The sequence below is a fragment of the Anolis sagrei genome, chromosome 4, assembly GCF_037176765.1.
Source record: "Anolis sagrei isolate rAnoSag1 chromosome 4, rAnoSag1.mat, whole genome shotgun sequence".
NCBI classification, from domain to species: Eukaryota; Metazoa; Chordata; class Lepidosauria; order Squamata; family Dactyloidae; genus Anolis; species Anolis sagrei.
Genome location: NC_090024.1, coordinates 20,634,374 through 20,706,462, shown reverse-complemented (window position 1 = coordinate 20,706,462; position 72,089 = coordinate 20,634,374). Strand labels below are relative to the sequence as shown.

At 41.7% G+C, this 72,089-nt stretch overlaps 1 protein-coding gene across 1 annotated transcript; it reads left to right on the top strand.

Annotated features, from left to right (window-relative positions):
• The first annotated feature begins 40,343 nt into the window (after positions 1 to 40,343).
• Positions 40,344 to 71,476, top strand: ZHX2 (zinc fingers and homeoboxes 2). The gene is made up of 3 exons (XM_067467310.1): positions 40,344 to 40,702; positions 66,172 to 68,756; positions 70,394 to 71,476. Exon 2 carries the CDS (start codon positions 66,353 to 66,355, stop codon positions 68,750 to 68,752), a length of 2,400 nt encoding a protein of 799 aa, XP_067323411.1. The 5' UTR covers positions 40,344 to 40,702; positions 66,172 to 66,352; the 3' UTR covers positions 68,753 to 68,756; positions 70,394 to 71,476.
• Positions 71,477 to 72,089: the final 613 nt, after the last annotated feature.

Here is a 72,089-nt window from a genome sequence, read left to right as displayed (position 1 = left end):
AACGATCAAACATTACAACTAACTACACCACATAGCAGCAGTGAATAGTTATTAAACCTTTGGTCTTTTACTTGCCTGCCAGATGTCCATATGGAAGTGTGTGAAGAAGTCTGGTTTTGCACCTGCTGTTGTTCTGCTTTGCAGGAAATTGAAATCCCGTATCCAGGAAAGCAGACAGGGATGAAACAGGTTACCAGTGATAAAGGATAGACCCATTGGTCTCCATCTAAAAGGGAAGGAGTGGGTAGTGGACCATTACAAGCATGCCTTGAGATTGCTAAATGGTTTAATCCAAGCAATTGTGCTGTGCAAGATAAGCAGATGGAGCAAATTATGACACAAGGTTCCACAATACAAGAGAGCAAAGTGCAGCCCTCCAGACACTGAACGTTTATTACCACTGGCTATGCAGATCAGGGCAGAAGGAAGCAGCAGTCCACCAGCAACTGGAGGTCATCAGGGTTCCACAGCTGGACTTTCTGGATAACAGAAAATAAGCCACAAATCTATTGATGTATGGGCTTTATCGCATGAGGCAGGCAATCCAGAATTGCAGCTGCGTGCATTCCACTGTTGGCCTATCTCCTCCCTGTGATTCTCCCAACCCTGGTTATAGTGAGCTATGGATGCTAAAACCCATCAATAGGTCCCAATCCTGCAACATTTTTGACATCTACTTCAGTAAAAGACGGTTGGTAAAAGACATAATGTATAACCCAAAGACCATCAGAAAACATATACTATAAATCCCAGCAGCTACAACTCCAAAATGTCAAGGTCTATTTTCCCCAAACTCCACCAGTGTCCACATTTGGGCATATTGGGTATGCGTGCCTAGTTTGGTCCAGATCCATCATTGTTTGAGTCCACGGTGCTCTCTGGATGTAGGTGAACTACAACTCCAAAACTCAAGGTCAATGCCCACTAAACCCTTTCAGCATTCCCTGTTGGTCATGGGAGTTCTGTGTGCCAAGTTTGGTTCAATTCCATCATTGGTGGAGGTGAACTATAAATCCCTGATGGTAGGTGAACTATAAATCCCTGTAACTACAACTCCCAAATGACAAAATCAATCCTCTCCCAACCCCACCAGTATTCAGATTTAGGAGTATCAGGTATTTGTGCCAAATTTGGTCTAGTGAATGAAAGTGCATCCTGGATACCAAATATTTACATTATGATTTGTAACAGTATTATTTATTTGTTTGTTTATTTATTTATTTATTTGCAATATTTGTATACCGCCTTTCTCAACCCGAAGGCAACTCAAGGTGGTTTACAGTCAGCAACAATTTGATGCCCCGGCAGACACAGAAATACAGTTAAAAACACTTAGCATCTATATAAATAAAAATGTAATGTTCGTTTGTGGGATTAAAATAACTCAAAAACCACTGGGCAAATTGACACCAAATTTGGACACAGTACACCTATCAGGCCAACAAATGACCATCACTCATAAAAACAGTGAAAAACACAGCAGAAGAGGCTTAAAAAGCCAAAAAAATAAAAATACATTACAATACATGCACAAATATACACAAAACACATATACACAGACTGGGCTTCAGCAATGTGTGGCAGGGATTGGCTAGTATAATATAAAAACCATATAAAAACAATAACAGTAGCAAAATTACAGTTATGAGGTAGCAACGAAAACCTCACCTCACTACCTCTGAGGATGCTTGCCAAAGTGCAGGAGAAACATCAAACATCAGGAGAGAATGCCTCTAGACCATGGCCATACAGCCCGAAAAAACCTAAAACAACCCAAATAATTGTATGGTTGGGAGTCACCACAACATGAGAACTGTATTAAGGGGTTGCAGCATTAGGAGGTTGAGAACCACTGATCTACTTCAATGAGATGGATCCTTTCGTCTTCTTTGTCAACATGCAGGCAGTAAATTGGTGTCAGGAACCAGGATTCTCTTCCTCCTTCTCCTTGCTATTCACAACCTGCTCTTTTTCCTTTTATTTTATGCCTTATAGTTAAGTTTCCCTTTTTGTTTTTAAAAGCTGGAATTGCTCTGTTGCAGTAAAATTAAGAAACAGCAGCAATGCAAGAAGGTGGGGTTACAAAGGTGTACAGAAGTATGATTATGGGTCTATGAATGGCTGCAATTGAAGAGAGGTGTAATGTTGAATAAAGGTAACAAACCAGTATGCATCTGCTACCCATGATAACACAACTGTAGTGAAATAGCAGGTTTGTGTGATAAAGTCCTAAGTCACATAGGTTGACAATGGGTTTTCCCCCCAGGTGTTGCTCCATTCCCATCGACTTTAGACAACAATTGTGACATATGATGTGAATATTTATCAGCCTCTGGAGAACCAAGAATTCCCTATCCTTCTAAAACCAGTTTGCCAAACTGTGGCAGTAATTAATTGGGGAAAGGGCAAATGCAAATCCCCAAATCTCTCTACTTTCTGGCATTAAATGGATGAATTCTCAGGACGGGAATGCATCTTGACTTTAATTCTCTGTAATTCTGATATTACTCTCTTCTTGCTAGGTTAAAACACTCTATTGTGGTATGTTCTCTCACTATGAGGCCTCTCCAAAATTTACCCTCGCCTTTGAAAATATATATATATAATGAGTTACTGGCTCATGCTATAGAGTTTTGATGGCACCTGGGGTGTGGAGGGGAGTTGTGAATTGTTCCCGCATCTGGCAGTGAGTGTTTATATGTTGGAAGAACACATGCTACATTTCTGTAAAACAGAAAGCTTTCAATAGCAGCGGTATAAGCGGAAACCATCCATATGACTGAAAAGACCTGCACTATTCTCCCTGGGAGCCTGGCTAGTGAACTCCCAGCTTGAGCAGCTTTTCAAATGTACACAAACGTGTTTCTGATTTGGTTGGTCTTATTTGCAGCGGGGATGCCTTCTGAAGTCGGGGAAGGTAAAAGGATCAGCATGAAACCTGAGAACTGTGTGCTTTGCTTCTTGGGACCAACGTCAACAGACTGTTTCTAGGGAGCTAATTACATACGTTTCCCCCCTCTGTTCCCCCACTACCATCTCCGAGTTTTGGAAAACTAAAGATTCACCTCCCCACCTCTCTGCCTGGAATAAATTTGCAATTTTAATGTTGCATTAGCTTTATAAATTACCTTGATTATATCATCAAAACATCACTGTGGAGTAGTTGTGACAAGTTCATCAAGATCAGCAGTAGGTTTACAATGGGAAATCTGTTGGAAAAAGACATTTATCTTCCTTTTCCTCTTAAGATCCTTCAGTAATACAATTCCAACCACACTATCCCATAAACTTGAATCTCTTACTTCTGTCATGCGAGGTCAGGCAAAGGAGGAACCAGGATGGGGTCAGTCTTGCCCCACACACATCCAGCAGGCTATAAGGTGCATTTTCAGCAATCAGAAGTGGTGTCATATAACTTCTGTTTTCAGTTTGGATTGAAGTCTAGCCCTATTTTCTCAGGAACTTGGATGATCATGAAGACTGAAGAAGATCAACCATTGCAGTGCCAGGAGGTTTGAGGCCATTCAGGAATGTTTGGAAAGTTACAAAATGATGTATTGTGGAAAACTTTCATGGTCGGAATCATTGGGTTGTTGTAGGTTTTTCCTGGGAACATCCACCCCACAGACTGGACCTCTTCTATCATTAAGGTAGGAGATCATGCTAGGAGGATCATGCCAACAAACTGTATACAGTGGGCCCTCGGGTTTGGTTGCAGAACCCCACCCCAAGGAAATCCAAACCCATAGGTGCTCTAATCACATTATTTACAATGGCATTGTATAATTGTTATGTGATTTCAGCTCTGCCAAAACTGCGGGTTTGGAACCCAGAGTGCCAAGCTTCCAAAGAACCAAATAAGGCACAGACTAACTGAAGGCAAAATCAGAGGCTTTATTCTCAATGGCCAGAGAGGATATCAGCCGAGACAACACTCCAGAAAACACAGGCATATTTATTGCTAAAGAATACCACACCAGCTCCAGATTGATTTAGAACAGTGTTCCCAAACTTTGGTCCTCCAGTTGTTTTAGACTTCAACTCCCAGAAATCCAAGCCAGTTTGCCAGCTCTTAGAAATTGTTGGAGCTGAAGTCCAAAATCCCAGAGGATCAAAGAATGAGAACCACTGGTTTAGAAAGTGTTTGGCTAAGATCCACTCTCCAATTGGTTCAGAGTTTTGTCTGATGTCATTACTGGTTGGGAAACTTTAATAAACTGTCACTGAATTATTTTGAAGACTATGTCTGTTCAATGATACTCCTATGAGAGGGATGTGATGAGAAAGGAATGCTGTGGGGCAATCGAGAATGGGCTGAAATGGGTTTTGATATTCCAGCTCCAGTTAATACAATGGATGCCAGTTGAGATAAACAAAAGAGTGCTTAAGGTGTTGGTCATTTCAATAGGTGTCCCCAGGGTGGGTCTTGTTTGGGGGCTTAGAAGAAGAAGCATTCCCAGAGATAAGTGGGTTAAAGCCCTGTACCAGCAGGACTGAAGACCGACAGGTCGCAGGTTTGAATCCGGGGAGAGGCAGATGAGCTCCCTCTATCAGCTCCAGCTCCTCATGCGGGGACATGAGAGAAGCCTCCCACAAGGATGATAAAACATCAAAATCATCTGGCCGTCCCCTGGGCAACGTCCTTGCAGACGGCCAATTCTCTCACAACAGGATGCTCCCGACACGACAAAAAAAAAAATCCAAACCAGATCAGGTAAAACAGGAAAAAGAACCCAGGGCCTCTTGAGCCAACCCATTGTGTGTCTCCCAGTGTATTATGAAGAGATGATGATGATGATGATGATGATGATGATGATGATGATATGGGAATCATTTCCAGAAGTCTAAGGTATGGTGAGGCAACATTCCAAGGAAATTAATGCAAAATGTTTACAGGACAAAATGGAAATGGGAATGCAGATGTGCTGTATGTCCCAATGGAGCATAATTCATAATTTAGGGGTCTGGTTTTTATTAACATAATGGCATTTATGGAGATGAGCACCAACTCCCAGAGTCAGACACAACTGGACTTAATGTCAGGGGAAAACCTTTACCTAATGGCATTCCTTATGTAAAATGGCAATCAACTCAAAAAAGTGCCAGAGACTGCTTGAGGGTCTGTGAAGTTAGTTTTTGGTTTTTTTGGTTTTTTTGTCGTGTCAGAAGCTCAAGTCGCTTCTGTTGTGAGAGAATTGGCCGTCTGGAAGGACGCTGCCCAGGGGACGCCCGGATGATTTTTGATGTTTTATCATCCTTGTGGGAGGCTTCTCTCATGTCCCCGCATGAGGAGCTGGAGCTGACAGAGGGAGCTCATCCGCCTCTCCCCGGATTCGAACCTTCAGTCCTGCCGGCACAGGGGTTTAACCCACTGCACCACCGGGGGCTCCGGGTCTGTGAAGTGGCAGAAGGCTACAACAAGTTATGTCTCTATACATCAATGTAGTACTCGCCATGTGGTAAAATCAAGGTTTGCTTTTGGGAAATTTTATGGAATATTTTTCAAGTTGTTGTTGGTTGAACCCATGGATACAGAACCCAAAGATACAGAGGACTGACTGTACCTTCTAACCCCTCATTTGGTCTAGTCAGATTCTTCCAAAGCCTTCAGAACTCAGTTTGTTAGGGAACACAGGAATATGAAAACCATCAGGCTCATTAGAATTGTCAAAAGGAATTAGTCGCATAAGAAGCGTAAGAGCTTGCGCCCAATACAAGGCATATCGAAAAGAGAGAAGCTTGCATTTATAAGACAGAGAAGGAGGAAGGTTTGTGTGTGTGTGTGTGTGTGTGTGTGTGAGGAGCAACTTGAGAAACTCCAAGTCGCTTCTGGTGTGAGAGAATTGGCCATCTGCAAGGACGTTGCACAGGAGACGCCTGGATGTTTGACCATCCTGTGGGAGGCTTCTCTCATGTCCCCACATTGGAAGCTGGAACTGACAGATGGGAGCTCACCCCACTCCCGGATTTGAACCGCTGACCTTTTGGTCAGCAGTCCTGCTGGCACAAGGGTTTAACCCATTGAACCACCAGTGGCTCCATCCTTTAGAGTTAAATTCAATAAAAGAAAACAGAAAAAAAAGGTTGCAATATCCCATGAATCTCTGAAAGTGATTCATGGGAAAGGGGAATTTCAACAATAATACCCTAAAAGAAAACCCCAAGAGCCAAACACCAACACAAAGATATGGAACAGGATTTTTACCCCATATAGTTATCTAAATGGTAGAATTAATGTAGTTTGGCACCACATTAACTGCCATGGTTCGATGTTATGATATGCTGGGAATTGCAGATTGGTGAGATGTTAACACTTTTGGCAGAAAAGGTTACAGACCTTGTAAAACTACAGCTCCCATCATTCCATAGCATTGAGCCATTGCAGTTAAAATGTTAAACCACATTAATTCTACAATGTAAATGCACCCACACTATAGAAACAACACTGCTGAACCACACAAAAAAAAAAACTGTGACTGTGCCAACATGGATTCAATAGCAATTTACTATGCAACTTAATGGAATTTGTGTTGTAATTATTTATTCAGTCGTTCATTTACTTTATACTCCACCTTTCACCAGGCATTGGAAAAAATTCAAACATATTTAGTATCAGGGTATAAAAACAGTATGCAAATTGTAAGAATAAAATGCCACGGGGGACCATTTTTCACGAGGTTGCGCATCATACTTAGGGATATGCTTTATAGAAAGATTATGATGTGTTTGGACATGACTGCATGGCAACTAAATATTTCTCCAGATCCACAAGGCAGCCAGGAAAAAAAACTGGAGTAAAAAATCTGAAGTGAGAATCAATGTGTTTAGGAAATCCTCAGGTAAAATCATGTATTTGTTTCTTGCTTGCCTCAAATTATAATAAAGACTTTGCTGAATAGGAGGAGCAATCATCCAGCTAAAAATCTTGTATATAGTGTGTGTGTGTGTGTGTGTGTGTGTGTGTGTGTGTATAAAGGTAAAGGTTTCCCCTGACACTAGACTTAATGTTAGGGGAAACCTTTAGGTTAAGGTAAAGGTTTTCCCTTGACATTAAGTCCAGTCGTGTCCGACTCTGGGGTGTGGTGCTCATTGGATTCGAACCTGCAATCTTTCGGTCAACAAGTTCAGCAGCTCAGCGCTTTAACCCACTGTGCCACCGGGGGCTCCATGGGGGGGACCTTTACCTTTGTGTATATACACACACTATATACAAGATTTTTAGCTGGAGTCATGTCCGACTCTGGGGGGGGGGGGGGTGCTCATCTCCATTTCTAAGACGAAGAGCCGGCATTGTCCGTAGACACCTCCAAGGTCATGCGGCCAGCATGACTGCATTGAACGGTGTTACCTTCCCGCTGGAGCGGCACCTATTGATCTACTCACATTTGCATGTTTTCAAACTGCAGAAGCTGGGGCTAACAGCGGGAATTCATGCTGCTCCTAAGATTCGAACTTGCAACCTTTCGATCAGCAAGTTCAGCAGCTCAGCAGTTTAACTCACTGTGCCATCGGGGGCTCCAAGCAGATACCCCATAAACCTGTCTCCTTACCCATTTTTAACAAGAGAATCTCAATCACTATGGAAGGCAGACGGAAAGGGCTTTTTCTTTGCTGAATTTTGCCCTGTAAAATACGAGCAGGATTTCCAGAAGCGCCCTCCAAGAAGCGCCTCTGCTAATAAACACCAAACGCAGAAGGCTGAGACAACCCCCTACTGGCAAAACCAGCCCTTCTTCTCCCTGTTTCCTGCGATACAGATTTATAATGAAGAGAAGTAAAGAAAACGTTTCTTTTCAGGCTGATCTAGTGTTTTGGATTATAGTTAATATTTTCTGGCAAGCTGCTCAGCTGTGTTCAAGCGTTCCAAAACAGGAACAGATGTTCCCAAAGCTTTATCACAATCCCGCCAGTGAGTATCCCCAGCCATCTTCCCTGTGGAGGCAAGTTAGAAGAACACATGACTTTTTAAGGAGCCGAGGGGGTTTTCTTTAAATTAGGAGGGAAAGGGAGACGGTTACATTAGTGTTCTTTGTTTCAAATTACTATGAATCATTGGGAGAGGTGAAAAAAGTTGCTTCACTTCAAACTCCTGGTCTGTGTTCACGGTAGATCAATGGGCTCACTATGCTTGAAAGAACCTGCAAGGGTTTCTGCTTCTTATTTCTCATGTAAGGGAGTACCTCCATGCTTCCATGAATTATGATACCTCTGCACTTGCTGAGAACCCCAGGAGCTTGGAATGGTGATTGTGAACAGCTATTCATTCCTATTATTTGATGTACCAGTTTGTTACAAAATAAATTATCATAATGTGCCAATAGTAGCTCATTCATGGCGTTCTGAGTTATTCTATCAACATGCCATTCGCAATTCCTCATAATGCCCTCAAAAAACAGTTTTCCAAAGTAACTAGAAGCCGTTCTCTTGTTATACCAATAAAGAAAATGTGATATATCTTGTTGCATCATGCAGGTAAGTATCTTTTATTTGAAATGCTCAAGATTTTGGAATTTGTATGGCCGGTTCCAGACAGGCCTTTGACCCACATCCAATTGGGTTTCCGAAAACCAACTGAGTGTGGTTTAAAGTCCACACACCTCCCCCCAAAACCTGTGCTTTCATGGGAGGGTGTCTAGATGTGCAGGGCCCCCAGATACCAGCAGGGTCCCCAGACACCAACCCCCCACTCCCTTAACAATTAAAAATAACTTACCCGGCTGCCATTACTATCCTGGCAGAGCTCTCCTTGTGCATGACGCATCAAGAGAAGGTGGAATGAGGAACAATTTTCCTCCTTGCCTGCCCTTCTCATGGAATGTCATTTCTGTGCACCAGGAATGCTCCGCCAGCATGGTAATGGCAGCCAGGTAAGTTATTTTTTAATTGTAAAGACATTTTTAAAGGTTTTTTAGCGGGTGGTTACAGCCTTCTGGGTTTTCCTGGCTGATTCAGCCCAGAAAATGCAAGAGGGCTGTCCCAGGACTTCCAATGGGCCAGTCCACACAGGGTCCATCCGGGTCTTTCAAAAAGGCCCTGGTCTAATGCAGTGCCTAATTAATTCGGGACAAAGCAGTGTTTTTCTGTGTATTGTCGAAGGCTTTCATGGCTGGAATCACTAGGTTCTTGTGGGTTTTTTCGGGCTATAGGGCCATGTTCTAGAGGCATTTCTCCTGACGTTTCGCCTGCATCTATGGCAAGCATCCTCAGAGGTAGTGAGGTCTGTTGGAATTAGGACAATGGGTTTATATATCTGTGGAATGGCTGGGGTGGGGCAAAGAGCTCTCCTCTGCTGGAGCTAGGTGTGAATGTTTCAACTGACCACCTTCATTAGCATTTGAAGGCCTGGCTGAGCCTGGGAAAATCTTTTGTTGAGAGGTGTTAAGAAGTGCCTGGTTGTTTCCTCTCTGCTGTTTTGCTGTTGTAATTTTAGAGTTTTTTAATACTGGTAGCCAGATTTTGTTCATTTTCATGGTCTCTTCCTTTCTGTTGAAATTGTCCACATGCTTGTGAATTTCAATGGTTTCTCTGTGTAGTCTGACATGGTGGTTGTTGGTGTGGTCCAGCATTTCTGTGTTCTGAGAGAAGCCATTGAAATCCCCATGGCCCTATAGCCCGAAAAAACCCACAAGAACCTAGTGTTTTTCTGCTTTGTCCCGAATTAATTCACTTTTATCTGAGGCATCATTTGGATGCCTCAAGTAAAAGTCCGAGAGGGCCTGCGTTTTGAGCCCTGTGTGGATGGGCCCTATGTTTGAATACACATACACATAATGAGCTTTCTGGGAGATGGGACCCACTTTTAAACACAACATTCATTTAGATTGCATATAAACTTGATCCACATTCCTGGTAGGATTTTTATAATACTTTGGTGCATGAAACAAAGTCGGTGTACACTGAACCATCAGAAAGCAGAGGTGTCACTATTTCAACCATGCAGATGGACAATTTTGGATTTGTTGTGTTTTGGGTTTTGGAATTCCAGATAAGGCTCTCGGGCAGCAATTGTACATTTATCTCCAGCATGAAACATCTGCTTTCAATTCAAGCTAAGGGAAGTGGCACATGTGGTGCCTTTTTATATGTGGCCAAATAGTACCTGTTGTTCCTTGTTTGGCTGTGTATTCGTATAAGCCTGTACAATCTGGGCTTCAACTCGCAGATGCCTCAGATAGCATGGCCAATGGAAAGGGATAATGGGAGCTCCTGGGGGATCTTCTTGTTTTCTATAAGAATTTCATGAATTTTATTTCACAAATTGACTCTCACAAATTTTCAATGAGCCTTCAAATTGAGAAGAACATTGTGTGAACATCCAAAATTAAAACTTGGTTTCTACAAGAGAAAAACCTGGAATTTTTATGTATTTTTCTTGTCTGAAGAGTACAATAGGAACCACTGGTCCACAGATACAATACACACATTTCACTTATTCATGCTACGAAAAATACCTACCCCCCCCCCCCCCCATCCTGAAGTCTTTTTGGACCTCTCTAGGTCTTCCAGTGTGAATCTAGTATAGTGAAAGTATAGATTTGCTATTATCCATGCAATAGCACCCTGGGGGCACAGCGGTTTAAACCACTGAGCTGCTGAACTTGCTTCCCGAAAGGTTAGTGATTCGAATCCAGGGAGTGGGGTGAGCTCCCACTGTTAGGCCCAGCTTATGCCAACCTAGCAGTTTGAAAACATGCAAATGTGAGTAGATCAATAGTACGCTTTGACGAGAAGGTAACGGCACTTCATGCAGTCATGCCGGCCACATGACCTTGGAGGTGTCCACGGACAACACCAGCTCGTCAGCTTACAAATGGAGATGAGCACCACACCCCAGAGTCAGGCATGACTAGACTTAATGACAGGGGAAACCTTTATTATCTATGCTTTCAGGTTTCTATTGGGGTCTTCAAAACTTTTTGGTCATGTAGCTCTTACCATCAGGATATTATTTCCAATGTTTAGATAGAATCTATTTTCCTATAGTTTGAATCCATTGCTTTGTGTCCTAATCCCTGGAACAACAGAAAACAAGCTTCCTCCCTTCTCAATATCTTTTAAATCTTTGAAGAGGGTTTCCCCACAGGGAATAGTAAGCAACATCCACAGAGAAAAGGCTTTGAGATCAGACTGAATGCCAAGATTTTTGCTGGTAACTTTGGCCAGAAATCTGTAAATGTCTTACACATGCATAAGGCCCTCTCTGGCACCAATTGTTCATTTATCTCCAGTGTGAAACATCTGCATTCAGTTCAAGCTATGGAAAGTGGCACATGTGGTGCCTTTGTATAAGTGGCCAAAGAGTACCTGTTGTTCCTCCTTTGGCTGTGTATTCAATTGCACAAAGCTGGTGTTCAAAGCAAGGTAACACAATTAACCTAATACTCTGAACCACGACAATTTATCCTAGGCAGCCTTGACATGGGGTCCCTGCTGAGCACATATTTCTACAAGGACAGCCCAATCCTATGCCCACTTTGTCAGAAGTTTCATTCTCAAGTCACTAAATATAAGTCTCTAACTTTAATATAAGCTACTCCAGTCCACTGATTTTGAGCCTCTGATGATGAAAATGTTCTCATCTGCATTTTAGCATCCTTCCTGGGTTTGTGAGTTGAGAGCTCCCTCTACTGCTTCTATTTATTTTTCTCTTGGCCTGAAGAAAGGAAGGAGAGAAGTAGAAACCCCGAAGGATGTTCTTCAAAACACAAGTGTTACTTCTCTTCTAGCATATGGATGGTGTTCCCATTGGCACAGTATTACTTTGCAGCCACCCCCAAAGAAAGGAGCAGGGAAATGCCTTCATTAGGACAAAAAAGCAGGAAAGAGCCAGCACAGTGTAGGTCTGAGTGAGTTAAGAAGGATATATGGTCAGTCTTCCATTCCTGGGGTTAGTGGCACAAGTCCTCCATGGAAGTGGAAACTTATAAATAAAGAAATTGCTGTTGTTGAAGGCTTTCATGGCCAGAATCACTGGGTTGCTGTGAGTTTTCCGGGCTGTATAGCCATGTTCCAGAAGCATTCTCTCCTGATGTTTTGCCCATATCTATGGCAGGCATACTCAGAGGCTGTGAGGTCTCTTCACTGCAAAAAAAATCTTACTGCAAAAGGCCACCTTACTTGGATCTGTGCGCATCATTCGAAAATACATCACACAGTACTAGATGCTTGGGAAGTGTTTGACTTGAGATTTTGTGATACAAAATCCAGCATGTATATCTTGTTTGCTGTGAAATACTATGTTTTTGTGTCAGTAAAATAATAATAATAATAATAATAATAATAATAATAATAATAATAAACCAGAGAGTTGACTGGATGGTCTTTGTGGTCTCTTCCAACTATGATTCTGTCTATGATGACAATTGTTCACTTTTCAGTATTCTTCTCCCACCTCTTGGGTCATCATCTTCAACAGTGCATTGCAAAAAATGAGGCAGTAGAGGGTTGTACAACAGATACCCCTTAATGGACAGTCCCATTAAGGCTCACTAAGCATCATAGTCATAGTTCTGAGATGTTACTTTTGAGGAAGATGTATAGAGGATTCTAGGAGTCACCATTTTAAAAAAAGTAGCTTTTCCAAACACTGAACACAGTAGACAACCTACCTTCCTTTGTGGCAGCAGTTTGCAAGGGAAAGCAATCTATCTTTCAGAGAAGCTTAGCTGTGTTGACTGATCTTCCCATTGAGGACTCCAAGGGTTCCCCAAAACACAGTTGGAAAACCACTGCTGTAGCACATGCACTTAACTTGGCTGTCATTTAAAGGAGAACCAAATATAATATTTCATTTAAACTCTTCCCCCTCCCACTGAGCAGCAGAATTATGCCCCCAAACTAGCATTCTAGTGGAAAAAAAGAAAACACACTGAGAAAGCTGAGAAAATCCCAAATAGTATTTTGCTTGGCATTCAGCCCAACGTTTGTAGTCAAAGCGAGTGTTCCATGGATGTGTTTCCCATTAACATTTTTTTTCCTGGTTAAGCTTCATTCATCCAAGAGACTCACAAAAAAAGCAGACAGTTCAATGGCTTTATCGATTTGAAATGAACATCATTCAGTTTCTTGGCTCAATTTGCCTTTAGATTATAGTTTCATGGCAAGTAGTCATAACAACTTGACTTCAGGGTTAGCCAGAGATTCCCCACCCTTGTCTGTGTTCTCACAGATTCACATTGGATGACATACTTAGTTTCCAGAGTTAATGCACAGACAGATAAGGAAGCAATTCTAAAGACGAAGTGTAGTAGAGTATTGGCTTGAGACGTGGACAATTCAGGTTCATGTCTCCACAAATCTATGGATTTCACTGTGTGAGACAAGGATGTAGATAAAGGCAGATAAAATTAGAGCATTGACTCCTTTCCATGAAAATTCTGCCCTTTTCAAAATACATTTTCTTCAGTTCCCAAATGTCTAGCATTGCAAAGAATGAGGCACTACAAATCACTCACACCAAGAACTCTTGTATTTCTGTATTCACCTTCCCTTGATACCTTTGCCTGACCTTTTCTTTGGATGCCTAAACTCTATTTCTAAATGGTCAACCAAAGTTTTACATTAATGCCATGCCAGAAATGTGAAGACTAAAGGAAACATTCGTGGATGAGGGGTCAAAATTCTTATTTAAGGGACAGTGCCTTCATTTGACTTCCGTCCTTGTATCTACAGCCTTTTTGTGACCCTGCCTTGGTCATTCTTTCTATCAGGCCTTGTCTACAAAAGTCAAAAATCTAGGCTCACTGCAAATGGAAGGTTGGTTGCCTTTATAATGCACAGTGATGTCTGGGGTGGGGAGAGTACAATATAATCATGAGATATTCTGGAATTTGCTTGAAACTCTGGAGTACCCCGAAGCTTTGGAGCAGTCTGAACAGCTAAATTGGGTCCAATTCAGACTAATTTACAGTCCAGATGGGACATCAGAGCCCCCGGTGGTGCAATGGGTTAAACTCTTGTGCCAGTAGGACTAAAGACCAACAAGTCGCAGGTTTGAATCCAAGATGAGCATGGATAAGCTCCCTCTGGCAGCTCCAGCTCCCCATGTGGGGATATGAGAGAAGCCTCCCACAAGGATGGTAAAACATCAAAACATCCGGGCGTCCCCTGGGCAACATCCTTGCAGACAGCCAATCCTCTCACACCAGAAGCAACTTGCAGTTTCTCAAGTTGCTCCTGAGAAAAATAAAATAAAATCAGCACCATCACACTTTTCCACTAATGAAGGAAAGAAGGGTCATGACTATGGGCGCATCTGCATTGACCAAGTAATGCAAGACAAAAGTGGCAGAGGAGGAAACAAATTAAACGTGCACCTGATCATACATCAAGCGCACATCAAGGTGTGACCAATGTTATATGAAATAGAAAAACTTGGCTGTGACACAGTTCTAAGGCCTGCAGTATCCACAGCTTCATATGGTCATGGAAGATTACATTTTTCTAAAGACCAACCCACCCCACCCCAACATGTATGTGTAGATTGCTGGAGCACCCATTCCTTAATCATGACATCTACATGCACTGGTGCGCATTATCATCCTTATTTTGGAATATCCCACAATTTTGCTTTTCCTGGCTTAAGGCCCCAATGTGTGTTCCTGCACACAGCTGTGCCATGCATCATTAAACATTGTTTTTTTGAGGTGCCTTCAATCTACGTTAAGGGACCAGTGTAGATGTATACCATGTCACTGCTGCAGCCATTCTTGGCTAACCAAGAAACTCCATGAAAGCTCATGGCCATCCTGAGCGCTTTTGTTGACATCGGAATGGGGGCATTTGTGGAAACAACATAAAGATCTGGCACTCTTTAGACTGAGCACAACACTCTGGATCCCTTCTGCCATGAAAGGGCTGCTAAAGTCACTTATTACCTGGGAGTGGATGGCAAATGTCCAGGTGCAGATCTGGAGCTGGGAGAGGTAAGTTCATATTGCTCTCCCATACAGGTTGGGTATCCCTTATCCTAAATGCTTGGGACTCTGACGTATTTTAGATTTTTATTTTTATTTTTGGATTTAGAAATACTTGGATTTCAATATGTACATCATGATATATCTTGGTGATTGCACCCAAGTCTAAACACAAAAATAGTTATGCTTCATTGACATGTGACACTAAATATAATATGATAATCTGGTGAATGAAACAACTTGAACCATCAGAAAGCAAAGGTATCATGACCTCAGCCATCAGCATAGAGAATTTTGATTTTTTATTATTACTGAACTCCATATAATGGATTCTCAACTTGTGCATATTGGACTTCCTTCCAGAAGTCTAAGATATTATGGCCAATGGTAAGAAGTTCTGGGAGTTCCTACTCCAAATATTTTGAGGCCCCAAATCCTCTGGTCTTTGCTTTTGGAGCCATCTTCTAGATGTCTACTTTGGACTGGTTCCAGATGCGAGGCTACAACACTGGCATATTGTGTTTGGGAGTATTTAATTCCACATACTGCCTGTGCTGTCGCACGCTGGGCCTATGACAATGTCTGTTTACAGGACATGCTTTCTGTATGCCCAACGGGACGCCGGGGTGCCTCAGCTAAAGGGTCCCACAGGTTTCCCAACACAAAGTTCTGTAGAGGCTCAAAATAGGTTCAACAAAGTTCTTTATTAAGGCTTAAATCTTCGAACAAATTAAATGCTTTATAATCTTGAAAAACTAGTAGCTTTCTCCATCTGCCAACAAGGGACAGGCAACTGCTTGATAAATTGTTCCTATCTTCTTTAGGGAAACCTTCCAACCCCTCCTTGGGCAATCTTTCTTTACTCTGCTGGCGTGAGGCCCCAACTCCCACCTCCAAGCTGTGTTATGGATAGCCCGAGTGGTCTCTTATCAGGCAATGGTTGCTGCAGATCTGCCAAGCTGGTGTCCTTTTAGTTTCTCCACAAAGGCTGTGGAACTGTTTCTTTTGCCCAGCAAAGGCTGGCTGTACATCTATTTATTTGACCCCGGCAGAGCTGTAAGAAGCGAAGCTTTTTACAGGTGGGATAGAGAAAAGCCCACACGTCCTACTGTAAGGCTTCAAACTGTGAGACTGAACTGAAAGTCCCCTTTTCCCTCCAAAACCAGGGGAAAGGGATGGGTGTTAAAGGCTCTAATGATGATTGATAGGTCGTTGGCCCTATGATTGCAACCTGGGGAAAGCTACCCAATTGTAAAAAAGCATAGCTTGAATAGATTTATGCAAACTAAGAGTGCAAGAAAAGAAATTCAAATCTCCTGGCACAGCCGTCTCAGTACACTGCCGCATGTGAAACTACACATGGAACTCTCGAGTTGTGGGAAGCAGTACATACCTGCATGCTCACCTGCATTTTCTTAGACTTCAGTGTGAGCTTGGGTTTTTCAAACATCAAGAGCCATCCACTTTAGCAGCTGGGGATAAAGATGCTGGATGATACGAATCATTGGAGTAATTTGGTAAATCTCTTAAAACATTGTATCATTTTTTTTTCTTTTTCCTCACACAACTGTCATGAAATCCCCTGAGTCAGCTAGTTCCCGCTCACACTAAAACAATGTTCTGATTAATTTCAAATATTTTGTTGAGAGCCATTGCTCATTTTTCTCAAGGCCTCCATAACCTCAATACACATGTAAATGGTTTTAGTGGAATTTTTCATGGCAGCAACAGATTGAAAAAAAAACTAATCCTCTTTTGGAAAGATGGCTTTTCTGGCAGTGGGTTACAAAGAGCAAACATTTCACACCACTAGGGAAATAGCACAATTAAGAGATGTAATATGCAAAATCAGATTATGATGATGGTCTTCATAGAGTACAACCCCTATATCCATGGGGGATACATTCCCAGAACTTGTGCGATTATGTAAAACTGTGGTTATGAAGAATTTCTTACCGAAGAATACTGTAGAGTCGTGGCTTTCTTGGAGTACAAAATGTCAAGAGGTCCTGTGGATACAGAAATTGTATCTTATCCCCCTTCTCTTCCCAAAATTGGGACCCAAAGCAGCTCACAACTTTGAAACACAACATAATTAAAACATGGTTGCAATGGTGTCAGGACTGGGGTTGCATTGACCTGGATTATATGAATCCACACTGTCATATAGTGCAGTACAATGCTGATAAATTACATTATGAAATTGCATTATATGGGAGTGTACATGAGGTCAGAAAAAGAAAGTCATGCTACCTCTCTATTGGTTAGACCACACCTGGAATACTGTGTCCAATTCTGGGCACCACAATTGAAGGGAGATGTTGACAAGCTGGAAAGTGTCCAAAGGAGGGCGACTAAAATGATCAAGGATCTGGAGAACAAGCCCTATAAGGAGCAGCTTAAAGAGCTGGGCATGTTTAGCCTGAAGAAGAGAAGTATGAGAGAAGACATGATAGTTATGTATAAATACGTGAGAGGAAGTCATAGGGAGGAGGGAGGAAGCTTGTTTTCTGCTGCCCTGGAGACTAGGATGTGGAACAATGGCTTCAAACTACAAGAAAGGAGATTCCATCTGAACATGAGGAAGGACTTCCTGACTGTGAGACCTGTTCAGTAGGCTTGGGCGGTTTCGTTCGTTAATTTCGTAATTCGTTATTAATTCGTATTTAAATTAGCTTACGATCCAATATTGAGCCATGCAGGAATAGTGTGAGGAGTAAATTAGATTCGAAACAATTTTTTCAATTTATTTCGTAATTATTTTGTAATTATTTTGTAATTATTTCGTAATTATTTTCGCATGTCTGGTGCAAGTTTTATAGTTGTTGTTTGTTTTATCACACCAACAGTCAACAACAGAGGGAGAGGGAAGCTTCAGAAGTTCCCCCTGTCCCATATTGCGCAATCGTGTCTGCCATTAACGAATCGATTCGTAATTTGACGAAATTTTGTATATTTCAAAATTTTTAAAAGGAAAATTTCGGAATTATTGAAAAAAAACGAACCGCAAGGGCCCCCTAAAAACAAAACGAGTTTAGAACCAAATTTTTCCATGGTTACCCAAGCCTACTGTTCAGTGGTGGAACTCTCTGCCCCAAACTGTGATGGCGGCTCCTTCTTTGGAGGCTTTTAAACAGAGGCTGGATGGCCATCTGTTGGGGGTGCTTTGAATGAGATTTTCCTGCTTCTTGGCAGGGGGTTGGACTGGATGGCTCATGAGATCTCTTCCAAATCTATGATTCTATGATTCTAATAAGAGCCTCTCCTGGCAATTTCAGAGCCCAGGCCACCACATACAGGGAGATACAGTATGCAAAACATGCATGGATTTGATCTAGATAGCTCTTTATAGGTTATGACCAGCACTCTGAATTGTGCCCAGAAACAAACTGAGAATGGTCAAGACCTGGCTTTACGAACAAGCGTTTGGCTAAGCAATGCAACTAATTAAGGAAGACGGTAAATGAAACATAGGAACGGCACAACGACTATGAGAACGGATCTGATTTCAATTGAGGCGTTATATATGTTGTTTGTTGATTTGTCCTGTCTGATTGTTAATTGTTGTGGATCGACGTTGTCGATCCTGTTGTTGTATTGTTGTGTTTTAATTGCACTGTAAACCGCATTGAGTCGCCTGTTAAGGGCTGAAAAATTCGGTATAAAAATGAAGCAAATAAATAAATAAACTGTCAGGCAGTGGAGCCAATGCAACAAGGGAGATGTGTGATCCCTATAGTTTCATCCTTTTACAGATATTGGAATACATCAAAAGCTTCACATTCCAGTTGGCAGCCGTTGTACTGAGAAGTTTGGAAACATAATACAAAACAAGCTAGTAATATGTAGTGTGTAGCACATCTGTCCCTAGAGACCTAATCCTCTTGGAGGCTGTATTCAAGGATTACAGAGTTCCAGACAAAGGAGAAACACATATGATTGGCCTGTATTTAGAAGAGGTGCTCCTTCAAGTGGTGAAATACATGATAAAAGACATATGTGCATCATAGCCGTTGTACTTAACACACTTTGATTTATGGTCAGTCATTGGAAGGTAAACACAGACTGAATTTGCAAGTCTGATTGCTAAAGGATATACCTCAGAGGGAATTATTTTGTTCATTATTTGTTTATTTGAGTTGGGATACAAAGCAGATTACAACATCACTAAAAGCTTTCCAAGACAAACCACAATAAATTACACATATGAGAACACACCCATCAAATAATAAATAAGCAAGGAAATATTAAAGTGTTTAAAAGCTCCCTTTTAAAACATCAGATCATATGCATCTAGGCAGACAGTTGCTGAAGCTTAACTGGAGGTAATACAGATTCCTCTGAACATTTAGTTTGATTCTATGCACAGCAAGCTGTCTTAATTATAAACTAGCATTATTATTTCTTTTTTTATTATACATTTATCAAACAACATGTATAAGCATACATTCTTCCCTCTTTTTACCACATCTTAGATAGAAGAATTTGTCATATTATATACAATCTGACAGTAAAAATAATCAAATACATCTTTAAGCATATTTCTTATCATTCCGTTAAGAGATAAACTAGCATTATTAACAAATAGAAGCATGGTTGTGCAAATACAGGTTGAGCATCCCTAATCCGGAATGCCAAACTCCAAAACTGCTCCAAAACTGCCCACATCAGTGACTGAGATTGTGAAACCTTTGCTTTCTGATGCTTCAGTATATACAACCTTTGTTTTGCACACAAAAGTATTAAAATTATTTATTTATCAATTTGCATTCAGGCTACATGTATGAAGTATCAATTAAATATGAATGAATTTCATGTTTATATTTGGTTCTCATTTCCAAGATATCGCATTTTGTATATGCACATATTTCAAAATCCAAAAAAAGTCTGAAATCCAAAACACTTCTGATCCCAAACATTTCAGATAAGGGATACTTGACTTATAGTCACATTAAATAAAAACTTTCACGAAGGAAAACATCCCAGTTCTCTGAACCCTAACTACTTTCTTTTCTCCTGTGGGTAAGAAGGTAAAGATAAAGGTTTTCCCTTGACTTTAAGTCTAGACATTTCCAACTCTGGGGAGTGGTGCTCATCTCCATTTCTAAGCCAATGAGCTGGCGTTGTCCATAGACACCTCTAAGGTAATGTGACCAGTATGACTGCATGGAACGCCATTATCTTCCTGCCGAAGCGGTACCTATTGATCTACTCACATTTGCATGTTTTTGAACTGCTAGGTTGGCAGAAGCTGAGGCTAACAACAGGAGCTCACCTCATTCATTGGATTCAAACCACCAACCTTCTGATCAGTAAGTTCTGCAGCTCAGCAGTTTAACTCGCTGCGCCACCATGGCTTCACTTAGCTAGGCAGAAGGAAATAAAATTTGTAGAATCCCTATTACACTTCACTGTGTGTTTCTTCTCTCTTGTCTCATGATTGTAACTCAAAAACTCATTAAAATAGTCAGAGTTGTGCCACAAATTCAGTGACTTTTTCTATAAGTTGAAATAGTAATGTAATTTTAGTTATACCTTTGTTAGTGGAAGAAAGTCCTAATGACAAGCAAATCTTGACTTGTAACATCCAAACTCTTGTTATTCTTAGAACACACATTACCTCAGTTTTGATTGGCTTTAGTTTAACATACATATTTGCCGGGGGGGAGGGATCACATTTGCTATCTCATTAATTTTGCAGGATCTTGTAAAATAAATGCTTTTTAAAAATTGAGAGGTAAATTGCAGAAGTTGGCACAGATAGACTTCTACCCACATGAGCAGCCAATGGGCCCAAAGCTGGATGGGAATAGAAGTGAAATTTTCCTGGGACAAGTTTATGAATGATTGCAGAGACTAGCTTCCTAAAGGACAAACTTTAGGAAGGAACTTAATGTTGCAGTTAGCAATTTCATCTTGGCTTAAAGTTCTTTTTGGTCCAGTACAAATAGTGGTCTTTAGACTGTCTTTTTCTCTGTTATCACCGGATAATAAGTGATAATTCCTAAGGGTCAGGCAGGAAGGACTCCTTAACCTATCCACTTCAAAACACCCATTATCAGTTCCTATCATGGAAGAGACAACTGGTTGTCCAAAATAGTCCCGATCTATGATGTCTAGGAGAGCATATCAGCACATTCTCAAAATTCAATTGCACCTTCTTTAAATTCTCTCTGCACTCAATCTAATCATGTTTTTTTCCCATGCATTTAAGAAAGATTCATGAAAGCAGTTTCCTTCCCTAAGAAAATTTCCTTTTCTAAGAACTTTTCCAGTGAGTATGCAATGAAAATCTAGAAAAAACATGTTTGCTCAAAGGAGGCAACAATTGTTTCAGGCCAGAATTTGATAGAAAAATAGAGAAAACCCTGTGATAGGGTTTCCTTAGGGTTGCCATAAGTCGGAAACTGTTAGAAGGCACTCAATAAGAAGAAGTTGCAACCAAATACAGTCCTTTATGTCTGGTTCATTCCTCTGCAGCATTTATCCTTGGAAAAAAATTATCCCTTTTTAAGGCTTCAGAGAAGGAAAATATTCTAAATACCCACCCATCTCAGGAAAAAAAACATTTTACATAAAACAGTATGACTCCGATATCTTCAGAACTGGGTTGTTGTAGGTTTTTCCGGGCTATATGGCCATGTTCTAGAGGCATCTTCAGAACTGATGTCTAACGTTTCATATATGCTCTCCTCCAGAGTAACTCTATGACATTCTTCGGTCAGAAAGCCTTCACTTCAATAGATCTTATTCCTGTTCTTACCACTCAAGCAAGGAACTTTGAGATGGTTGAATAGAAGCTCTCCAAAGCTCTAGGTGCTCTTACTGCCTATTACAGGGAAAACCAGCTGATTCCTAATCCATCTAAAACACAGACATGTGTTTTTCATTTTAAGAACAGACAAGCATCCCAAGCTCTGAGGATTACCTGGGAAGGAATCCTACTGGAGCATTGCATCACAACCAAATACCTGGGAGTCACTCTGGACCATGCTCTGACCTACAAGAAGCACTGCCTGAACATCAAGCAAAAAGTGGGCACTAGAAACAATATCATACGAAAGCTGACTGGCACAACCGGGGGATCACAACCAGATACAGTGAAGACATCTGCCCTTGTGCTATGCTACTCTGCTGCTGAGTATGCATGCCCAGTGTGGAACACATCTCACCATGCTAAAACAGTGGATGTGGCTCGCAATGAGACATGCCGCATTATCATAGGGTGTCTGTGCCCTACACCACTGGAGAAATTACACTTTTTAGCCGGTATTCCACCACCTGATATCTGCCGGGGACAGGGAGTAGCAACCAATAGTGAAAGAATCAAGGCAGTGACATCTCCAGCCCACCCCCTGTTTGGTTATCAGCCAACACGCCAATGAATTAAATCAAGAAATAGTTTTCTAAGATCTACAGAGACACTTGCTGGAACACCTCAGCAAGCAAGAGTCCAAAAGCGGCAGGCTCAAACCTAGAACCTCAATCAACGGCTGATACCAAATGAAAGACTCCCTCCTGGGCACACAGAAAACTGGGTGGCTTGGGAGGTGCTGAACAGACTGCGCTCTGGCACCACAAGATGCAGAGCCAACCTCAAGAAATGGGGCTAGAAAGTGGAATCCACGACATGCGAGTGTGGAGAAGAGCAAACCACTGACCACCTACTGCAATGCAAGCTGAGCCCTGCCACGTGCACAATGGAGGACCTTCTTGCAGCAACACCAGAGGCACTCCAAGTGGCCAGATACTGGTCAAAGGACATTTAATAGAATACCAAGCCTGCAAACTTTGTGGTTTGTTTGTTTGTTTGTTTGTTTGTTTGTTTGTTTGTTTGTTTGTTTGTTTTTAATGCAATACAACCATTTTGGTTAGCTCCTGAGATTATAAATAAATAAATATTCCTATTCTTGGTTATTCACCTTATAAACTATGGTTTCACATATCCACACAATGTATCCCTTGCAGATAGAGGGGTTGTGCTGTAGTTAACATAGTGCTAAGAGACCTTTTACACATGACATAGCTTAGGATCTCATTATGGCTTAATCTAATTCTAACAGTAGGTTAGGTCTCTGAAGAAAGTATAGTCAGCAGTGATATGCTCAGTTTAAGACAGCTCTGCCTAAAAGTTTCCCCATGGCCGTGTCCCTAACATATACTCTTTCTTCCTTTGACTATGCCAGTAGCTTGCAAATTGTGTTCTGCAGGGACTTCTGTGTTTCCTAAGATTAGCAGATTAGAAGGGTAGATTAGTCAATGCAAAATAATCTTTCCCAAAGGATGGTGTTCCCTTCTTTACACATTTCCTGCGCAGAGCAGTATATTACTCTTGCACATCAGTCAATGGCACAACGTTCTTCAAAATGCCACAGAATCTCTGTAACAGCTTTGCCTACTAAATCTACAAAGATATGGACAGTTGGGTGGCAGATATTATCAAGGGGCTGCATTCTTGGTTTGGGACCAATAACCTATCAGTGTTTGGAAACAAATCTGGAGTGAGTGAAAACTGAAGAGTGTAAAAGACAAAAGTTGGCGTTTTCACTTTAGACATTAATTTGGCACCATCTAGTGGAGAATTTAAAAGTTCTTGTGAGATACCCATCAATAATACAATTGTGACCAAGAACAGAAACATTTGTTGCAAAATGTAGGCTTGTGACCCCAACACTATCACTTTTCTTTGCATTTTCTATATGTTTTTAAAGCATTTTTATTATTGCTTTATTATTATATGCCTGATGAAGATGCCAGTGAAGCTTCAAAACTTGCATGAAATGTTTTCTGCATTTTTGTTGACCGAAAAAGGAATCACCCTTTTATGGATTTTATTTTATTTTGAAAAGAGATAGACATCTGGTAGATCAGTGGTTCTCAACCTGTGAGTCCCCAGATGTTTTGCCCTTCAACTCTCAGAAATCCTTACAGCTGGTAAACTGGATGTGATTTCTGGAAGTTGTAGGCCAAAACACCCTGGGACCCACAAGTTGAGAAACATTGAGATAGATAGATAGATAGATAGATAGATAGATAGATAGATAGATAGATAGATAGATAGATAGATAGATAGATTTTACTATAACTTGAGTGGCTTAAAGCCTGCTCTGTTTTGTAATAGGAAAATTGGCATACTGTTTAGGAACAATTTCCCATTTTATTGGCTAGTCCCAACTAGAGCACAAGTAAAAAAATTGACTGAATGGTGAAAACTAAGCCCCCTTCTACACTGCCATATAAAACCCAGATTATCTGCTTTGAACTGGATTATATGGCTGTGTAGACTCATATAACTCAGTTCAAAGCAGATAATGTGGATTGTCTGCTTTGAGAATCTGGATTATATGGCAGTGTAGAAGGGGCCTAAGTGGTTAGTTCTCCAGTTGGAACTACTGGGGGGAGGGGGAAGGTGATGAAATGAGGGCATTGGCCCCATATATAAATTATCCCCCTGCTTTTGAAATGTTCCTTCCCTTGCCAAATTTCTAGTATATTTCAGTGACATAAAACTTCAGTCAAGCATTTGGAAATAAAGTTTAGGCATCCAAAGGAAAGGTGCAAGCAAAGGGAAAGTGAACACAACAAATATATAGGAGTTCTAGGTCTTAATGACTTTCAAAGCCTCACTTGCTGCAGGCTGAAGAAAAAACAATTTAGTGAGGATGGAATTCTTATTTAGAAAGATAATGTCATGGCTCCTTAAACGTCATGCCATAAATGACAATATGGAACATATAACTGTTGTGTTATGGGCTAAAGAAGGTTTAGAGAAGACCATTTGTCCAAAAACATTAGGCTAGAGGAGAAAACAATAAAAGACTGATTGTACTTAGGGTGGATGAATTTAAATACATTGGACCTTTTATGATAGATAGATAGATGATAGATAGATAGATAGATAGATAGATAGATAGATAGATAGATAGATAGATCGATAGATCGATAGATCAAAGGGCTGAGATGCATGCTTGAGTAACCAATGAACAGTTCAGATGTTCAATGTATTGTCGAAGGCTTTCATGGCTGGACTCACTGGGTTGTTGTAGGTTTTTTCGGGCTATATGGCCATGTTTTAAAGGCATTTTCTCCTGACGTTTCGCCTGCATCTATGGCAAGCATCCTCAGAGGTAGTGAGGTCTGTTGGAACTAGGGAAAAGGGTTTATATATCTGTGGAATGACCAGAGTGGGACAAAGGACTCTTGTCTGCTGGAGCCAGGTGTGAATGTTTCAACTGATCACCTTAATTAGCATTTGATGCTTGCCATAGATGCAGGCGAAACGTCAGGAGAAAATGCCTTGAGAACATGACCATATAGCCCGAAAAAACCTACAACAATCCAGTTCAGATGCTGTTTTTTCATGAACAGGAGTTTACTTGCATCACTGTTTTTTTGGACTAGAAGTGTGTTACTATATGAGAAAGGATGTACCATTTGTTTATTTTCATTATATGGGTGTAGAAAACTGAGAGAATTTAACTCATACCTCAGCAACCTTCTCAGGCAAGCAGACATGAACAGAAGCAGCTTTGATTAAATTCTTAAAATATGACATTTATATAAGGTCTGAAAAAGGAACTAAAAGATGTCCTTAAATCTGCTGTAAGCTTACCAATTTCATGGATAAGACATGCCTGAGAGATAAACGGTATTCCTTTTTCCTTCATTGGAAATTGTAGAGATCAAAAAGGAGTTTAAAAATCTAATTAGTGAAACTATTTTTCAAGAATTGTCTAAATCTGTCAGATTAAACTATCTGGTGAGACCATTGACAAAGGGTGAATGTGAATCAATTTGTTAAATATTATGTTATAAGAACCGTGGGAATTACCATTGTTTAACATACCTAAGAACTTGATAGTCATAACATTCTGGGACCATATGGAGCCTCTAGACTGATTCCAAACAGAAAATAAGATAGGAAGTAACCATAGAGATACTTAGGCGATCCCTTGTTGGCTGAGTAGGATAGTCTTCCAGGATCAGTATTCTGGTGGGGCTGTAGGTGACTGTGGAGTCCTATTCTTGATCTACATCGTCTCCCACTGTGAGAGCATTGGTTTCCAGATGGAAGGCGGTCTCGGTCGGGGTTGGCTTGACGCGCCTTCCTCGTGGCACATTTCTCTCTTTCACCTTCTATTCGTGAATCTTCAAATTCTGCAGCACTGCTGGTCACAGCTGACCTCCAGCTGGAGCGCTCAAGGGCCAGGGCCTCCCAGTTCTCGATGTCTATGCCAGAGTTTTTAAGGTTGGCTTTGAGCCCATCTTTAAATCTCTTTTCCTGTCCACCAACATTCAGTTTTCCATTCTTGATTTCGGAGTAGAGCAACTGCTTTGGGAGATGCTTGTCGGGCATCCGGACAATGTGGCCGGTCCAGCGGAGTTGATGGCGGAGGACCATTGCTTCAGTGCTGGTGGTCTTTGCTTCTTCCAGCACACTGATGTTTGTCTGCCTGTTTTCCCAAGAGATTTGCAGGATTTTCCAGAGGCAGCACTGATGGAATCATTCCAGGAGTTGCATGTGACGTCTTTGGTTTTCTCGAACCATTGAGAAAGCTATAGAGCTTGAGATACAGCTTGAAATACAGAAAACAGAGAAACAACTCAAAGGGCTGTAAGTAACAGCATACCAAAAGTAAAAGTGGCCAAAAGAGGCACTACAACAAATAGTTGAAAATTAAACATTGGTTTTGTTTTGATTTTAAAAGAACACCTTGACTACAAAAATGACTGCAAAGATCAGAAAGACCAGAAAGAAGTTTCCACTAGATGATCTTTTTCACAAGAAGATCCAATGAGGAAAATGTCACCCAATTAAGAACCATTAAGATGTATTGTCGAAGGCTTTCATGGCCGGAATCACTCAGTTCTTGTGGGTTTTTTCGGGCTATATGGCCATGTTCTAGAGGCATTTCTCCTGACGTTTCGCCTGCATCTATGGCAAGCATCCTCAGAGGTCTGTTGGAATTAGGACAAATGGGTTTATATATCTGTGGAATGGCTGGGGTGGGGCAAGGAGCTCTTCCCTGCTGCAATTAGGTGTGAGTGTTTGGCTAATCACCTTCATTAGCATTTGAAGGCCTGCTTGAACCTGGGAAAGCCTGTTGCTGGGAGGTGTTAATCTGTGCCTGGTTTCTTCCTCTCTGTTGTTTAGCTGTTATAATTTTAGAGTTTTTTAATACTGGGAGCCAGACTTTGTTCATTTTCATGGTCTCTTCCTTTCTGTTGAAATTGTCCACATGCTTGTGGATTTCAATGGCTTCTCTGTGTAGTCTGACATGGTGGTTGTTGGTGTGGTCCAGCATTTCTGTGTTTTCAAATAATATGCTGTGTCCAGGCTGGTTCATCAGGTGCTCTGCTATGGCTGACTTCTCTGGTTGAAGTAGTCTGCAGTGCCTTTCATGTTCCTTGATGCGTGTCTGGGCGCTGCGTTTGGTGGTCCCTATGTAGACTTGTCCACAGCTGCATGGTATACGGTAGACTCCTGCAGAGGTGAGAGGATCCCTCTTGTCCTTTGCTGAACGTAGCATTTGTTGGATTTTCTTGGTGGGTTTGTAGATAGTTTGTATGTTGTGTTTCCTCATCAGCTTCCCTATGCGGTCAGTGGTTCCCTTGATGTATGGCAGGAACACTTTTCCTCTGGGTGGATCATCATCTTTACTCTCGTGGTTTGTTCTTGGTCTTGCAGCTCTTCTGATGTCTGAGATGGAATATCCATTGGCCTGGAGAGCCCAGTTGAGGTGGTTCAGTTCATCTTGGAGGAGGTGGGGTTCGCAGATTCTTTTTGCACGGTCTGCCAAGGCTTTGATGGTGCTTCTTTTTTGACTTGGGTGATGGTTGGAGTTTTTATGTAGATATCTATCTGTGTGTGTGGGTTTTCTGTAGACGGTGTGACCCAATTGTTGATCTGGTTTGCGGATGACTAGGACATCTAGAAAAGGCAATCTTCCTTCATTTTCTTTTTCCATGGTGAACTGGATGTTTGGGTGGATGCTGTTAAGATGGTCCAGGAACCTGTTGAGTTCTTCATCTCCATGGCTCCAAATCCATAAGGACTCCACCCCACTCAGACCCATCGTGAGTGCCATTGGATCCCCCACATACGACCTAGCAAAATTTCTTGCTGCACAGTTACAAAGCCATATTGGGCTCACTACACACTACATCAAGGACTCAGCCCACTTCATAGATAAAATCAGCAATCTCAAGCTAAATACAAACGACAAACTGATCAGCTTCGATGTGGTATCTCTATTTACCATGGTCCCGGTAGCAGACACCATGGCACTCATCAACCAGAGGTTCCCAGAAGACATCACGGCTCTGTTTCACCATTGCCTCACCACCAGTTACTTTCAGTGGGACAATGAATTCTACGAACAGAAAGATGGAGTAGCTATGGGGAGCCCTCTCAGCCCAGTCATAGCTAACTTCTACATGGAACACTTTGAAGAACAAGCCCTGGAGACAGCAACCAAAAAGCCCACGATATGGTTCAGATATGTGGATGACACCTTCACCATTTGGAGCCATGGAGATGAAGAACTCAACAGGTTCCTGGACCATCTTAACAGCATCCACCCAAACATCCAGTTCACCATGGAAAAAGAAAATGAAGGAAGACTGCCTTTTCTAGATGTCCTAGTCATCCGCAAACCAGATCAACAATTGGGTCACACCGTCTACAGAAAACCCACACACACAGATAGATATCTACATAAAAACTCCAACCATCACCCAAGTCAAAAAAGAAGCACCATCAAAGCCTTGGCAGACCGTGCAAAAAGAATCTGCGAACCCCACCTCCTCCAAGATGAACTGAACCACCTCAACTGGGCTCTCCAGGCCAATGGATATTCCATCTCAGACATCAGAAGAGCTGCAAGACCAAGAACAAACCACGAGAGTAAAGATGATGATCCACCCAGAGGAAAAGTGTTCCTGCCATACATCAAGGGAACCACTGACCGCATAGGGAAGCTGATGAGGAAACACAACATACAAACTATCTACAAACCCACCAAGAAAATCCAACAAATGCTACGTTCAGCAAAGGACAAGAGGGATCCTCTCACCTCTGCAGGAGTCTACTGTATACCATGCAGCTGTGGACAAGTCTACATAGGGACCACCAAACGCAGCGCCCAGACACGCATCAAGGAACATGAAAGGCACTGCAGACTACTTCAACCAGAGAAGTCAGCCATAGCAGAGCACCTGATGAACCAGCCTGGACACAGCATATTATTTGAAAACACAGAAATGCTGGACCACACCAACAACCACCATGTCAGACTACACAGAGAAGCCATTGAAATCCACAAGCATGTGGACAATTTCAACAGAAAGGAAGAGACCATGAAAATGAACAAAGTCTGGCTCCCAGTATTAAAAAACTCTAAAATTATAACAGCTAAACAACAGAGAGGAAGAAACCAGGCACAGATTAACACCTCCCAGCAACAGGCTTTCCCAGGTTCAAGCAGGCCTTCAAATGCTAATGAAGGTGATTAGCCAAACACTCACACCTAATTGCAGCAGGGAAGAGCTCCTTGCCCCACCCCAGCCATTCCACAGATATATAAACCCATTTGTCCTAATTCCAACAGACCTCTGAGGATGCTTGCCATAGATGCAGGCGAAACGTCAGGAGAAATGCCTCTAGAACATGGCCATATAGCCCGAAAAAACCCACAAGAACTGACCATTAAGATGGGATGAAAAAATTGGAGGTAAGGATTGGGAAGAGAATGACACAGGCTGATATTTAGATAAAGCTCAAAAAGAGATTAAGAAAGATATGCAACAGATGGCAGACACAATGAGTGGTATTTTGAAGCAGCAGGAACAGCAAAAACTGAAAATAAAAATAATTGAAGAGGTAAATGGATTTCCAAAGAGACTCAACTTGACTCCAAAGATTAGAATATTCACAAGGTGGTTGAGAAGAATACCAGAATCTGTACAGGAACTTGACAGAAGTTGTGGCTGGCATCCTTTTACTACTGGACCAAGGAGTTTAAGTCTTTAGTCTTGATATTTAGAGTGTTAAACGAACAAAGTCTGAATTAGAAACTAGCTTGTGAGCTAGTGGAAAGGAACTCCCAGTATTATAGTGTGTCTTCAGTGGCAAAGCTGAAGTAAATAAAAGGAGAAACTGTGCCTAAGTGTCAGCCAGTGGGACTGAGGAAAAAAAGTGTTCTTTTAAAAATAAATTCACATTTAACCTGTTACTAAGGTGAAGAAATTACAAGATTGAAATTACCCTGTCAGGAGACTGAGAAAGTATAACATATTAAAGGGAAGGAAGTTACTAAACCAGGCTGGTAAAAAGATAAGCCATTCTGGAAGTTATATAGAATCTGTTTCAAGTGTTCATGATAATAAAAGCTAACTGTAACAATATCTAAGATGTACTGTGAAGAAAATACTGTGCAACTAATACGCTTTGTGTGCCTGAGAATACTTAAATAAATATTTATTTGTTCAAATTCTTACAACAAAGACTTGTGTCAAGTTACTAAAGTGAAGATTTACTTCAAGGGAGACGGCTGAAGATCATTTGATACAGGATTCAGTTTATGGTATTGGGTTACACATATTAAAGAGACACAAACAAGCATTTTAAAAGTCAAATCTCTCTCATATAAGCCTCATAATAGTCTTATTCAAACCTCATACTAGTCTCCCTCTTAAGCCTCACACAGAGATAGATAGATAAATAGACAGATAGATAGATAGATAGATAGATAGATAGATAGATAGATAGATAGACAGACAGATTAAAGTGCATAGTCACAGCTTAGTCACTTAGTCACTACACACACCACCACTCTCCTCATCACCCCGTTTGTTTCTTGGATGTTCTTCACACCTTCCATGGACGTCTCAGAGAAGCCACCAAAACGGCTCTCTCTTTCCTTGCCAGATAGGCCTGTGGTGATACCGGGACTGAAAGCCCTTCTACAAGGATCTTGAGGCTCTAGCAGATTCATATGGTGCTGCAATACCTGCCATTAGTTATGCTGACTGAGGAGAGTTGCAGTCTGACCACATCAGAAAGGTCATATGTTGTTCATCCATGTTGACAGAAGATCTGAATGAGAAGTCTATTTATTATTCCACTTGAGTGGGGAACCTTTGGCTGCCCTGATGTTCTGGGCTGCAACTCCCACAATCCCTTGACATTGCCCTAGTTGGACATGCTGTCTGAGATTGTTGAAAGTTGTAGTCCAATAAGATCTGGAAGGACATGGATTATCCATCTTTGCTGCAGTTGTTGACAGAAGATATGAATGAGGGATCTATTCAGTGTTCACCAGGGTGGGGAATCTTTGGTTGCCCTGATGTTCTGGTCTATAACTCCCACAATCCCTTGGCACTGGCCGTGTTGGGTGGGGATGCAGATAACAACAGGACAAAATATCAGAAGGGTCAGATGCTCCTCCACTTTCGCTTTAAACTTTCTATTATATAGCCCCATATTGCAGCCTCTCGTCACAGGTATTTGCATGGCATTGATCCTTATACAATTTGGCAACAAACCAACAGAAAAGAGAGAAAACAAAAGCTAAACAAGTCTTGTGTTCTTCATGAAATGGCTTAGCTGTCCAGGCCTGGAGTGAGATCACTATTCTTTGTTTGTCACATCACAGCATGTTGTTATGGAAATGCTCCATATATGACAGGCAGATTTCACAGCAGGAACAGTGGAACGGAGAGAAGCAAAAGGGCTAGCCAAGAATGACGTTCAATAACTGAAAAAGATGTATAAAAACAGTCGTAATCTCACTGACATTATTTCATCATCAAAGCAGTGTTCCACAACCCTTTCCACAAAGTGCATTGATGGATGCATTGGTATTCGCTCCACACATCGAAGTCAACACACACCACAATTTCATGGCAACAGTCTGGCATTACTCATGAGTTCCAGGAATCAACGTCTTGAATTGCAAAACAGGCCCACCTTCAAATATTCTCTGGCTGCTGCTGTGGGCTTTTTGAGGCAGAGATACAATTGTTTGCATAATATCAGAGTTCGTTTAAAACATGGGATGACAAGTTCCTTTCGTGACAACCTGCTTTGTAAGGTGGAGAAATGGGAAATAAAGTTATTACATGATCAGTTTAGAATTCCTCTCTTTTTGCTTTCAATTTTCTGTAAGTTGCAGCCAGAAAAGTTGCTTGCAGAAAGGTCCAGAAATACTGGACTCAAATACCTATGATGCTGGATGAAACTGTTAAGGTTAAATTCACAATGAAACCAAAGTTTTATTTACTGAGAATGCTGGATGATAATCTAGAAAGAAAATCTGAAAGAGCATAACAATATATGATAGCTGCAGGAAGAATTGTTTTGCTCAGAGAGTAAAAGAACTAGTTATCCCAACACAAGAACAGCTAATGAAGATTTCTGAATTAGTTCAGATAAACTATGCTGACCAAGTAGAAATATCTGATCAACTTCAAGAAGGATTAGGACTTGTTTATTATCATTCCACAACAATGATGAGGATAAATGTCAACTGTAGGATTTCTGAATTTGAAGTATGTTGTCAAAAGTAGAAGCATGATTATATATAATCATTTAAAGGGAACAGAACAATAAGGAATACAATCCATCAGAAAGTTTCGTGGTTTATTTCTTAGTGTAGATTGTGTGTATATGTCTCTATAGGTGTGTGTTTTGATCCAGTTTTGAAGTTTGTTGTAGTAGTTAGAAAGTAGCTGCATAGTTTTAGCATTATATGTTATAACATTGTGGTTCTTTGTATTGTTAGGGCTGGGCTTTAGCACAGCGAGTTAAACCACTACCTGCAGAAAATCTTGCTGATCTAAAGGTCAACAGTTCAAGCCCAGGTTGAGGTGAGCTCCCAACTGTCAGCCTAGCTTCTGCTCACCTAGTAGTTTGAAAACAGTAACGTGAGTAGATAAATAGGTACTACATTGGTGGGAAGGTAATAAAAGGCACCCATGTGGACATGCTGGCGATTTGATCGGGAGAACATCTAAAGAGCATCTAAAAATAACTTTATTTTTCTACCCCTCCTCCATCTCCGCAAAGGGACTTGGGGTGGCTTACATGGGGCCATGCCCAGACAACATACAGTTAAAAACAGAACAGCAAAATATAAAACAGCATAAAAGCAACATCATCATCATAAGCAACAAAGGTCCTCTGCATAGAAGATGGGTAACAGCACTGCCCCCCCCCCCAAAAAAAAATAGCCGGACCCAAGCACAGTCTCCAGATGCCGAAGATGGAAAAAAGATGGGAAGCCTTTACCTCTGTTTATGTACTTGTTGTACACCTTGACAGAAACACCTCTGACCTTAAACACCACACCAGCTTGGTAAAATCAGCAAGCAGTTTATTGAAGAATATAAAAGAATATAAGTAGGCAAAGCAGTAAAATTACCAAAAACAGTAAAGTTCCAAAACAAAGGTTAGTCCATGAGCTTCAAGGCCAAACAAGTCCCATAGGTATAAAAATCCATGAAACAGGCACAAGAATCCATGAAACAGGGCAGCATGAAAAATCCAATACACAAATCAGGAGAATGGCAAAAACTTGGTACATGAAACTAGGAACAGTTGAAAGCAAGACCGTCATGAAATTCCAATGTTGACCCAAGTGAGACAACTCTTTCCCGTGAATCAGTATAAGGCTTTTCCAGATCCCAAAACCGAAAGGAAAGCATTTCTCTTGACCTTAACACCAGATAAAAGTTCGTTTTCTCTCTTTTCCTGTAAACGAACTGATCTTCTTTGCACCTGAGCACTGTCTGTTTACAAAAGCCTTGCCTTCTATCTACACTCTCATTAATGTTATTCTCATTAACTTCTGCACCTGACAAATCATCTTCAGACAGTTTGTTTGAGAGAGACTGTGAAGGACCTCTCCCAGGAATGTAACTTTGTGAATTCTTGAGAGAGCTCGGACCTTTTGTCTGAGTTTAACTCTGGCCCAGGCAAACCCTTATCCCATTGACAATAGACCCAAGCCCACCATCAGGAACTTAATCCCCTTTCACAGCATGAACATCAGACACAATCACAGGCTGAACAGGCTGACATACAACAATTCTATCTGTCTTTGTTAATTGTTTAACAGCATTGAATGTTTGCCGTATATGTGTACTGTAATCCGCCCTGAATCCCCTTGGGGAGATAGGGCGGAATATAAATATAGTATATTATTATTATTATTATTATTATTATCATCATCATCATCATCATCATTATTATTGCTTTTTTATTATGTCTTCTTTTCTTCTATATAAAACATTACTTGCACTGGTGGGCATAGAGATCCTTTGAGAGGACATATAAATCAAATCTGTGAATAATTAAATCTGCCAAAGTCAAACCTGCATATGTAGAGGCCCGACTATATATTCCATAAGAAGAAAAGTATACTGAAGAGCAAAATCATCAGGTGCTTTAGACATGAAGACTCTGCATGTATGAGAATCACGATTGCTTTTTAAATAGCTCACTAATTGATTTTTATCAAAGTTTTATGTGTCTAGACAAGTAAAATCCTTCAAGTCATCAATAGGGATACGAAGAAAAGAATATGACAGAAGTGTTTTGCAAACTGATCTGAAACATATAAATAATGCTATTAAATTTGAATGCCATATACCTTGCTTTGCATGGATTAGAAGTAGGTTGCACAGAACTTTTAATTATTTTATACCAATACTTTTTACCTGATATTAAAATTATTGCTGCGTCTTCTACAGGCCACAAAAAAGATGCAGTCTGGTATTGAGATGAATCCAATCCAAAAAAGCAGGGTAATTTTAAACCTCGGTGACCAGAACTACATATGAAAACACCTACACAGAACTATGCTCTTATAAGTTAAAATCAAAAACGCATTTGCTTAGGGCAGACTTTTTAAAGGGTGAAAGAACTGCTTTCAGTGCAATTGAAATAAAATAACAGTCGAGCCTCCACATTTACAGTTTAATGTTTGAAGATGTGATTATTTGCAGATCTGATAAATATGGATTCTCTATGGATCTCTAGGTCCTGCGAGGCACAACTTTGGACAACTTCCACATGCAGTTTTTGTGTTTATTTACATATATACATAATGAAATAGGGGCTGCCATGGCACAGTGGGTTAAACTGCTAAGCTACAGAACTTTCTGCCGGATGGTCAGAAGTTTGAATCCACAGGATGAGGTGAGCTCCCATCGTTAACCCCAGCTTCTGCCAATCTAGCAATTTGAAAACATGCAAATGTGAGTAGATCAATAGGTACTGCTTCGGTGGGAATGTAACAGCGCTCCATGCAGTCATGCCTGCCACATGACCTTGGAGGAATCTATGAACAATGCTGGCTCTTTGGCTTAGGAATAAAGAAGAACACCACTCCACAGAGTCAGAGATGAAGAGGAAGCCTTTATCTTTATCTGTGTATATGTTTCATTGTTTTGCCTTGTGTCTGTATATGTCTGTATATGCCGGAATCTGTCCTGAGTCCCCTTGGGGAGGTAGGGAGGAAAACAAATAAATTATTATTATTATTATTATTATTATTATTATTATTATTATTATGACCTCAACCTCCCAGGTGGACCATTTTGGAGTATTTGATTTTGGAATTCCAGACAAAGGATGCTCAGCTGAAAAAGATATTTATTGACTGGCCCTGCTGAGCTTCTAAGATCAGGTGGCATCTGGTACCTTTTAGGTATTTAGGTAGCATATAACCATGTAAACTGTTATTTGAGGAATGGTAAAGGGTACCTGATATGTATGGATCCCACTTCTCGTTGTGTGTGTGTTCCTTCAAGTCACAGGCTGTTCGAAATTGTGAGAGTTGGAAGTCCAAAACACCTGGAGGGCCAAAGTTTGTCCATGCCTAATCTACATACACTAAGGTAGCCGTTCAATTTGACCTCTTTTTATCAATACTATGGTCCTCTGTTAACGCAGTGGGTTAAATCACTAAGCTGCTGAACACGCTGACTGAAAGGTTTGTGGTTCAAATCCAGGGAGTGGGGTGAGCTCCCGCTATTAGGCCCAGTTTCTGCCAACCTTGCAGTTCGAAAACATCCAAATGTGAGTAGATCAATAGGTACCGCTTCTGCAGGAAGGTAACAGTGCTCCATGAAGCCATGCTGGCCACTTTACCCTGGAGGCATCTACGGACAATGCTGGCTCTTTGGCTTAGAGATGGAGATGAGACCCAACTCCCAATGTCGGACACAACTAGACATAATGTCAGGGGAAACCATTGCCTTTACTATGGGACACTGGGAGTTGCAGTTTTACTAAGTCTTTAGCCTTCTTTACCAATGGGTGTTGTAGTCCAACACTTCTGGAGAGTAAATCCCAAAATTAAACAGAGAGCTATAAATACAGACACCTGTTGCTGCTTCACAATGGAATTGAAACCGGATCTCAAGACGTTGGGTAGGGATAGAGTTATTATTTGAGGCATCTATACCAGGCAGGGGCCAAATTGGGCCCTCCAGCTATTTTGGACTTCAACTCCCACCATTCATAACAGCCTCAGGCCCCTTCCTTTCCCCCCTGAGCTGCTTAATCGGCTGACTGGGGAAAGGAAAGAGCCTGAGGCTGTTATGAATGATGGGAGTTGAAGTCCAAAACACCTGGAGGGCCCAATTTGGCTCATGCCTAATGTACACTGTAAAGGTTATGCAGCATGGCATCACTTGAACTGCCCTGGCTCAATACGATGGAAACATAGGGATGCTAGGCTGAGAAGGTAATTTATTCCCTACCAGGGAGTGTGAGTGCAAACAACAACTCCCAGGGTTTCAATGTATTGTCGAAGGCTTTCATGGCCAGAATCACTGGGTTGCTGTGAGTTTTTCGGGCTGTCTGGTCATGTTTTAGAAGCATTCTCTTCTGACATTTTGCCCACATCTATGCAGGCATTCTCAGAGGTTGTGAGGTCTGTTGGAGACTAGGCCATTGGGGTTTATATATCTGTGGAATGTCCGGGTGCAGGGGCGGCTCAACCCATTACGCAAAGTAAGCATTTGCAGTATAGTTGATGTTGCCCAGGGATGCTCTTGAGGTGCTCTTGGGGGAAACTAGACCTTCACATATGCGAGTTGTAGTTACTGGGATGTATAGTTCACCTACAATCAAAGAGCATTCTGAACTCCACCAATGATGGAATTGAACCAAATATGGCACACAGAACTCCCACAACGAACAGAAAATATATATCAGTGATTAATTGGGGGCGGGGGCAAAATACTGTTTTGTCGAAGGCTTTCATGGCTGGAATCACTAGGTTCTTGTGGGTTTTTTCGGGCTATAGAGCCATGTTCTAGAGGCATTTCTCCTGACGTTTCGCCTGCATCTATGGAAAGCATCCTCAGAGGTGTGAGGTCTCATAGATGCAGGCGAAACGTCAGGAGAAATGCCTCTAGAACATGGCTCTATAGCCCGAAAAAACCCACAAGAACCTAAAATACTGTTTGCTTACCGTTGAAAATTACCTAGGGCCGCCTCTGTCCGGGTGGGAGAACGAATTATTGTCTGTTGGAGATAGGTGTGAATGTTGCAATTGGCCACCTTAATTAGCATTTAATGGCCTGGCAGTTTCTAAGTCTGGTTTCTTACTGCCTGGGGGAATGCTCCTCCGGCATCAACTCCACTGGACTGGCCACATTGTCCAAATGCCCGATCACCATCTCCCAAAGAAGCCACTCCACTCCGAACTAAAAACGGGATGCTTGTTTTATATTTTGTTATAATGTTGTTTACCTTGTTTTAAATTGATGTTATGCATTAACTCTGTTGATTGGGCTTGGCCCCATGCAAGCCATCCCGAGTCCCTTCGGGGAGATGGAGCCAGGGTACAAAAAATAAAGTTATTAAAAGTTATTATTATTTATACATGGCCATCTTCATGTCTCCTCTCAGCCTTCTCTTCTTCAGGTTAAACATGCCCAGCTCTTTAAGCCGCTCCTCATAGGGCTTGTTCTCTAGATCCTTGATCTTTAGAGTCGCCCTCCTCTGGGCCCATTTCAGCTTGTCCACATCTCCCTTCAAGAGAGATGGAGCCAGGATACAAAAAATAAAGTTATTAAAGTTATTTTTATTTATACATGGCCCTCACCGCTTCTCTTCTGCAGGCTTACTTACTTACTTACTTACTTAGGTGATCCCTCGTTGGACGAGTAGGATAGTCTTCCAGGAGCAGTATTCTGGTGGGTGACTGTGGAGCCCGATTCTTGCTCAGCATCTTCTCCCGCAGTGAGAGCATTGGTTTCCAGGTGGAAGGCGGTCTCGGTCGGGGTTGGCTTGACGGGCCTTCCTCTTGGCATGCTTCTCTCTTTCACCCTCCATTCATGCCGCTTCAAATTCTGCAGCACTGCTGGTCACAGCTGACCTCCAGTTGGAGCGCTCGAGGGCCAGGGCTTCCCAGTTCTCAGTGTCTATGCCAGAGTTTTTAAGGTTGGCTTTGAGCCCATCTTTAAATCTCTTTTCCTGTCCACCAACATTCCATTTTCCGTTCTTGAGTTCGGAGTAGAGCAACTGCTTTGGGAGACAGTGGTTGGGCATCTGGACAATGTGGCCGGTCCAGCGGAGTTGATGGCAGAGGAGGACCATTGCTTCAATGCTAGTGGTCTTTGCTTCTTCCAGCACGCTGATGTTTGCTCACTTGTCTTCCCAAGAGATTGGCAGGATTTTTGTATTGTATTTTATTTTCTGCAGGCTAAACATGCCCAGCTCTTTAAGCCGCTCCTCATAGGGCTTGTTCTCCAGACCCTTGATCTTTAGAGTCACCCTCCTCTGGACACATTCCAGCTTGTCAACATCTCCCTTCAAGAGAGATGGAGGCGGGGGGCAAAAAAATAAAGTTATTAAAGTTATTATTATTTATAAAAGGCCCTCATGGTGTCTCCTCTCAGCCTTCTCTTCTGCAGGCTAAACATGCCCAGCTCCTTAAGCCGCTCCTCATAGGGCTTGTTCTCCAGACCCTTGATCTTTAGAGTCACCTTCCTCTGGACACATTCCCCTTCAAGAGAGATGGAGCCAGGGTACAAAAAATAAAGTTATTATTATTTATACATGGCCCTCTTCCTGCCTCCTCTCAGCCTTCTCTCCTGCACGCTAAACATGCCCAGCTCTTTAAGCCACTCCTCATAGGGCTTGTTCTCCAGACCCTTGATCTTTAGAGTCACCCTCCTCTGGATACATTCCCCTTCAAGAGAGATGGGGCCAGGGTACAAAAAATAAAATTATTAAAGTTATTATTATTTATACATGGCCCTCTTCCTGCCTCCTCTTAGCCTTCCTTTCTGCAGGCTAAACATGCCCAGCTCTTTAAGCCGCTCCTCATAGGGCTTGTTCTCCAGACCCTTGATCTTTAGAGTCGCCCTCCTCTGGACACATTCCCCTTCAAGAGAGATGGAGCCAGGGTACGAAAAATAAAGTTATTAAAAGTTATTATTATTTACAAATGGCCCTCATTGTGTCTCCTCTCAGCCTTCTCTTCTGCAGGCTAAACATGCCCAGATCTTTAAGCCGCTCCTCATAGGGCTTGATCCCCAGACCCTTGATCTTTACAGTTGCCCTCCTCTGAACACATTCCCCTTCAAGAGAGATGGAGGTGGGGTACAAAAAATAAAGTTATTTAAGTTATTATTATTTACAAATGGCCCTCATCATGTCTCCTCTCAGCCTTCTCTCCTGCAGGCTAAACATGCCCAGCTCCTTAAGCCGCTCCTCATAGGGCTTGTTCTCCAGACCTTTGATCTTTGGAGTCACCCTCCTCTGGACACATTCCTCTTCAAGAGAGATGGAGGTGGGGGGCAAAAAATAAAGTTATTTAAGTTGTTATTTTTATTTATACATGGCCCTCATCGTGTCTCCTCTCAGCCTTCTCTTCTGCAGGCTAAACATGCCCAGCTCTTTAAGCCGCTCCTCATAGAGCTTGTTCTCCAGACCCTTGATGTTTAGAGTCTAGCTTGTCAACATCTCCTCCCTTCAAGAGAGATGGAGGCGGGGGGAGGGGGGGAATTAAGTTGTTAAACGTTATTTTCATTTATACATGGCCCTCATTGTGTCTCCTCTCAGCCTTCTCTTCTGCAGGCTAAACATGCCCAGCTATTTAAGCCGCTCCTCATAGGGCTTGTTCTCCAGACACTCGATCTTTAGAGTCACCTTCCTCTGGACACATTCCAGCTTGTCCACATCTCCATCCATACAGTGTGGGTGGATGCAACCCGAGTGGAATGCTCTCCCCCCGCGCGCAAACTTCCAAGCAAAGTTTTGGCACCCAAAAGTCACGCCAAAGAACTGAATCCCGCGTGGGGAAGAGGGGAAAGAAGCACTTTTTTTTTCAGGACCACCCAAAACACGAGGGAAAATATCACTTAAAGGGCCGGACCCCCCACTTCCCACCCAATCCCGGGATCCCGGTGGGGAAGAGCTGCGGGTTGTATCGTATGCAAATACGCCAGCCGACGTCAGGGATCACGTGGGCTTTGGCGTCGATCGCCACCGACGATCACCCAGAGATTATATATTTTTCTCCCTTTTATAATAATATTATTTTGCAAATACATGTCTATCTCTCTATCTATAATAATATAACACAATCTCCCACGGTGCGTGGATCTGGTTTTGGACTAGAGAATGGCGTGGGGAAAGCTGCTCAAGAGGAGTCCCAAAGAGGTCCAAGTTCGAGGCGTGTGAGTGAGTGGAGTGTCCGTGGGAAGGAAGGCAGGAAGAGGGGGGCCACGCGTGCCCCTGTCCCACCCAGGCGGGGAATCGCCAGGTAAGAGAAACTTCGCCTTCCTTTCCCTCCTTTGACAAACACACACACAGAGAGAGTCAATTCCACGCAAGGACCCACCCGTGACCACGGCGAGGAAGTGGGTCCTCCAAAGCGGCCATATGGTTCTCTTTCCCCAACTTTTCCCACCCCAAATATGCCCTTAATAGAATCCTAGCAAATCCGAATTATATATATTTTTGGAGACTTGCATCCTAACTGCATTTCCCACAAGCCATGCCTTGATTTGGGGATCTCTAGGGTTTGCAGGAAGGGATGGGAAGCCATGGGGTGGGTGTTTGCCTTCTCCCCTTCCCCAAAAAAGAGGCAACTGTGGACGTTTCTCTTCAGTCGACACGAAAATATGGCGTCCTTGGTGGAGGAGGAGGCGTTACGTAGGGAAAAAGGGAGGCTTGGCAAGGAGAGGCTGCTCCCCTTCTTGGGGGGAAAATATGGGGCGGGGGGGGAGGGGAAAACAGGGGAAAAGGGGGTCTCCACCTTGGCACGCTTCCCTTTCGTGTCCGCCTTGGCCCTCCAGCCAAACACGCAACACACCCAAGAAATTGGGTCTCAATGTAATCCAATGCGTGGTGTTTATTTCCCTCCCCTCTTTCCAGACCCCTCTCTTCATATTTTGGAAAACCGTGCGCCATGCTCTTGTCTTTGGGGACAAAAAAAAAACATCCAAACAAACCCGACTTCTATAGGGAACCGGTGCCACAATGTTCCCAAAGGGATCCAGATTCCTTCTGGTCGGAAATCAGCCCAAAAATGCGCTCCTAGTCGCTTCCATCAGATCAGGATCTCAGGCCATCCATTCCTGTTTGGAAAGACTTCCAGGTTAAAAGGTCCCACCTTCTTCCCCTCCCCTTTCAGATATATATATATCTATACACCCTCCCCCCTTACTATCAGCTTTATTGCAATATTGTATGCCTTCCTCTGGGGAAAGGGAAAGGAGGGGGAAAATACTATATGTTTCAACAGGAAAGGAAGTGAGGTGTTGATTTGCTGAAAAGTTCCACCTGACTGCTTGACATCAAAGCCATGTGAGGTGTGGGAGCCCAGGACTCTTTCCTGTGTGCCTTTTGTCAGCCTGGGAAAGCCTGCCTTGGGGCTGATGGACACCCTTTTTTCCTCCAGCCCAGTCTGTCTTTCCTTAAAGGCACACTCTGCTTTTTATTTTCTCTGGCTTGAGGCAGCAACACATTTTATTATTATTAATTATTATTATTAACTTTATTTATACCCCGCAAAATCTCCCGAAGGACTCGATGCGGCTTACAAAGGCCAAGTCCACCAACAAACAATAGCATACAAATACAACAGTAAAACTCATAAAGCAAATAATAAAACATCAAGCAAAACAATAAAACACTAAAACAATAACACCATGATGCATTTAAAACCTAAGGCCGGGCCAAATGTAATAGACAAAATTTAAAAAGTGCTGGACTTGACAGGTGATATGTAGGGGTTTTTGGAGGTAGGTGCAATGTGCAGACAGTCCTAAATCTCTAACAATGTGCATTTGGGACATGATGCCAGGAGTTTCCTATTCTGGAAAGGCACGCTGGAACAGCCAGGTCTTCAGGCTCTTCCTAAAGACTGCCAACGTTGGGGCTTGTCTGATTTTGGGTTGGTTTGATGCTTGGTCTGCTTCTGGTAATGTTTTTTGTCATCTTGTGCTCTTACCCCAGCAAATAGGAACCCCTGGTGGCGCAGTAGGTTAAACCCACACTTCTAGAAAATTGGCCGTCTGCAAGGACGTTGCCCAGGGGATGCCCGGATGATTTTGATGTTTTATCATACATACACATAACTTAAGCAAATCAACATTAAAACAAAAGCAGTAAACAATAAAAACAATACACCATGACACAATAAAACTAGGGTCGGGCCGAATGTAATGGGTGCAGATTAAAAAGTGCTGGGTGTGACAGGTGGATGTAGGACCTCAGGGTAAGTGCAATGTGCAGGCCATCTTAAACTCCGATAAAGTGCTTCTGGGACATATTGCTGGAGTTTCCTATTCTGGAAAGGCACATCGAAACAGCCAGGTCTTCAAACTCTTCCTAAAGACTGCCAACGTAGGGGCTTGCCTGATGTCTTTAGGGAGGGTGTTCTAAAGTTGGGGGGCCACCACAGAAAAGGCCCTGTCCCTCGTCCCCACCAGACGCGCTTGCGACGCTGGTGGGATCGCAAGCAGGGTCTCTCTGGATGAGCGAAGAGAGCGCGTGGGTTCATAAACGGAGATGCGGTCACGCATCATTGGTGGAGTTCATTTGCATCGTCTAAGCCATTCCGTGTTTGTTATTTCATCATACTGTATTCTGTTCATCATGGGAGTTCAGTGTGCCATGTTTGACTCAATTCCATCATTGGTGGAGTTCAGAGTGCTCTTTGATTGTAGGTGGACTATGAACCCCAACAACTACAACTTCCAAATGACAAAAATCAACACCCCCCCCCCCCAACCCCACCAGTATTCAAATTTGGGTGTATCGGATATTTGTGCCAAATTTGGTCCAGTGAATGAAACGACATCCTGCATGACAAATATGAAGCAGCAACAAAAATAATGTTATGATTGGGGGTCACCACAACATGAGGAACTGTATGAAGAGGTTGTGGTATTAGGAAGTTTGAGAAACACTGCTCTACACCAATCACTTAGTTCACTCCCAAACCAGGATAGAAGAAAGTGATTTTGCTGTATGAATGATTACAAAGGAAATCAGATAACCCAATCATGGGAAAATTTGGGCCCTTCAGGTGTTTTGGACTTCAATTCTGACAATTCCTAACAGCCTACTTTAGTTTGCCCATGCCTGATATAACCCATTTTGAGGCCCAGATAGTGGTCATGCAAACTACATAGGGTGTCCTTGAACCAATTCCATGGTTCCCACATGGAGAGTGCAGGGTTTTGTTAAAAAATCAACTCCCGTCCACTGGAATGTAAATATGTGTGTATGCAGCAACACTTATTTGCAGAAATTTGTATTCAGTCAAGCCAACCTGACCTTGTAAAGTAGCTTACCTTGGAGCACGCTGATGCACATTAAGGGCTTCCTTTGAGGCTTTCCCATGACTTTCCTTAAGTCTGTTTAAAGTCCCTAAAATGTACTACAGCATTCTTTTGCAGCATGTGTAGTCTGCTCAATGTGTTTTTAAGTTAGTTTGAAGCTGCATTGAACAGCTATATAGATGGGGCCTGTGAGCTAAGCCAATGAGCTGAAGGTCATATCTGCAGTGGCCTCTTCATGTGGATAGAAGGCAACTCAAAAGGGATGTAGCCAAATGGTGCATAGAGTGAACACATAGAAGAACTCATATTCAAAGCCCTAAACTGGAGACACTATACTCGCTATTTAGGTTGGTGTGAAATCAGCATAGAAGAATTTATTTATTTATTTATTTGCTTCACTTTTATACCGCATATTTCAGCCCTTGACAGGCGACTCAATGCGGTTTACAGTGCAATTAAAAACACGGCAATACAACAACCGGGACGACAACGTCGCTCCACAACAATTAACATAGACAGACAAATCGACAAACAACATATATAGCGCCTCCGTTAAAGTCAGATCCATTCTCATAGTCATTGTGCCGTTCCTATGTTCAGTTACCGTCTTCCTTAGTTAGTTGCATTGCTTAGCCGAACGCTTGTTCGTAAAGCCAGGTCTTGACCATTCTCCGAAACGCCAGCAACGAAGGTGCCTGTCTGATGTCAGCTGGCAAGGCATTCCATAGCCGAGGGGCCACCACTGAGAAGGCCCTGTCTCTCGTCCCCGCCAAGCGTACCTGTGACGCAGGCGGGATCGAGAGCAGGGCCTCCCCAGATGATCTTAATGTTCTAGTCGGTTCGTAGGCGGAAATGCGTTCGGAGAGGTAAGCGGGGCCAGAACCGTTTCAGAAGAAAATGGTTTCAAAGCGCAGATGACTGAAGATGCGGATCCAAAATAGTTCTCTATGGTAGATCTTACAGACCCACAGCAAACACTCTACACTTGAAAGGCAATTATACTCAGCCACAAGTGATACCTTATTTTGTGTGTGTGTGTGTGTCAGGAGCGACTTGAGAAATTGCAAGTCACTTCTGGTGTGAGAAAATTGGCTGTCTGCAAGAACTGTAGGTTAACTATGAATCCCAGCAACTGCAACTCCAAAATGATAAAATCAATACCCCTCCAAATCCCACCAGTATTCAAATTTGGGTGTATCAGGTATTTGTGCATATAGATATTTACTTCACAATTCATAACAGTAGCAACAGTAGCAAAATTACAGTTAGGAAGTAGAAATGAAAATAATTTTATGGTTGAGGGTCACCAGAACATGAGGAACTGTATTAAGGGGTCTCAGCATTAGGAAGGTTGAGAAACACTGATATAGAGATACGTAAATGGCTACCTCCTTATGGTCTCAATATTGGCAAGTGGAAACAAGTTCCACGGGCCTTTAGAAACTGTTTTTTTTTAATCTCTTGGTTTTTAATAGATTTGGTTTAAATTGTTTTACTTCTATGAGTTATTTAAATACATGTTGATATTAAGTTTAAAAATGTTTTTTTAATTGATGACTTTGTAAGTGTTTCTAAATTCAGCGTAGTGCAATGGCTTGAGGGTTGGAATTAGGAAGATTCAGGGTCAAATCCTCACTTGACCATGTAAGCCCATTGGGTTAACATGGACACATCACGTTCTCTCAGCCTCAGAGGAATGCAGTGGCAACCTCTTCAGGATACATCTTGCCAAGAAAACTCCATAATGAGTGCATTTGCGTCACCGAAAGTCAGAAATGGCTGGAAACTCGATGACAACAGAACTCATAAAATTCAGGTTTATGATGCTTGCTGAAGTGATGCAGTTTGACCCCATTTTAGCTTTTATGACTCAATGCTATGGAATCCTGGGAATTCTTGGCCCAACTGTGTTGGTGCCTTGCCAAACTACAAATCCCAGGATTCCACAGTTAGAGGGTATCGCTGAGCACATGAAAGGCCAGCTTCCAGAGTAGAAAAGATTGCAGCAAAATCAGGGCAGAGATTTTAGACAGGTTAAAAAGGACCATATTTATTACAACATCTGCTTTCTCAGTCTAGAGTCCACTTTGTGAGATGTCTGCAATGGCATTACAAATCTGCAAGCAAAGATCATTCTTTGTAAGAATGTGGGGTATTTTCACAGCCAGGGTATCTGTTACAGCTTGATACCTGAAGACGTGATAAACCGAGCGTTGGCCTACTTAAAATGCTGTTTTGTCCTTAATTCCTGCCTAGCCTGCAATTTGTTGCCTCTCTCTTCTGTTGCATGTGATGTTAGCCAGTCCTCCAAGAGCGTTTTCTCCCCTCCCAGATCAAAAAGCTCAAGGAAATGTATTAATAACACAGAGCCACAGACAGTGACAAAATGCGATTTAGGTCAGGCACAGATTTTTGGGAGAAGACTGCATGCTTCAGAGACACCTGGAAATTACCAGTACCTTTCAATCAAAGTTTGAAAAAGTTAGTTTTTGCACCACAGGCCTGGAAATCCATAATTTTGGAAGAATATGGAAGAGCTTTGCTTAAAATAAATAGATTCTAATGCATAAGGAGATCTGTGTGGCTTCTTCCTCACTAGCATTCAAATAAGACAAATCTGGTATTGAAAAGATTTATAGTTTGCCACTGTAAGAAACATCAAGGCGATGTAACTTGTGTGAGAGGCAGATCTACAAGTATCCTCTTGGTACTTTTTATTCTTATAACACTATGGTTCCACTATAATTGCCATGGTTCTACCCTGGGGATGCTGGGATTTGTAGTCCTACTTCCCTGGACACTAGGATGTGGAACAATGGCTTCAAACTACAAGAAAGGAGATTCCATCTGAACATGAGGAATAATTTCCTGACTGTGAGAGCCGTTCAGCAGTGGAACTCTCTGCCCCGGAGTGTGGTAGAGGCTCCTTCTTTGGAAGCTTTTAAACAGAGGTTGGATGGCCATCTGTCAGGGGTGATTTGAATGCAATATTCCTGCTTCTTGGCAGGGGGTTGGTCTGGATGGCCCATGAGGTCTCTTCCAACTCTTTGATTCTATGATTCTAAGAGGAAATTCAAATTCCCATCCAGACTGCCATAGAATGAAGTTGAAACAGTATTATATAGTCAGTGTAGTTCCATATAATGCAGTTTAACTGCATTGATCTGCGTTATATACATCTACACTAAGCATATAATACAGTTACAAGCTCCATTATATGGCAGTCTGGATGGGGCCATGGCCTTTAGCCTTCTCTGCCAAATAGTACAGGTGCCTTACCAAACTACAGTTCCTAGGATTGCATTGCATTGAGTCACAGCAGTTCAAGTGCTGTCAAGCTGTATTAATACTCCAGTATAGATGAACCTTAAAGTGGAATGATAGCAAAAAGTGTATGAACAATATATGGATCTGGTTCTTGGTTAATGTGTGTAGGCTCTCTGAGTTAAAATATATTTGGCATGTGTAGTGTTAAGCCACTTGTACATTCCTGCTTTAGAAGACAATCATTTCTAATGTGATCTGAGAGGTTTTGAAAGAGCAAATAGATCAGTTGGGAAAATGAGAGTCAATCTTCACTCAGTGTTGCCTTCCCATAGGGACTGATTTAGGAAATAGCCACTTCCAAACGATGTGGATGTAGAGCGGTATTGCCTAATGGAATAATTTAAGATGCCAAAAGGCCCTGATGTACAGTTGCTACTCCACATTTCGCAAATTTGATTGGGTTTAACTCTAAAAGATTTGATTACTTGCAGGTTTGATTAATGGGTCTCTCTAGAAATCTCTAGGTCCTGCAATGCAATTCTATGGCCAACGTCTACTGCAAATTGACCATAGTTTTTAATTTGTGAGGTTTTTTTTTCACTTTTGTAGGGGTTTTGACCCCTAATCCCAACAAATGTGGAGGACTGATTGGAATCTAAGAAGAGTCACATTAAAAACATGCTGGTACAGTTGTAGCAAACCACGTAGAATCATAGGGTTGGAAGAGACCTCATGGGCCATCCAGTCCAACCTCCTGCCAAGAAGCAGGAAAATCGCATTCAAAGTCCCCGCGACAGATGGCCATCCAGCCTCTGCTTAAAAGCCTCCAAAGAAAGAGCTTCCACCACACTCAGGGGCAGAGAGTTCCACTGCTGAACAGCTCTCACAGTCAGGAAGTTCTTCCTAATGTTCAGATGGAATCTTCTTTCTTATAATTTGAAGCTATTGTTCCGCGTCTAGTCTCCAGGGAAGTAGAAAACAAGCTTACTCCCTCCTCCCTTTGACTTCCCCTCACATATTTATACATGGTCATCATGTCTCCTCTCAGCCTTCTCTTCTGCAGGCTAAATATGCCCAGCTCTTTTTCTTTTCTTTAAGATTGCTTTTTATTGATATTATTAATTAAAAGGGGGAAAAGAGAAAAAAAAGATTTCAAAAGAGCAAGATAGTACCCAGAACTGGACACAGTGTGATTCCATGTGAGGTCTGACCAAGGCAGAATAGAGGGGTAGCATGACTTCCCTGGATCTAGACACTAGACTCCTATTGATGCAGGCCAAAATCCCATTGACTTTTTTAGCTGTCACATCACATTGTTGGCTCATGTTTAACTTGTCCACAAGGACTCCAAGATCTTTTTTACGCGTTTTGCTATTGAGCCAGGCATCATCCCTCATTCTGTTCCTTGCATTTCATTTTTTTCCTGCCTAAGTGGAGTGTCTTGCATTTGTCCCTGTTGAACTTCATTTTGTTACTTTTTGTTACTCTCTAATCTGTTAAGATCGCTTTGAATTCTGCTCCTGTCTTCTGGAGTATTGGCTATCCCTCCCAATTTGGTGTCATATGCAAACTTGATGATCATGCTTTCTAACTCTTCATCTAAGTCATTAATAATGCCAAACAAAACTCAGGGATTTGCTCTCTCTCTTGTTTTTGTTGTAAAATAAGGTTTAGAACTGTTACTTTTTAACTTGCTGCTATTGCATGTTGCAATGTTGCAAAAATACTTGATCGTGTTAGTTTTGTTGCACTGCTTGTTGGTTTTTGTTACTTTTTTGCTGGTGGGTTTATACAATTGAACAGAGAATAACCTAAAAGAGGGGAGGAAACTGCTTTCCATTAAAATTGTCAGTGAAAGTAACTAATATGGTTATTTGTTGTGCCAAATGAGTTACAGGTTTAGTATCCCTTATCTGAAATGGTTAGGACCAGTAATGTTTTGGATTATGGATTGTTTCACATTTTTAAATGGCTGTGTTTACATACATATATACATATTACGTGCACATGCACACACACTGAGATATTTTGGGAATGGGACCCCAGTCTATATACAGAATAGATGCATGTTTCATATATACCTTATACACATAGGCATAAGGTAGTTTCATCCACAACACTTTAAATGCAATTTTGTGCATGAAATAAGATGTGTGTACATTGAACCATCAGAAAGCAAGGCTGTCCCTATCTGAGCCATCCAAGTAGACGATTTTGTTTTGGAAGTATTTCCAATTTTAGAACTCTGGATAAAGGATGCTTAACCTATAATATCATACTTAGTCATTGTTGTTGTTGTTAATGTCATTCTTCAAATATTTCTTCGCTGATACCTTTTTGCCCTCACACATAATTACCTACACATAAGAGTATCCCTTAAGATGTACTGCATGCAAGCACTACTGCCAGGTAGATGGGGAGAAGAGGTTATATCTGAACTTTATGCGGCAGTATTCTCATTTCTTTCAATCTGTGTATTTGTATGCGATCCTATCCTATTTTGCGTTTGCACACCAAGGAAGAAGGTGGTTCACCCAACTCTTCATGACCAAAATCTAAGGTGTATTCAAACGTTGTTGCTGAAGGCCTTCAAATCATTTCCAGCTTGCTGCAACTGTAAGGCAAACCTATAACAGAGTTTTCTGGACAAGATTTGTTTAAAACGAGATCAGATTTGCTCCCTCCCTCATGACCTTCAGGAAAAAGCTCAAAGCCTGGTTATGGGATCAAACATTCAAAGGATAGATAGTTTTAACTGACTTTTTTTAGTTGACAGCAATGGTTGGAAGAAGATTTTAGTGGACTGTTTGAACTGAAGACTATGGAGTGATTTGGAGGATGACATGAAATGGCGTATTGTCTTAATATATTTATAACTGTTTGTAATGTAGCTTTGTGCAGAAGTTATTAATACTTTGCATGTTTTAAACTGTATATATGTGTGTTTGGGTTAGCTACAGTAACACTGGAGCAGCCTATTTCAGAGATCCTCAGTCAGCGTTACCATGGAGACCAAGGCAAGCTGGCAGAAGGAGAAGTGGGAGGAGCCAAGTGGAGAGAGTTTTGAAAACAGACAGTTTGAGAGTCAGTTAGGAGTTGATTTTGTATCTGAGAGGAGAAAAAGAGTGGAAGTGAAGAGTAGAGTGGGAGAGTGAAGTGTGAAGCAAAGAATTGTGGCTTTTGGGAAGCCTGAATAGCTACTGGAGGTTTCTGAGGCTAAGGAGGTTGAAAGGAGAAACATAGCCAGTTTTCTTTAGTCAAGGGAAAGGCTAAAGGATAAGCTAGTTAATTTATTTGATCAAGGAAAGATCAAATAGGGAAGATATTCCTGTACTGAAACATTGTTTAGTAATAAGAGCTTCACCTCAGTAAGATACTGTGTAACCTGGAAGAGTGAAATGTTTAACTAACCAAGTATTATTCAAAGTTCTATAAAATAAGTTACAATCTTGCAACCACACGCTTTGTACTCAATAAACCAGTTATCTTTTGTTGAAGACAGTCTCATCTCCATCCATTCTGCGTCTGTATTGCCATATCTCACAGTAATACCTCATATCTCACGTTGGTGGCAGTTACCATAGATTACATATAACAATTGGCCTCCACTATACCAGTTGGTGACAGAATTCAGAGAAATAAACAATAAATCTCCCTCTACTCTCCTGTCACATGACAGCACGTGTGCTTTCTCTCCACTCTGATCACCTCCTCGCAAGCTTAAATGTATTTTATGTTGTATATTGTTTTGCACCGAATGGTGCCTGTTGGTAGCCGTCCTGAGTCCCTCTTCAGCAGTGAGAAGGATGGGATAGAAATGCTCTTAATAAATCTATATAAATAAAAATGTAATGTTCATTTGTGGGATTAACATAACTCAAAAACCACTGGACGAATTGACGCCAAATTTGGACACAATACATGTATTAGGCCAACAAGTGACCATCACTCATAAAAACACTGAAAACACAGCAGAAGAGACTTAAAAAGCAAAACAATACATTACAATGCATGCGCAAAACCACACATATACATATATAGACACACCAAGCACATATACACAGACTGGGCCACAGTAACGCATAGCAGGGGATGGCTTGTAAATAATAAATAGATGTCACCAGCCACAATCTTACAAGCTGCTCTCTCAGCCCTACCTCACTTGACTTTGTAGGCATGAAATAACATCCTTTCAAATATGATCGCTGTGTGAATACATAACATTAGCTGTAAAAGAATCACAGGCTTAATTATATGAGGCAACAAAAGTGAAGCAATTTCTCATTTTAAATTCAATGTTCTGTGTTGCTAGTGTTTGTCTTTCTCCTGTTACACTAACTCCTGCTGTTTGTTTGGTAATAAAACTGCAATTCTCTTTATGTCTATAATTTATACAAAAGCCCAGGAAGAATTGAGCATCTCAGTAAACAAACATTTGGGATGCCTTAGTTGTTCATTTCTCTTTGTAGTCCTTTTTCTTCTACCTTTCTTTCAGCTCATTCTGTGTTAAATCCATATTAAGTCCCAATTATAGTAGAACCTTTAAAATCAATAAAACTTCCATAAGTGGTAACTAACAAGTCTTACAAACATGAGGTTCAGCAGAGTCATCAGAATGGAGAGAAAATAAAATAAACAAAAAATCATAGGCAGTCTAGTTTCCTTTTTATTCATTTGCCTATTTTACAAAACTATCCAATAAATGCCTGCTCACATGTATTTTTATTATATTTGACCTACAAAAGTTAAAGTAAATACTGGTATAAACAGACATAAATCAGACATTAGGCTTAAAAAATATACAAAAACCATTTGCAGAAAATTTCAGTCTTCCTGGTCCTGTCATCTCTGATCCAGGATAGTTGTACTTAACCTCCACCCCCACCCCAAAAAAAATATGAAGGAAGATTGGAAAAAGAAACAGCTGGTTGGAATGCAGTCGACTCTTCACATTTGCAGATATAAATTTTGAAGCTTATGCTGCATTTCATCTATGCATTCTAAAGGTTTCTCTTTGGCACAACTGAGTTTCCATCAATCCAGTAAGTGTTACAGAGACTGTTCATTTTAAATGGAAACTGCGAAGTTCCTAGGTCTGCAACTGCAGTCTTGAGAAATACTACCAGTGATGTATAATAATCATCATCATCACAATCACCATCATCATCATATGTTGGAGTCACAGGCCACAGCAGGATTGATGAGAAGCAGCCAGAAAAGCTTACATGATATGAGGAATTAAAGATAGAATTGCAAAGACTCTGGCACAAGCCAGTAAAGGTGGTGCCAGTGGTGATCGGCACAATGGATACAGTATCTAAAGACCTTGGCCTGCACTTAAAAACAATCGGCGCTGACAAAATTACCATCTGTCAGCTGCAAAGGGCCACCCTACTCGGATCTGCATGCATTATTTGCTGATACATCACACAGTCTTAGACACTTGGGATGTGTCTAATGTGTCATCGAGTACAAAAGCCAGCATAGTGATCTTGTTTGCTGTGCACTTGTTATGTATCTAATAATAATAATAATAATAATAATAATAATAATAAATGTCTAATTTTCTTAGCATGTACCGATTATTGCTTTAATTGTAACTGGCAGGCAGATTGGGTGGACTTTGGAAAATGGAAGGGGATTTTCTTTCTACTTTGTTATTCCTAAAAATCACTGAATACTCTAAATGTGAACATTCACTCTTTAACTGGTTGGCTATTTTGCCAGTGTCTGTCTTTGATTTTCCAAAAGGATTACACTATGTAACAAATTTGGGGGGAAAAATCTTCCCTGTTTGAAAGTGACATTTTCTGTTTACTTGTGCAGTACTTACTTTGATAGGAGCAGAATTCAAAACGATCTTAACAGATTAGAGAGATGATTGGCCCAAACTAACAAAATGAAGTTCAAAACAAACAAATGCAAGATACTGCACTTAGGCAAAAAAAATGAAATGCAAAGATACAGAATGGTGGACGATGGCTGGTTCGACAGCAGTATGTGTTGAAAAGATCTTGGAGTCCCCGTGGACAGGAAGGTGAACATGAGCCAAGAATGTCACGTGGCAGCAAAAATAAGCCATTGGGATTTTGGCCTGCATAAATAGGAATATAATGTCTAGATTCAGGTCATTCTACCCCTCTATTCTGTCTTGGTCAGACCATGCCTGGAATCACACTGTGTCCAGTTCTGGCCACCGCAATTGAAGAGAGATGTTGACAAGCTGGAATGTGCCCAGAGGAGGGTGACTCAAATGATCATAGGTCTGGGGAACAATCTCTATGGGGAGCAGCTTAAAGAGCTGTGCATGTTTAGCCTGCAGAAGAGAAGGCTGAGAAATGGCATAATAGCCATATATAAATATGTGAGGTGAACTCATAGGGAGGAGGGAGCAAGCTTGTTTTCTGCTACCTTGGAGATTAGGACATGGAACATTGGCTTCAAATGACAGGAAAGCTGACTGTGACAGCTGTTCAGCAGTGGAACTCTCTGCCCCAGTGGAGTGTGGTGGAGGCTTCTTCTTTGGAGGCTTATAAACAGAGGCTGGATGGCCATCTGTCAGGGTGCTTTGAATGTGATTTTTTTTTTTTTTTTTTTGCTTCTTGGCAGGGAGTGGGACTGGATGGCCCACGAGGTCTCTTCCAAATCTAGGAGTCTATGATTCTATGAGAGTAGTTGTTATACTCCAAAAACTTTTTTGTGGCTGCCACAAACTATGTTGTATTGGCTGAGACTCCATGAGATCTTCATTTTAAAAAAACTAGAGCAAAATGTGCTGCTGGATGTTCTGCAAAAACAAAGTTCTTGCAATTTAATAAACTTTTTTCATGTTTTTATGATAGAGCCAATTAGGAAATGACAGAAACAAAAATCATGTTACATAGTGTTATACCAAAAGGCAGTTTTGAATTCATGAACCTGTTATTAATTTTAATAAGCCAAGCATTCATTCAGTGATCAACTATCATTAAAGAGAATATAGCCATCATGATAGATGGCTATATTGTAGGCATGGGCAAACTTGAACCCAGGTGTTTTGAATTTCAACTCCCACAATTCCTAACAGCCTGGCTGTTAGGAATTATGGGAGTTGAAGTCCAAAACACCTGGAGGGCCTATGTTTGCCCATGCCTGCTATATTCTGCATTTGTGTGTTTGGCTGGAGGACCTAAGGTGCATCTACAATGTAGAATTAACGCAATATGATACTATTTTAACCACCATGGCTCAATACCATGGAATCCTGGTATTGCAGTTTGGTGAGGCACCAGCACTTTTTGGCAGAGAAGGCTAAAGGCCTTGTAGAACTAAAACTCCCAAAAGTCCATAGTGTCGAACAATGGCAGTTAAAGTGGTTTCACACTGCTTTAATTCTTCAATGTAGATGCACCCCTAGACAGTGCTAGAAAAGTTCTCTCTCAGGTTTAAAATAGCAATTTGCATTTTCACCACTTTCAGTGGAGTTCTGTGCTTCTCACCTCAGCAGATATGGACAACCAACTGTGATTTTACTGAACTTCTTCAGTATGATATAATATACTATTTCAGTGTATCTTAATCCTGCTTGGCAGGTGGCTATACTTTCTATATATGTATAGAAAAAAATCCTTATCAGCAGCTGGAATGTCATAACGCTGTTTCCCAGTGATGCACATTTTGGTCCATATGGAATGGAGAGAGCAGTTGGACGATGTCTGGGTGGCATTTTGAACATGGCATGAGCCAGCAACAGTCACCACGGCTCCTGCAGCGGCACCTGGCATCACATAGCTTTCCCCAGTTACTATGGCAATGTTATTTTAACAAATAGCTTTTTAATATTTAATGGAAACCCTGCCTCTGGCAAGGCTGTTCTGTGTAAGTTCCGTGTTGCTACTACAAAAAAGCAGAGTGTCAAAAAAAAAAAGTTTCAGAGCCAGGTTTTTTGGCACAGAACTGTCACTTTCCATGATAAGTCACTTTTACTCATCAGATGAGCAAAATGTATCTCTGTCCAGAAGAGCCAGAAAGAAAATACAGCACACATTCACATTTTAAAAACAATGAAAAAAAAAACAGTTGGAAGGTGGGGATTTATAAGAAGAGCTTATCCCACCCCCGTTCTTAACTGTGAATTGTTTGTAACTTGGGAACTGCTTGTACTACCTCCTTTTGCAATCTTATGGTCTCTAAAACAACTTGACACAAAAGGATGAGCAGATATGATGAGAAGAGGAAAAAGCAAGTGGCCTTTCACAGAACAATAATATTTGCATTCACCAAATAGTGTCAATGAGGAACTGTTCACTTTGGCTAAAAGACTTTATGATCATTGAATGTTTAACAACATCTAGCTCAGAGCTGATCCATTTAGTTTTCATGGCAAGAATACTGGGGTGGGAGGATGAAGTTTCTCATTCCAGGATAAAGTGTTCACCCTCTATTCAGTAGTTGCCGTGTTTTTAGGATACCGACATGTCTAACCCAGGAACAAAACAACATAAAAAGTCCCGTATTTTCTGAATGTAGGGGCATACAGAGATTTGAATATCTTCATTTTCCGACACCTGAAAATCTCACATTTTTAGTGCTTTGTAGCAATTCCTTCCATGTTTTCAGGGGGCATCATTTTGCCATCCTCCATTTTGAACCGGGAGCTCCTGGGATAAAGGTACTGTGTGGATGGGCTTCTAGATGCTCATGTTCAAGCATCAGGGAGTTACTTAGGTGATCCCTCGTTGTCCGAGTAGGATTGTCTTCCAAGATCGGTGTACTGGCGGTGGGTACGTAGGTGACTGTGGAGCCTCATTCTTGATCTGCATGTTCTCCCGCAGTGATGGCATCGGTTTCCAGGTGGAAGGCGGTCCCAGTCAAGGTTGGCTTGACACGCCTTCCTTTTGGCACATTTCTCTCTTTTTCCCTCCATTCATGCCTCTTCAAATTCTACAGCACTGCTGGTCACATCTGACCTCCAGCTGGAGTGCTCAAGGGCCAGGGCTTCCCAGTTCTCGGTGTCGATGCCACAGTTTTTAAGGTTGGTTTTGAGCCCATCTTTAAATGTCTTTTCCTGTACTCCGACATTCCATTTTCTACTCTTGAGTTTGGAGTAGAGCAACTGCTTTGGGAGACGGTGGTCGGGCATTTGGACAATGTGGCCGGTCCAGCAAAGTTGATGGGGGAGGACCATCGCTTCAATGCTGGCGGTCTTTGCTTCTTCCAGCATGCTGACATTTGTCCGCCTGTCTTCCCAAGAGATCTGCAGGATTTTTCGGAGGCAACATTGATGGAATCATTCTAGGAGTTGCACGTGACATCTGTAGATGGCCCACGTCTCGCAGGCATATAGCAGGGTTGGGAGGACAATAGCTTTATAAACAAGCACCTTGGTATCCCTATGGATATCCCAGTCCTCAAACACTCTGTGCTTCATTTGGAAAAATGCAACACTCGCAGACCTCAAAATGCTGCACTCGCAGAGCTCAGGCAGTGTATTGTGTAGGTTGGCATTCCAGCAACATGGAAGTATTGATTTTGACAAGATGCTTATGGGTCACAGTGGGACAAGCCAGTCCAGTAGTTAGTGCTTTGGGAGGGCAATTGGCTCCAACAAAGGCTGGCTGGAAGTGAATGGGGGTCTTTCATTTCTCTCCATCCATTCTATACTTCTTAAGTTATTTAATCCTTGTGCCTGAATAATGCAACTCCATAAAGGATCAACCCCTTGTTCTGAAACTGGGTACAATACCACCCTCATATCTGCAGGGTATGCATTCCTTGACATTGTACAGAAATGCAAAACCATGGCCAATAGTGATACCCATTGAAATTAAGAACATTTTAAGTATCCTGCTTTAACGGCATTTCAAAGAGCAGTGTGGCCTTGCAAGAGAATGTGAAGAAAGACAAAGCAGTTTTGCTGCATTGTTAATGTCAATACATGGAACAATATGTTGACAGAGTTCCTGTCGTTCAGTGGCTGTGGTTTTAATTGCGTCGTTACATAATCACAAAGGGGCATTGATTAATGACAGCGCTGAGATTCTACAGCTTTGCCAGGCAACATGAGACATAGATGCTTATGTAGACTCTAGGGGTGCTGTTTTATTAATTAAGGACATTTGTATGACATTCCTATTACATAAAGCGATCTGGAGGATTTATAATAATATATAATTAATGGTTGTAATGTGAAATATGTTACAGGGGCCAAAACCAAATATAGGGGCAGCAAACAAACTACACTGCAACTCCAGAGTTAAAATATAGATTATTAATATGTGTGTTCCTGACTACATGCAATTTAAAAGATTTGACGGAACATCTTATTATGTATATATTCCAAAATCAAAAATATGGAACACTTCTGCTCCCAAACAATTTGGGATGTCCATGCATTTTTATCTATCCATGTTTTGTGTACAGTCAAATGTTTGGTATATATAGTCATCCCACCACATATGTGATTTTTTACTTACCTGTGTTTGGCTATTAAATTTGATTATTTATTTATTTATTTATTTGAAATATTTATTTTCCACCCTTCTTACCCCAAAGGGAACTCTGGCCAGAGCACAGCATATATACGGCACGCATACCATGCCAGAACATAAAATAAGTATAAATATGCACAAACACTAAAATAAGTTCCATCTGCTTTAAAATCAGTTTAAAACCATTTCAAAACACCATGCTTGCTCCAGTTAGTGGAGTGGGTTTCCTATTATTGCCTTACTGCACTGTCCCAAAAGCTTGTTCCCACAGCCAGGTTTTTACCATCTTTCTGAAGGACAGGAGGGAGGGTGCTGATCTAATCTCACCAGGAAGGGAGTTCCATAGCCGGGGGGGGGGGGGGGGGCAATCACCGAGAAGGCCCTCTCTCTCATCTCCACTGAATGCACCTGTGACGGTGGCGGAACCGAGAGCTGCTGGGCCTCCCCAGAAGTTCTTAGACTTTGCGTTCAGACAGGTAAACTGTGCCGGGGCTGTTTAGGACTTTAAAAGCCATCAGCATTGTGCCCAGTAGCAAACAGACAGCCAGTGAAGCTGACGTAACATGGGAGCTGTATGCTGCCCCAGTTATTAGCCTGGCTGCCTCTCAAGGGTCTGGAGAACAAGCCCTATGAGGAGCGGTTTAAAGAGCTGGGCATGTTTAGCCTGAAGAAGAGAAGGCTGAGAGGAGACATGATAGCCATGTATAAATATGTGAGAGGGAGTCACAGGGAGGAGGGAGCAAGCTTGTTTTCTGTTGCCCTGGAGACTAGGACGCGGAACAATGGCTTCAAACTAAAAGAAAGGAGATTCCATCTGAACATGAGGAAGAACTTCCTGACTGTGAGAGCCATTCAGCAGTAGAACTCTCCAGAGCCCGGAGAGCCCTGGAGTATGGTGGAGGCTCCTTCTTTGGAAGCTTTTAAACAGAGGCTGGATGGCCATCTGTCAAGGGTGCTTTGAATGCAATATCCCTGCTTCTTGGCAGGGGGTTGGACTGGATGGCCCATGAGGTCTCTTCCAACTCTATGAATCTACGAGTCTATTTAAAGCTTCCAAATAGTCTTCAGAGGCAACCCCATGTAGACTATCTTTCTAGGGATCTTTAGGTCTTCCAATACAATTCTGTAGAAGAAGTTGACCGTAAAGTCATGCTGGAAGACCTAGAATTTCCTCCTCCTTCCATTTCTGCTTGGATAGATTTGGCAGTGGCTGCCCTGCAGGATTCATAGGCGACTGACATGTTGCATTGCCAGTCTTGCAGGGATCGGCTGAAGGGCATTTTGCGGAGACGATCCTGGTGGTAGAGATGCACTTTTCACTCTGTCAGTTTTCATCCGTCGCAGTTCTTGGAGTCCACCAGTTCAGACTGTGGCCTAGTTTGGTGATGTGTTCTGCCTCATTACTCAACTGCTGCTATAGAGGGATGGATGGATCTTCTTGGAAATCTTCCTCCATATCTGTGGCAAAGTTTTTTTTTGTTCCCGAGATTTAACAGAACAATGACTTTCTAATAAGCAGACCCCTAGAATATTTATAATTGCTGTGTCTCTGTGAAGTCGTTCAGAAACCTACCACAAGTACATTTACATCCTTTTCTGGTGATGATTTGTTTCCTATTAAACTGAAAGGCATAAAGAAAAATGTTATGTGTAATTAGATAGGAATGGCAAAAATTTCAGCATGTCACAACATTAGACACAAACTCAATGTGGTTATTGTAGCTTCAAACAAGTGTGCAACCTGCAACCAATTCAAAGCTGGAATTTAGTAAGCCGTTACATAGGAATAAGCCCCACTGAGTTCAGCTGTGGTTTTTTGTGAGCAGAGCATTCATGTTACAGTTAACAAACGAGTCATGTTGTAATAGTGCTATGCAACTATAGTACAACTCTGCATGGAATACATCATTGAAGTTGCAGCGGAAACAGAAAACCATGGAAAATAGCAAACCTTGTTGAAATGACCTACTTGTGCTATAGTTTCACCCTGGATGACCTTAGAATCATAGAATCATGGGGCTATTGGGATAACGTTACAATTATATAATGATATAACGATAAAAAAGGTTTGCTAAGGTAGACCCTCTTTCACTCAGACTCAGCCCCCCCCCCCCCCGAATCAAACTCGGCTCCCCCCCGAAACAAAATCCTGGCTACGAGCCTGCCTCGAGGGCTGAAGTTTTCCCATGGCTGAGATAGATGGATGGATAGATAGATAGATAGATAGATAGATAGATAGATAGATAGGCAGATGGATAGGCAGATGGATAGGCAGATAGATAGATAGACAGACAGACAGACAGACAGACAGACAGACAGACAGACAGACAGATGCTTTAAGCTACATGTTTCAGAATCATTGGCTGGAATCATTTCCAGCCAAATTGAGATGAAAGGAAAAATGCAAATTTAAGGAAAACAGAGTGTTTCTTTGTTTTACATGGTAATTAGGCAGGATGCATCTGGGGCCAAGGTGAAAAGCCAAAAGAAATATTGCTTGTTCTTCCTCTGAGTCCGTTAAAAAAGAAGTGTCAAGTGAAGTTTTCTAACAAAAGTGCAGTACTTGTGTTTAAAATTTCCTAGCGAAGTAGCCCTGGCACAAGAGACATTGCGAAGGCTTGTGTGGAAAGAGAGAGCAGAGAATGTCTTTGAACCTTGCCTTTTGCTGCTGACCCCAAGGCAGCTCCAAAGGATCGCGCTCTGAAGTTACGCAGCAGCAGGTCAATTCTTTCTCAATGGGCAAACCAGTCGGAAATCAATGGCTTGTAATTGAGGCCGGCTGGGAAGACGGGGAAAAGGACAGCGGAGAGATGAAAGTCTCTTTAAGATCTGAATGTAACACAAGGGCAAGATCTTAGAGAAAAATAAAATAAAGGAGGAACAAAGAAATGCTTTTTTTAATACAAAGAGGACATTCCTATCCTTTTGACTCCTATGCAGTTCTTTTTAAAGAAGAGACGAAGACGGTTTTATCTTTCATCATTGCTGACCAGGTGATAACTTTGATCAACTGTCACAAAGTCTAGAAAGGGATCTTGGATCCATTATATGGGAATATATACTTTTCTTTTTCCTATCAGTTCTTCAATTCTGAATTAGTTCAAGAGGGGCAGAGGACAGGGTACAGTTGCAAGCACAAATTTGGGCTGGTTTAGGGGGGGAAACCCAAAACATTTGGGTTCCTGACTATAACCCATAGAAAAGATATGTCGAATCCTCTCTGATTAACATTATTTTAAGATATCTTTATTAACACAATCCTATATAATAATACAAGACCCACTGGTGGCTCAGCAGGTTAAATCGCTGAGCTGCTGAACTTGCTGTCTGAAAGGTTGATGGTTCGAATCCAGAGAGCAGAGTGATCTACCACTATTATCCCGAGCTTCTGCCAACCTAGCAGTTCAAAAACATACAAATGTGAGTAGATCAATAGGTACTGCTTCTTTGGGAAGGTAACAGCACTCCATGCAGTCAGGCCAGCCACATGAGATGTCGAATCCTCTCTGATTAACATTATTTTAAGATATCATTATTAACATGATCCTATATAATAATACAGGAGCCCTTGGTGATGCAGCAGGTCTAATCGCTGAGCTACTGAACTTGCTGACCGAAAGGCGCTCCATGCAGTTATGCTGGTCATACCTTGAAGGTATCTACAGACAATGCCGACTCTTTGGCTTAGAAATGGAGATGAGCACCACCCCTAGGGTCAGACATGACTAGACTTAATGTCAGGAGAAACCTTTACCTCTACTACTTAATAATACACTCTATTTATATTCTGCTCTGTCTCCCCGAGGGGACTCAGAGCAGATTACAGTATACACATATATAGGCAAACATTCAAAGCTTTTTATACAGTGAACAATGACATACAATACACAACAAAGGCAAAGATTTCCTTTTTTCATCTCCGGCGTCTGGAGGCAATGCTCAACTCTGGCCATGGGGAGGTGCTCTTGTTCCATTTTCCATGCCAAGAAGCCTGTTGTCCGTAGTCCCTCCTAGCCATGTTTTGCTGGCATGGCTGCATGGTGCCTTTTATCTTCCCACCGAAGCAGTAGATATGATCTAATCACATTACATGTTTTCAAATTGCAAAGTAGGCAGAAGTTAAGGCTGACAGCGGGAGCTCACCCTGACCTGTGACTTTGAACTGCCAACCTTCTGGTCAGCAAGTTTTTCTGCAGCTAGCTGTTTAATCAGCTGAGCTACCACGGCCCCTATAAGACATATAGAGAAAAACTACCAACCTTCCTCATACTAGATGTGCGCTACAACTATAACTAAAAAACTACCTCACAAAACTATACAAGACACCTACACAATTCAAAAATAATAAGGGAAAAGACAGTTGACAACTTAAATTGTAAGTATCAACATATTTTACTGCCCCTAGGTTCAATGTTTTGCATAAACTCCTACATAATAGTCAAATCTACTATTCTTCAAATCCTACTAATTTCCCCTACTGCTTTCTCGTGTAAATGGTTATTAATCCTCAAACTAGGACATGTCAAGCAATGTCAGAGTGGGCAAAAGAAATCAATGAGAAATGACACACAAGTTTGCTTTTGCCTAAACCTACAGGGAAGGGCAAGTCTCTGCCCACTGTTTCCTAGTTGAGTTGGCTGAATGCAGACTCACTTTCAGCTGAGTTTGTAGGACTTGGAGGAAGCTGAGGACAAAAGAGGAGGAAGAGAGAGAAACTTGGGACATTTTAAAGGCAGCCAAAAAGTATGATTAATCAGCATGTCATTGGGATTATTGGACAATTATTATTACTTTAGGAATAAGAAACACATGAGCTCCAGATGTTGTTGGGTTGCAACTCCTAACAACGCCAGCCTGCAGTGAATGGTAGTGGATGATTGGAGGGTCAGTCCAGAAGCATAAGTCACCCGCCCTTGGTGTTCCCTTCTATTTCTTCATCCAGAAAGTAAAAAGAAAATTAATTCAATGTTATTCCTTTTGGGGGGAAAGTAATTTCCTGGGCCTAAAAAAGCTCAGGGAATAGTGAAATCATGCAGCTCCAATTTGTCCTAGCCAGAAAAGACAATAAAACAATGAGACACGATTTTTGGGTTATAAATATCATTTCCTAATTGGTTTGATCATAAAAACATGTGAAAAAGTTATTAAACTGCCAAAACTTTGTTTTTGTGGAACACCCTGCAGCACATTTTGCTATAGTTTTTCAATGAGTATCTCAGAGCTCTACCAATAGTTTGTGGCAGCCAGAAAAACAAAGTTTCTGGAGCAGAACAATGACTTTCAAAGTATGTACTGCCCAATTAAACAGGAAATAACACTTTCAAACCAGGAACAGGAAATTTTTCAAATTTTATTACATAGTGTAATGAAAGCAGGGAGATGCAGTCCAACAATATCTGGAGCAGTGTGTAATTCCCAGTTCAGAGTCTGAAGATGCATTCAACAGCCATCCAGTCCGTCCCCATTCTATCATGCAAGGACACTCAATCAAAGCACTCCTTATGAATGGCCATCCAGCCTCTGTTTAAAAACTCCAAAGAAGGAGTCTCCATCATGTACCAAGGCAGTATATTCCACTATTGGATATGAGAAACTTCTTCCTGATATTTATATGGGATCTCTTGTCCTGTAGACTTTGTTTGCAGAAAATCCTGAATGATGTGTGTGACAGCTGATGCTACTCAAAGTCAGCAGTGCAATCCTCCTTTAGAAATGTGCAATATAGGAAGGAAGTCCTGTCCAGATTGTTGTGAGTTTTCCGGGCTGTATGGCTATGTTCCAGAAGCATTCGCTCCTGATGTTTCGCCTGCATCTGTGGCAGGCATCCTCAGAGATTGTGAGATCCGTTGGAAACTAGGAAAATGGGGTTTATATATCTGTGGAATAATATCCAGGGTGGGAGAAAGAACGTTTGCCTTTTTGAGGTAGATGTGAATGCTTCAATTGGGCACCTTGATTAGCATTGAATGGCCTAGCAGTTTCAAGTTCTGATTTCTTACTGCCTGGGGGGATCCTTTGTTGGAAGGTGATTCACTGGCCCTGATTATTTCTTGTCTAAGATTCCTCTGTTTTTGAGTGTTGTTCTTTATTTTCTTTTATGATTTTGCAGTTTTTTAATACTGGTAGCCAGATTTTGTTCATTTTCACGGTTTCTTCCTTTCTGTTGAAATTGTCCACATGCTTGTGGATTTCAGTGGCTTCTCTGTGTGGTCAGTAGATTTTCCTTGTCCCCTGGGCAAATCTGTCAACAGCTTTGTGGGGTGACACCTTGAAACCGCTGCTGCCATTTACAGACTTCGATGCCTTGCCGTTTGAAAACTGCAAATGAAATAGAGATAGACAGCAGTGATCTTCACATGAAGCGAGTGCTGGGATTAGATGTGGCAGCCTCTCTCCAACCATAAGATGCGCCTCTTCTGAGATTTGACATTAGGTTATGAGAAGTGAGAGAAGGCTCCAGGGCGGGTTGAATGGAGCACTTTCTTCCATCTTGATGTGTCTCGGGTCCTAATGAAATGCAAGAGGAAGTCTCCCAGAGCATGACATTGTGAGCATCAAAGTGTCCATCCAGCGACTGCAATTGACATTTGCTGCAAAGAGGTCAAGTGCGAAGGGGTCAAAAGCACAAGGATAGCTTTACTGCCCATGACAGCAACAGCAGATGACTGGCAGACAGATGGAGGGCAGAGAGCATCTCCAGAAGCTATAAACGACCTCTGTGCATTTTATCTCCTCCTCTTACTAGCTGGAGGTCACCTCAGATAAAAGTCAGAATGAGAAAATGGGGGGAAATTGGATGCTTTGTTTTTAAACACACAAGCAGATAATCACTCTATAAAAATGTTGATTTTAATTGGAAGGTGCAATATGAGAGAGGTTCTGTCTCCATTGTTAGAAACCAAGGGGACATCAGGTTGCTGTGAACTTTCTGGGCTGTTTGGCCATGTTTCAGAAGCATTCTCTCCTGACATTTCGCCTGCATCTATGGCAGGCATCCTCAGAGACTGTGAGATCTGTTAGAAACTAGGCAAGTGAAGTTTATATATCTGGAATGTCCAGGGAGGGAGAAAGAATTCTTGTCTGCTTGGGGCAAATATGACTGTTGCAGTTGGCTACTTTGATTAGCATTTAATGGCCTTGCAGATACAAAGCCTGGCTGGTTGCTACCTGGGAGGATCCTTTGTTGGGTGGTGTTAGCTGGCCCTGATTGTTTCATGTCTGGAGTTCCCATTTTCTGAGTGTTACTCTTTATTTATTGTTCAGATTTTAGAATTTTTTTAATACTGGTAACAAGATTTTGTTCATTTTCATGGTTTCCTCCTTACTGTTGAAATTGTCCACATGCTTGTGGATTTCAATGTCTTCTCTGAGTAGTCTGACATGGTGGTTGTTAGAGTGGTCCAGCATTTCTGTGTTCTCAAATAATATGCTGTGTCCAGGTTGGTTCATCAGGTGCTCTGCTGTGGCTGACTTCTGTAGCTGAAGTAGTCTGCAGTGCCTTTCATGTTCCTTGATTCGGGCATTGCTGTGTTTGATGATCCCTATGTCGACTTGTCCACAGCTGCATGGTATCTGGTAGACTTCTGCAGAGGTGAGAGGATCCCTCTTGTCCTTTGCTGAACATAGCATATGTTGGATTTTCTTAGTGTGTCTGTAGATCGTTTATAGATTGTGTATCTTCATCTGCTTCCCTATGTGGTCAGTGGTTCCCTTAATGTATGGTAAGAACACTATCCCTCTGGGTGGATCTTTGTCTTGACTCTCATGGTTTGTTCTTGGCCTTGCAGCTCTTCTGATTTCTGTGGTGGAGTATCCATTGGCCTGTAGAGCCTAGTTTAGGTGGTTCAGTTCACATTGATGCTAATAGAACAGAGGTTTCCAAATATTTAATGTTGGTGACACACTTTTTAGACATGCATCATTTTGTGACACAGTAATTCAGTTTTACTAGTAGCTGTGGTTAACCCAACTCCTTACGAGAAATACACATAAATTGCAATAATGAAATGTATTATTCACAATATATATCATTGAAAACCTTTTGTGTGTGTGTGTGTGTGTGTGTGTGTGTGTGTGTGTGTGTGATTTATTGCTTTTCTCACATAGACTCAGGGGTCTCCTTTTATGTCCGCACAAAGTTCTGGCTGATATCTGAACAGGGGATGGGCCGGAGATGTCACTGCCTTGGTCCTTTCATTATTGGCTGCTATTTCCCGGCAGATATCAGGTAGTGCAATGCCAGCTAAACAGTATAATTCTCCAGTGGTTTGGGGCGTAGACGTCCTGTGATAATGTGGCATGAGAGAAACCTCCCCGCAGGATCGTAACACATCCAGGCGTCCCCTGGACAACATCTTTCTAGATGGCTGAATGACTCACACTAGAAGCAGCTTGCAGCATGCAACCAAACAAACTGACAATTCAGATAAAACCTGGAGTTCAAAATAACTGCTTTGGTTCTCCAGAACAGACATGGCCTTTTCAAATACTTTTCCTTCCAAATTCTCTTATTCCGTACAGTACAAACTACCTTTTTCTTAACACAGGGATGAAGCAACAAGTACAGCAGAGTTAATTATTAGATAAAGGGTAGCATGGAAAGAGCTAGTGTTTAGTGCCTATCAATAAAGCTAAAGGGATGTTTGGGGATGGTCATACTTTAGGAAGGTATGGACATACATTAATATTATGTATCTTGCTTTTAGGTGTAATTCAGTCCCGTTTGTGTGATGGTCAGCATTGAAGGCCATGGCTGACATCGGAATTCTATAGGATATATCTGGGCCTCATCCATACAGGAAGAGCTGAAAACATCACAGAGAACATCTTTTCGCGTTTTTTTCAAGAGAAGACATTGCTGTTGCTTAGAAAAACTACTCCGCTACCATGGCTAGCAAAAGAAAGTCAACCACTCCTTGTATGGTACGAGCACCTGAAGCCACAGAGCAGGGAGTTTCTGAGGACAGTGATGCAGCAAGTGCAGCTCCAGAGAAAGACGTGGGAGATGATTTGGCGGCTGGTAAGGAGAACTCTGAAAATGACTGCGAGGTAATTGAAGGGAAATCTTCCCCAGCCAATCCTTCCAAGAAATCTCTTGGTGGTTATGAATGTAAGTACTGCCCCTACTCCACTCAAAACCTGAGCGACTTCACAGAGCACATAGATACGCAACACCCTAACGTAATCCTGAACCCCCTCTATGTATGTGCCGAATGTAACTTTACGACCAAAAAGTATGATTTATTATCTGAGCACAACACAAAACTCCACCCAGGGGAAAACAACTTCAAGCTGAAATTGATCAAGCTCAACGATCAAACTATCCTAGAGCAGTCCATTGAGGTAACACACAGCTCACTTGCAGCTGAACCTCCCGAATTTGAAGTAGCTCATTTTGGGACAAGTGGTATGAACAAAGCAATACCAATTATTAGTGCTGGGAAGCCTAAAAGTGAGGCAAAGAAAGTTTCTATAGATAGCTATCGGGATGGGATTCATCCTGCTGAGCCTATCACTTGTATTAAAGGAGCAGAGCTTCTCCAGGACATCCTGGCTCACGTGATGCCCTCTGTACAGCTCCCACCAAATATCAACCTTGTTCCTAAAGTCCCTGTACCAATGAACATTACCAAATACAATTCTGCACTGGACACTAATGCAACTATGATCAATTCCTTCAACAAATTTCCCTACCCAACACAGGCCGAGTTGTCATGGTTGACGGCAGCATCCAAACACCCAGAGGAGCAGATCCGAATTTGGTTCGCTATCCAACGTTTGAAGCATGGCATCAGCTGGTCTCCAGAAGAGGTTGAAGAGGCAAGGAAGAAGATGTTCAACGGCACCATCCAGGCAGCACCTCAGACCATCACTGTTCTGCCCGCTCACGTCACTCCTGCCAAGATGTCACAGCCACTCATCCAAACAGCGATGCCTTGTCAGATACTCAGTCAGACTGGCCTGGTTTTGACACAGTTGTCAAATGGCTCAAATGCTTCCCCAGTTACTCTGGCTGTTGCCGCCAATCACAGGCAGAAACGGAGCACACAGAACCAGTCAGCTGTTCCAGAAGCCAAGCGTCCACATGTTGCCCCTTCAGAAGGCTTGTCGAAACAGAACACCCCTGCTGCTCCGACAAGCACAACCACAGCACCATTGTCTCCTGTAGCGTCTATACCATCAAGTGACCGCAAGAAGACTAAGGAGCAGATAGCAGCCCTGAAGACTAGTTTCCTCATTAACCAGTTTCCTGACAGTTCTGAAGTTTACAGGCTGATAGAAATCACAGGTCTCTCAAGAAGTGAGATCAAGAAGTGGTTCAGTGATTACCGGTACCGGAGTCAAAAAGGAATTGTCAACATCTCAAGTGAATCCATACCCATGGATCAGATAGCTCTTGCTGCTGCAAAGCAGGGACGTCCCTACAGTCTATACTCAGACTTCGCTTTCCACAAGTTCAAAGGAAAAAGCCCAGAACAATTTAGGATTCTGGAGGAAAGTTTCCTTAAAAGCTCTTTTCCAACACAGAGTGAGTTGGAAAGACTCAGGAGTGAAGCCAAGATGAGTAGACGAGAGGTTGAAACCTGGTTCAATGAGCGAAGAAAGCTCAGAGATAACATGGAGCAAGCTGTCTTGGACTCAATGGGATCAAACATAAAGAATAAAGATCAAGGGGATTCCAATGGAGCACTAACTCAAACAGAAAAGTCAAACATCTCCATGGACTCAACATCTCCATGCAGGTGTCCTGCATTTGCCACAAGTAGCCAGCAGCAGTCCCACTTACTGAAGAGCATGTTTGCAGTAACTCAGTGGCCATCTCCACAGGACTATGATGAGTTGGCAGCTCAAACAGGACTCACTAGGACTGAAATAGTTCGCTGGTTCAAGGAGAATAGGGGCTTTCTACGAACTGGGAAATTAAAATGGTTGGATCAATACCAACAACAAAGTGTTATTGATGGCTATGACAAGCCAGAGGAGCCAATATCCACTGAGAGCGAGAAGAAAGAAATTGATGCAGTTCAGCAGCCTGAGGAGGAGCACGAGAAGCTGGAAGAACAAAAGGCTGAAGGCATGGTGAGATCAGAATGCAGTGATCAAAACAGTCAAGACAATGATGAAAACCCAGATGCTGGCAATCTGAGTTTTATCGAAGCAGCCATAGATAATGACAATGACAACGATGATGCTTCTGACTGTATGGACAACTGGAGTCAACCTGTGCCTGAAAGCAAGGCAGATATTGAGTCAGAAAGTCTGTCTGGTGATAACTCCCACACCTAAACAGGTAATCATACTAATAGTTTTGTTAGTTTAAACATAATTTGGAATTTAGTACTTCTTTTGGGTTTTTTTCCCCTAGTTCATCATTCAGTTAATAATTACCAAAACATGTGAAAAAAAGACCTTCCCTAGAAGAAGAAGCCCATCAAATGAGATTTCCTCTTCACTGGAAAAAGATAACTGCAATCTTTTGAATATGCAGTTTGAATCAATCAGATTCAAACAAGGAGCTAAAGCACAATTATGACAACATAAAAGTGTCATTGTTATCATTGTGCAATTGCATTCAGATCTGAAAGAGATTGTTCCAAAAACCACATGTTTCTGTTTGCTTAATTAAGGTAATTGCAACAAGACAACAGACTGGTGTGATAAAGTCCTTTAGTCTTTTGCATCTTCTTTAAAGGGATGATGGCTTTAAAAGTTCTTATGCATTTTCAAAACAATACAAAAAGAGACTCAGGTGGAAAGATGGAGACATTCAAGCATCTATTTTACTGTCTACTTAACAGCTAGAATAAATAGTACAAACAGATCTTATAACATAATCAGATGGGGCAGGTCTGTTACTGCTATTTGCAGTGAGACTGACTTCAACGTATAGCAATCCTACGTATATGAAATCTGCAAGAATCCCATGCATCAACAGCCCTACTCAGATCTTGCAAACTCAAGGCCATGGGTTCCTCCATTGATCCAATAATGTTGTCTTACTTTTTCCCTACAACCTTCAAATAGATGCCACCACCATAAAAGCAACTTACAGTTTCTCCAGTTGCTCCTGATATGACAAAAAACACCATAAAAGCCCTGATATTTATTTGCATGGTTTTATTTATTTAGGGCCCCTGGTGGTGCAGCAGTTTAAACCACTGTGTTGCTAAACTTTATGATCAAAAGGTTGGTAGTTCAGATCCGGGGAGCAGAGTGAGCTCCCACTGTTAGGCCCAGCTTCTGCCAACCTACCAATTCGAAAACATGCAAATGTGAGTAGACCAATAGGTACCACTCTGGCAGGAAGGTAATGGCGCTCCATGCAGTCATGCTGGCCATATGACCTGGAAGGTGTCTACGGACAAACCCGCCTATTCAGCTTAGAAATGGAGGTGAGCATCCCCTAGAGTTGGACACAACTAGACTTAGTGTCAAGGGGAAACTTTTGCCTATATTCACACACACACATGTTATTTCCACTTTTTCTATTTACCATTGTTTTCAAAAATAGTGGAATCAGCCATTTGTGTTTTTCCCCATCAAAAGAAGAGTCAGACTCAATAGACTTAAATGTCAGGGAAAACCTTTACCTTATTTATTTAATAATCATTTTGTGCCATCCATTGCTTGAAATGAACTTTAGTTTTGCCATTTTATATAAGGGATACCATTTTACTATGCCATTGTATGTCATGGAACTTGAGCATTTACAGATTTTGATATCCACAGGGCCTGGAATCAAACCCCAGCAGATACCAAACTCTCACTATTCTTTCAACAATAACAAAAAAACCCACTTTAATCCACTCTGTGTCCACTTGCAAAAGGTTTTTTGCTTTTAAAAAATGTTCTGGGTAAAGGTACTACTTTCCAGGTATGCACTGTTTTCTTAATAAACATCTTCCATTGTTATTTTCTGTTTCACAGACATATCATTCAGCTTTCTGGACATCTATCAACCTTGTGATCTTGGAAGTGTGCTGGCGCTGACCCTGGGATCAAAGGAGACTTTTGGAAAATGATATCAAAGTATCGACTCCAGAAACTGAAGTCACAGTAGAGAAAGACTATCCTGCAGAGGGTCACCAGTTTCATGATGCCAAAGTCCCATTTAGGGATGTTCTTAAAAAGGGCCCTTGTACATAGGCTTTCTTTGTAGTGCTGTTGACTTGCCTTCATTGTGCACTTGCACTAACAATACAGGGAAAGGCAGTACTGTTTCTGGTTGGTACTTAGTGCCATTGCATCCTCAAGATCAGTTTGATTTATACATTTTTGAGGAGCTAGTAACTATTACACTACAGTGAAATCATTTGGAAACTTCTCAGTTTGCTTCATCCATGCATAATGATAAGCTTCTGCCCCCAGGAGAGTTTGTCCATCTCAACATGGAACACTGAAGCAATCCTGGGTCAGATTGTCTGGTTTTCTTAAGAGCCATTTCCTTAGGACCTGGGTTGGTTTTGTTCTTCTGCATGCAAAAAAGCCTTTGAGGCAGTGGGAGAGCATATAGCTTAACATTTACCCATAACTCATCATATGCCAAAACATCTGGACCTTGGAGCCCTGGAGTTAATAGGACACTGCCATTTCTTGTTCCAAACAACTTTCTTTTTTCTATTTCTAGTGTACCATCAAAAAACAACAAGACTTTTCAATGGAGGGCTTAAGCTTCTTTGTAACTAAACTTGTTTGTATTTCTTCATTGGTGCAAAGACAGAGACACTTATTTTTGTCAGCCGTAGGTGCTATTGTGCACAAAACAGATTCTCAAACTCTCGCCTATACATTTTTAGCTTTGTTTCTAGGTGTCCCATCCCCCCATCCAATTGCATTTTTGTTCTTCATCTGCTAGGAAAGTGATAAAAACGAAAGGATAAAGACTTGCCTGGGAGAAACCTTTTTAAAGACAACTTTATTACAGTTTGGAGAGAATGGTCCATTTTCAACTTATATGAGCTGCACAAACCTAATATTAGGGAGTTTGAATTAAAGAGAAACGTTTTCTAATGTTCTGTTTGTTTGTTGTAAGTTAAGGTAAAGTTTTCCACTTGTTATTAAATCTAGTCACGTCTGACTCTGGGGGGTGGTGCTCATCTCCATTTCTAAGCCGAAGGGCCAGCGTTGTCCATAGGCCAGCGTTGTCCATAGACTCCTCCAAGGTCATTTGGTCAACATGACTGCATGGGGCACCGTTATCTTCCTGCCAAAGCGGTACCTATTGGTCTACTCACATTTGCATGTTTTCAAGCTGCTGGGTTGACAGAAGCTGGGGCTAACAGTGGCAGCTCAGCTTGCTCCCCGGATCTGAAACGCAGCAAGTTCAGCAGCTCAGCGGTTTAAGCCGCTGCACCACTGGGGACTCCTTTGTTTGTTGTAACTCAGTAAAACACGGAGTTAATGTGGGAATGGGGGGTTTTTTGGGCAAGTTTTGCTTTCGTCTCTCTTTTTTAAAGTTATATTTTGTACAATGCACTAGAAAAACCTAACTGTTAAGACTAGAGACCTACTTCTTTTACTCTCCAAAGAATTTACATTACAAAATAAAATGTTAAAGCAAGTCATTAAAGAAACAATATAATGGAGCAAATCTTTTTGGATTTAGAACTCCTTTAAAAACCAA

Excerpts from the sequence above, each read along its gene's own strand:
- ZHX2 (XM_067467310.1), top strand. The coding sequence starts at position 66,353 with ATGGCTAGCAAAAGAAAGTCAACCACTCCTTGTATGGTACGAGCACCT.